Source organism: Primulina tabacum, chromosome 9 (genome assembly GCF_025594145.1).
Source record: "Primulina tabacum isolate GXHZ01 chromosome 9, ASM2559414v2, whole genome shotgun sequence".
Taxonomy (NCBI): Eukaryota; Viridiplantae; Streptophyta; class Magnoliopsida; order Lamiales; family Gesneriaceae; genus Primulina; species Primulina tabacum.
In genome coordinates, this window is record NC_134558.1 from 16311865 (window position 1) to 16383953 (window position 72089).

Below are 72089 nucleotides of genomic sequence, written 5' to 3' on the forward strand. Positions count from 1 at the left end.
GGAACGTCTCCCCGTACCTCTGGTGCTCATCCCTCGCTTCGTCGGTTCAAATTTTTGAGTGTTTATATACCAAGGCACGCCATAAGCCTTTGTTCTCTCATAGATCACATATTATTATGGATTTTGAATGTATTTTCATGATATATTTTAGATCTACTGATATGAATGGATTATACATGTTTTTTACATGAAATTCTTTTGAAAAACATGTATGTGGCTCACGGTCTATTCACGTTTGAAGGGGCTGCCAGATGTGATGTTGAGGCGTGATTTACAGCAGATGTTTATGTATCTTAAGCTCTGAGATTGAATCTAGAGCAAGTCTTGTAGGTATCCGATCGAGTTTCATGGTTTTGGCTCGATTGGGAATAGTTCGGACGTATTATGCACGTTCGCGTGCATGGAGCTGAGGGTCACGGATAGTTAAGTCCAGGAGGCCCCAGTGGTGGCCTGAAGATGTTGGTTCGATTTTGGTCCGAACGGATCGGGCGTATGGTTGAGTTTTTCTTTGAAGTGGATTTGGGTTTGTTTCTCGTAGGGGGCGGCGCCGCAGTCCTTGAGCTTCGTCGATTGTAGTGCAGTAGTGCTGATTCATGGTGCCTAGGCGCTTAACAAGCACCGCAGTGATACACAGTTAGCGCTTACGCACTAGCTCAGTACATGTGATTTAGAGGTTTTAGTGGACATGGCTCATTTTGGGTTCTCCAGCAGGTTACGTCGACATGTGTGAGGTTATAGATGGTTTAGGTTGAGTCATACGTGGTTTGGTTAGGAGTCATTGAACTATGGTTATAGTTTCATTAAATTTCGGGTTGATTCAGATTAAAACCGGGACTTCGGTCCAAGTTTAAAATGAACTATATAATTTAACGCATTGGCTCGAGTTTACGTCGAAGAAATGATTAAAAGTATGTCTTAAATGTGTTTGATAAGTATGGATGGAAAATGGTCAAATTAGGGTTTTAGGGGCAAATTGTCATTTTGCACCCGAGTTAGGTTAGCAGTCCTGGCAGTGCCCTGACAATTGATAAAGCATATTTAAAATGTATATTTTGATTATGAACATTGATTTTTATGTTAATGCTGGAAAACATGTTGCATGATTGGTTTTAAGGAAATATGTGTATATGCATGAATTTTTCAAGTGATGAATACAATGACATGTTTTATAAGGATGTGTGTACTTTGTGACTAATACGAACAAGAACATGTAATGCCAAGGCTGAGTTGCTGAGTGAAATCTTCATTGATGTCCCCGCCGCCGCGTACCACGGTTATACGTATATGGATCCATCGACCTAGAGCTGATACGAAAGTCACAATTAATGATCTGAATTCAATAACGAGAATGAATACGTATAAGATTTTATGATAATACATGATTTGATATGAATATGTTTATGTTTATGTTCATGCTTTTAAAGATCATGAAAGTTACTTTGTTTACAAAAGTTTTAACCATTGCATGTTATGTATATGTACTTGTTATAACAGTTTAGATGCGTTAAGTCTTTAAACTCACTAGGTGTGATTGATGTAGGTGATCATTTCTTCTGCACATTATAATTTTTGAGTCATGGGTCGAAACAATATCTTTTTAAAGTTTATGAATTTGTATTACGTTGTCGATTTGACAGACTATTGGGTGCAATAATTGTCCCTTCTTGGTAGAGCAATTGAACCGTGGTGCTTCAGCTGTTGTGCAGTTTAAAAGATTTAAGTTGCACCGTTACCACCAGCTCTAGCTTTTTGTAAAGTGCCAAGCGCTAGGTCCTACAATTGATATCAGAGACAAGTTCATGGGTTCGATTCCCATTGATTGCAAGGAGTGCAATTAATGGGAGGCAGATTGTTGGGTGCAATAATTATCCCTGCTTGGTAGAGCGACTGAACCGTGGTGCTTGAGCTGATGTGCGGTTTAAAAGATTTGAATTGCACCATTACCACCAGCTATTGATTTTGGTAAAACGGCAAGCACTCGGTCCTACACAGACTTTTGGTTGGTATCATGTTTGAGTTTTCTTTTAAAACAATAGACTAGGAGATAGATTATATTTTATTATTTGATTAGTTGCAATAATTTTTATTCAGTGATTGGATGACCTTATAAGATGCATTGTTTGACTTATATATATGTATTGGAGTATGTTTATTTTCGGCCATAGTTTCAAAAAAATAAAATTCAGTAGTAGTTTAGCAGTAGACGTTTCAGTTGGTATCAGAGCAAGGTTTCTTGTTGAGGGTTGTGCCACCGCCAGCTTCAGAAGCAAAGTCATCAAGCCTCAAGTCTCTAAGATTACATGCTTTAAATGTTTTGAATGTTTTAATGTCATCACCTGCATGTGTACATCATATATGTTTTACAATGCATGCTTATCTATTTACAAGTTTTGAGGCTAAATGCTTTGAAAACTAGATTGAAATGCATGTTGGTTACGTAAGAATTTGGACTGCATTAAAATAATATGCCTCCTAGAAGAGCTACCAGTACTGACAGGCAGCATCAAACCCCTGGGAGTGACTAAGTTGTTCCACCACCACCACCAGGAGATCCTGCCACCACGATTTTGGAAGGGATCGCACGACTGATTGAGCAGGCTCCTAGACCCCAGGTGGACGTGTACGAGCAATTCAGGAGGCTCAATCCAAAGATATTTGGTGGCTTCACTGACCCGTTTGTGGCCGAGGGTTGGATTCGATCACTGGAGATGCACTTACAGTACCTGGACATGAGAGATGTGGACCGGTCAAGATGTGCTACATATATGCAGAGAGATGATGTATCTCTATTGTAAGGCCCGAGAATTTGATTACCGTAATCTGAAATGATTTGGTGATAATTGATAGGATTATAGACAGAATGAATTAGACTGAAAAGATGAAAGAAAACATGGAATATGTGCGAGGGCAGAACACCTCGCGCATATGCGCGACAAGGAGCAGCGTATATGCGCGGGAGTGGCAGAAGACCTCGCGCATATGCGCGAGAAGTGGTCGCGCATATGCGCGAGCTGTGCATAACGGGAGTGCCGAGTCCAGAATAGTTGGCGCATATGCGCGACATGGATGGGCACATATGCGCGAGCAAGGCAGAGAAGGTGGCGCATATGCGCCGGATGGAGGCGCGCATATCCGCGAGTTGTAATGCACCGAGATAGTAAGTCTCGCGTATATGCGCGGGGCTTGGGCGCGCATATGCGCGAGTCATGCAGAATGAAAAAGTGTCACTTGCCCCTTACATGCAACGTGTATATATATTATATATACAAGAGTCTTCAAATTCTTCAGAACAGGGAAAGGAAGAACCCAGAAGAATTGGGGAGATTTTTCAAGTCTTAATCGTAGAATTCAATTCGCGAGAAATCCGTCCGTTCGAATTGTAATCCTTCGGTATCGTGTTTCTATCGACGTAGGCTACAACAAGACGTAAGTTTTATTGAATTCTGGTATCATTTGAAATTATGATATTGGGGGAATTGTGATTTGACTGATATTATGTGTTCTATGTATATTGATCAGTATATAATTGAAGTCAGATCGAAAGAACGAACCGTTTATGTAATTGTTAAGATTTTCGGAAGTGATATGATTGAGATTGCGCATATTTGATGTTATGACTTATTATTATTGAAGATTATGATTCGTATTGATATCGATTATGAGTTGTGGTATTATATCTGTGATGTTGAGATTGACGGGGCTATCAAGACTATATTGTTATGCCGTCGAAACATCAGTAGATTGATTTTGATCAGATTCAGTATTGATTGAGATTGTATCATGATTTCGTTGACATGGATCAGATTATGTTTGATTTGAGTATTGATCAGAACAGGTTTTGAATTGAGTTATACATTGATACAGTGTATTTGATATTGTCATTTCAGATTGATATGGACAGATTTGACTTCGAGACTTCGACTTCGTCAGACCGAGAAGAGAAAGGTATAAATTGATGTTGATGCTGTATTGCACAACTCGAGTTCGATCCGACTTGAGTTTCCCAAAATCACATACTTCATCTTATTGCATTGATCATTTGCAATTGATGTGATTGTCATTTTTGGTATATTAATTTATGCATTGAGTCATGGGCTGATACGCCTAGTCGTAGACGATTGATCTCTTGACAGAGGTACCCGATAGTGATGGAATTGTCACTGGGCCATTGCACATTGTCATAGAGGTTTGACCGATATGCCAGGGCTGATGTGCCTAGTCTGTGGCTGATTCGCCAAGACACCGGATGTTTGGTTATATCGAAGTGGATAGAATTGGAGTTTCTTCTATTACTGATGTTCGATATGGAAAGATCCAAAGTCCGTGAATAAGAACATGCCACCACCCCGATCGGGAGTGTAGGTAGGTGTATGTTCTTATTCAGATCGGGATCCCTAGACTAGGAAGAGTCGAGTCAGAGTATAAGAATCACGGAGTGTGATTCGGAGTTTGTATTGATTCATGTGATTCAGAGTTTGTATTGATTCATGTTTCTGAGTTTGATACATGTTATGACTATCTGTTTCATGCTTGTATATTTGTTTATATGACATGCATGTATACATGATTTATACTGGGAATGTAATTCTCACCGGAGTTATCCGGCTGTTGTTTTGTTTGTATGTGTGCATGACAACAGGTGGGACATTATCTGGATCAGAAAGAGGATGAGAGATTATAGTTAGCGTGGATATCCGGGCCCAGAAGCAGAATAGGATTCAGCAGTGGATGTATAGATGTTGAACCTAGTTGAGATAGAGACATGTAGTACATGGCTTGTACTTTTATATTGACATGTATATTAGATAGATTATTATTACGTTTCCGCATTTATATTTAAAAAGAAAAAAATTTAGTCCCACTTTTGTTTATTGTTATATTTGACATTAATAATGATTAAGACATGAATTAGCGTTCGGGTTCCCACATCTATGGTGGGTGGGAGCAACACACGGGGTGAATCTGGCTACTCTCACCTGGATCCAGTTCAAATATCTTTTCTCCAATAAGTACCTCCATGCAGATGTCAAGGGCGTCTGACCCAAGAGTTCATGAGTCTCCGACAGGGGGACTTGACTGTTGCTGAATTTATCAGAAATTTTTTTCGTTGATATCACTTTGTGCCCCTTATTGCGAGAGATGCAGTAGAGAAGTTGAGACACTTTATGGATAGCCTCAAACCCACCATTAGGAGAGATGTGATGCTGATGAGGCCAGGAGATTATGAGGCGACCACTGCTTGAGCTTATCAGGCAGAGCAAGCACTGAGAATATAGATTTGGAGATGCAAAAAAAGTGGAATCCGGCGCAGCAGAGTTCACACCCCAATAAGAGGCAGTTCACAAGGCCTCCAAGACAACCAGGCAGCAGAAGCCTCAAGGACCAGGTCAAATTCTTCGTTGACAGATAAAAAGATGATAGCCTCTAGTTTTTTTCAGATTTGGCAAGCCAGGGCAGCAGAAGGCCACTCAGATTTCAGGTGCCCCAAGCCAAGAGGAGAGGCACACATGCAATCAATGCAACCGTTTTCATTACGGTAATTGTATGTGGGGGATATTCAAATGTTTTATCTGCAAAGAGGAAGGCCACAAGGCCGCTGATTTCCCAAGGAACAAGGGGCCTACTACTGGTAGGGCCTAAGTTATGAACTCAGAGAAGGCAGAAGCGGAGTCAGACTCGACATTGATAACTGGTAACCTATTTGCTTAATATTTATTTAATTGCCTTGATTACATGAAAGTTTTTTAATTGCCTTGATTACATGAAATTTTAAGTTGGTTAAAGAAATTACTTTTGGGATCAAAGACTTAGTGGTAAATAGATTGCACGCACTTATTAGATGCATTTTATAATTGAAATTATTAATTTAAGAATTTTGGTTAATTAAAATGTGCAATTTCAAGAATTAATAAGGATTTAATTGGAGAATTTCTGAGAATTACGGATTCATTGATAGAATTTCTTAAGTTTACTAGGCTTGAATGAATTTCATGGTATACTTTTTCGCATGAAGATATTTATTTCAGGTGTAGCCACCTATGCACTGCTCGATTCAGGAGCTACAGATTCATTTATATCTGAGACTTTTGTCAAGTGACTGGGAGTTGTACCAGAGGCCATGGATTTGGGTTTCAATGTTTTGATTCCTTCCAGTAATCATATGTTTACTTTGAGGATAGTGAAGAATTTGAAGTTTCATTTGCAGAAGAATGTTGTTCAGGCAGATCCGATTGTACTACCGATGCCTGAGTTTGACATCATTCTGGGCATGGACTTGTTTTCGTCAAATGGAGCTTCGATAGATTTTCAAAAAAGGTCAGTATCTGTTAGACCGCCTAATGGGAAATCTTTTATTTTTGAGGTAGCAAGGAACAAGAAGATGTCGCACATCATTCCTTGTATCGGTGTGAGGAAACTTATGAAGAGAGGCTGCCAAGCATTTCTGGCAAGTATTGTGTAAGTATCTGAGCTAGTCGGTCAGAGACTAGAGGATGTCGAGATTGTCCGAGATTTTCTTAGCGTCTTTCCTGAGGACATTTCTGGCATTCCATCAAACAGAGTGAAATGACTACTGCTTAAAATAACTATTGATATATTTTTTTTAAGCTCTGACCGAAAATACACACACTCATAAACATTTAAATAATTTAATCAGTCATTTTAAAATTCATCCAATCACTTAATAAAACAAACTGCAGTACACAAAATCTTAAAATGTAATCAATCTCAAAGTCTTCTGTTTTAAAAGTCAAACTCAAGCGTAACGCCAAAAGCCTGAAAAATCAACAACGTAAAACAAGATTCAAAATCATTTAAAAATGTTGCTTGAACCCATGTCTCATAATCATATTATGTGGAAGAAATGCAAGGTTCTCGGGTTTTCACGTGCACGCCCAGCTCCGCCTACTCAGTCTTCGGCGCCTCCAGTCTCCATATCAATATGTTCACCTGCATCATTCACACCTAGTGAGTCAAAAGAATCAACACACCTGAACCGTGATAGAAAGTACATATAACATGCAACCGTGAAAAATACTGTAATTTAAATACCTTTCATGATCTTAAAAGCATGAGCTTAAACTTAACGTGTCAAAGCATAAACGTGTCCATAACATATCTCATCATGTCAACATATATGTGTTCAATTTTCTTTATTTGAATTTTGTTCATTAGTTGTGACTTTCGTATAATCTCTAGTCGATGGATCAACCTACGTAAAAGCGTCGTACCCGGCGGTAGGGACATCAGCGACATTATTACCAATCCACTTAACATTGGCCTTACATGTTCGTATTCGTGTTCGTATTAGTCACAACCAACTCTCTTCTTCAAAAATATGTCATCGTATTCATCACATATAAAAATCATGCATATACGTAATTTTCCTTAAAATCAAGCATGCAACGTATATTTCGTATTTCCATAAAAAGTCATGCTTATGATAACATATACATTTAAGAAATGTCAATTTGCTGCTAGGACTGCTAACTCGACGTGGGTGTGAAATTACCATTTTGCCCATGGAAACTCTAATTGAGGACATTTTGCCCCTGCAAACTCTAATTGACCAATTTTCCCTGGACCTCAAAATTTCGACCCAAAGCCAACCAAACTCCTTAAAACACCTCAAAACATATTTATAATCATTTCCTAGACGTAACCTCTAGCTCGTCAAGTGACGTCTACTAATTTCAAATGCTGCTAAAATTAATTTTTTTAAAAAAATAAACATTTAACTATTTTGCATGCAGGCAACACTACTGTAAATATTCCATCTTAAAATAATCGTAAATTTTTTTGACAACTAAAAATATTGTAGTTTAAAATTTCAGACATGGCCGTAATAGGTCTACGTAAAAATAACTCAAGTAAATATCCTGATGATCATCACCATAACAAAATCAACTTATCCAAATGTTCATATCCACTCAAACTCATAAAAACGCGATGTGCGGAAAGGTGTTGTACTTGGGTTGTATGCGCACATCCAGCCCTGACTACTCAGAATTCGGCACCTCTTGTCCCCTCATCGACATGCTCACCTGCATCATGCACACCTAGTGAGTATAAAGACTCAACACACCTATATTGTGCTATAAAATACATGTACATATCATGCAGCAGTGAAAAATACCGTATTCAACGTGCATTTCATGATCATGGAAAAACGTGTGCATAATCGTAACCTGTCAAAACATAATAATAATCATAGCACCTATCATCATATCAACATATACGTGTTCATTTTCTTAATTTGAATTCCGTTCGTCAACTGTGACTTTCGTATTATCATGTCAGTCAATGGATCCATCTACGTTTAACCGAGATACTCGGTGGCGAGGACATCAGCGACAGCATTACCCGTCCACTGAGACCTGGCCTTACATGTTATCGTGTCATCGTATTAATCAAAACTAACTCTCATCCTTAAAAAACATGTCATCATATTCATCACTTAATAAAAGCATGCATATACGTAATTTTTATTTAAAACCAAGCATACACCGTATATTTCATAATTACATAAAAATCATATACATGCTACGTAAACATTTAAAAACATGATAAATTTGTAATCAAGGCGCTGCCAGAACTAAAAACTCGACTCGCGTGCAAAATAACAATTTTGCCCCAGGAAACCCAAAATAACTGTTCTATCCCTAGACCTCAAAATTTCGCTCCGAAGCTCATGGATCGATTCGGGCACCTGCGAGGGTTCTTCAAACACAATATTCTCAATGAGATGCTATAGCCCTTGTTCTAAGAATGTATACATCGATTAATTAGATCGAGTTTGGTTTCAAACTAAGAAGAAAATTTCGAATTATTCATTCGTTAAGAAAAACTGACAGATTTTAAAAAGAATTATAACTTGTGTAAACTGATCGACTGAAATACGGGGAATCAGTTCTGGCTTCTATCAGTTCAGCTATGGACTTAACTGAACTGATATCAGTTGAACTGACCAAATCAGTTTAAAACACAGTTAAACAGTTAATACACAAGATACTATTTATGGATTTTTGAAGACTTCAATTGCTTCTACGTCACCCCTTCTACCACCTTGGTTAGGATTGATAGGCGTCGTTTTTACGGGTTTTATTGCATTAGTTTTGGGTGTGTTTGAATTGTGCATGCGTGAATTTAATATACGTTTTGTTCCTTTTAGAATTAACATATGAATATGTTTGCTTCTGATTTGTTCGTGATGAATTTACAGGTGAAATATCCAGAGAACTGAAATCGGAACAAACATGTGCAAGCCAAAAGAAATTGGCAGAAAGGCTAGCGCTCGAGCGGTAGAATCTTATCGCCCGTGCGCGAGTGTGATTTTTGAAGAGTAAAAACCAGAAGACTAGGCGCTCGGGCGGTAGGATTTGACCGCTCGAGCGTGGATTGCTGCGAGTAAAGAACGAAACAAGAGCATTCAACGCTAGAGTGGTAGGATTTGACTGTCCGAGCGCCACTTAATTTTGGAATTCCTTCCCTTATTTCTGAGTGGGGATGATATGAAAAGGATTATTGGACAATTTTGGGGATTATTCAGGCAGATTCAGCAGCCACCAAGGTTTGGAGGAGAAAAAAGGCTTGGAGAAAGCTTGGAGTTGAAGATTTCCGCTCAACATTCTTCGAATTTTCGTCACGTCTAGTACTTCGAGTTTATTTTCTATTATTTAAATATTGTTTTGATTAATTTAATTATGACATCGAGTAGCTAATCACATTATTTGTTGGGATTTAAGGAGATCCTATCTCAAAACCGAGTTTAGTTATGAAACGTCTGCTATTCCTTTTGCTTAAAAAGTATTGGAAATTTTATTTTTATTTTTTAAAAACCTATACTATTCGGCCTATGCATATATATCTATATATAAACAAAATATTTTTGCACCATTTTTAAAATAAATCAACCAACTAATATTTGAAAATCAAAGGGAATAGTCAAATCGTCTAACATTTTACCAAACCTAAAAGGCAATAAACTTGAAAAGTATCATCCTCTCAAAACCACTCAAAGCATAAATAAATAGTCTTAAAAATCTTTAACGTAAATCATAAACTTAAATCATAAGTGCGGAAAAGTAGAAGCACTGGTCCTCGAGTTATGTGCACCTTCAGTCCAGTCCGGTCAACCATCAATACCTCCCATAACATTATTATCGTAATCCCCTACATCAATCACACCTAGTGTGTCTAAAGACTCAACACATCATATCCTTGATAACAAATAGTACATATACAGATCACATACAACAATGAAAAATACTTGTACTTAAAATAACATTTTCATGCTAATGCATAAACTTTAAACATAAACATTTTTATAAACATATTTATATCAACATATTTATATTCATATTAACATATTCATATTCGTGTTTGTTGAATTCAGATCGTGATTGTGACTCGTACTCGTATTCGTATTGGGCGATGGATCCATCTATAAAAACTACAGTACTGGGCGGCGAGGACACCAGCAATACTCTCACCGGTCAACTAGGCCTTGGTCAACGTATTAACATATTAACGTATTCGTATCTGTTTACAAGGAAATACGATCGTCAGGCTCCCACTGGGACCATAACCCTCAGCATATCTCCAACATATTATCGTATTAGTCACAATCCCTTCACGTCCTTCAACATTTCGTATTTTCATCACTTAATAAAAACATGCATATAATATCGCTTTTCTTTTAAACCAAGCATGCAACATGTATTTTAAATGCCCATATTTACCATAAAATCCATGAACATTTAAAAATCAAAATTTAACATATAAAACTGCATTCAGGACACTGCCACGACGTTTACTAATTTTCGGGTGTAAAATTACCGTTTTACCCCTAGAGGTAAAATTTCACGTTTTTTACTTTTTCTTAATTTCATTGACTCTAACATGTCACGAATAATTATTTAAGCCTAAATTAAAATTCCCATGATTTTATTTAGCTTAAATACTAGACTTTTTAATTAATTAGTAATTAGTCATTTTAAAGGCATTTTTATCCCAAACAATTCCAAACATTAATATAAAATTCCTAAATTTCAAAAATCGATTTTTTATATTATTTTAGCCCTCGTGAACCACGATTCGATCCCCGTGAGCCTGTTTCGATAAATTCTCCAACTAGAAAACCCTAGCCGAGCCAAACTTGGACCCCGCGAGCCATCTTCAATTTTTCTCGAGCCCAGCTCGAACCACCCTGAGCCAAACCCGATCCAACCCTTGTTTAGACCTTAGTGGACCCTTAGCACCCTTAGCAACCAACCCAACCCCAAAACCAAAGCCCCCAACCATCCACACAAACTGGCCGAGAACTCCAACTTTGGCAATGACTTTTGCTTACGCGCCTAGGACCTAGCCAACTCAACCAGCTCTGAACCAGACCCTCATGCACCTTCCTAGGATGCTAAGAACTCGCCGTAGCCCAGCCCTAAGCCCTCAGGCCAAGCCATCTACCCAGCACAAGTTGTTGAACCTGTGCGAAGCTCTCGGGTGGGAGGTTAGGACTCCTCCCAGCCCTCTTGACTCGAGCCCTAGCGTGGCAAGGGCTTTACCCTCGACTCAACCAGATCTTGGCCGAGCGCTGGCCCCAAACCGTGACCAATCCAAGCGCACAAGTCCAAAAACTGAGCCCTACAACCCTCATGCCATTAAGTTGATTCCATCTTGCATGTTTCGTGTGTGCAGCGTGTCTGGGGAGACTTAGAACTCCCTAACTCATGTAAACACCTCTCCTAGACATCCCCTACTCATGGCAACCCTTTATACATGTAAACGACACAAGTTTAAATCAAAATCATGCTTTAAATTTCATGTGTTGCATACAAACGAAAAAAATTCAAAGTGTCACTTGTTTTTCCATACAATTCATACATAAACACATATTTTGGTGTGATGATGTTTGAAAGGAAGAATTATGAGTGCGTTTTCGTATTTAAGAACAAATTTACGTTGACGATTGCGAAAAACGGTGGCAAGAACCCTAGGGTGAATTTCCTTTGGAGTTTTCGACTTTTCCCTTCAAAATATTGTATGTGTGTGTTATGTATATTGAGCGAGTTTTTGGGAGTGTGGGGCGTGGGAATTATGAGGGTTTGAGATGGAAATTTGTATTTTAAATAGTTAATTAAGATACTAACAAAGCTTAGGCCCATTAGGGAGTTAATTAGGTCCATTAAGCCCAATTGTGCATTTCTAAAACATTAAAATTATTTTTAGTAGAAAAGTTTGTGAATTTATTAGCCGGGTTGCTAAAACGTTCGTATTTTTGTTGAAAAACCAACACTGATAAAATTTACGTCCCGGTGTATAAAATCACCTCAAAACTATTTATTTTCAAAAAAAAAGAAAAAGCATTAATCATATTTTAAATAATTAAAAACAATTATTTAATAAATTTATTTTCCATTTTCCAGCCATCGATATCTGTTCCTCGATTGCAACTCGAGTAATCTTTAAAAATTACACTTTTAATGCATGTAAGTAGAAAATCTGCTAACCATCATATAAACATGCCACATAATCAATTAAGCAATTTAAAATGAAATCATTAACTATTTTTCATATCCCTAGATTTGATTTGCATGCAGTTGAATTACGTCGTCTTAAATTTTGGGCCTTACAATCCTCCCCCCCCCCCTCCTTAAATAAAATTTCGTCCTCGAAATTAGAACTTACCTAATAGCTCTGGATAGCGACTCCTCAAGTCCCTTTCGGTTTCCCAAGTAGCTTCCTCTTCCGTATGATTCCGTCATTTGACATTGACCATTGGAATGACTTTGTTTCGGAGTCTTCTTTCCTGCCTTGCCAAGATATGGACAAGTCTTTCTTCATTAGTCATATTTGGAGTCAATTGTAGAGGTTCATAATTTAGTACAATTGACGGATTCGACATGTACTTCCGCAGCTTTGAAATAAGGAACACATTGTGAACTTCAGAAAGCATCAGTGGCAGTGCCACTCTATAAGCTAGTGTCCCAATCATCTCCAAAATCTCAAACGGACCAATAAATCTTGGACTAAACTTGCCTTTCTTGCCAAATCGCATAACACCTTTCATCGGTGCTATTTTCACAAATACATGGTCTCCCACTGCAAACTCTAAGTCTCTTCTTCTCTTGGCAACATAACTCTTTTGTCGGCTTTGTGCAGTCTTTATTCTCTAACGAATTATGACTACAAGCTCGGCAGTCTATTCAATCACATCCGGACCAATCTCTCTTCCTTCACCAACCTCGTCCCAATGAATAGGAGATCTACATTTCCTTACATAAAGTGCCTCGGAAGGAGCCATCCCAATAGATGATTGATAGCTATTATTTTAAGTGAACTCCACAAGAGGAAAATTGGTTCCCAACTGCCTTGGAAATCGATCATACAAGTTGCAGTAGATCTTCTAAAATTTGAATAACTCTTTCGGACAGACCATCTGTTTGAGGATTGAATGTTGTACCAAATAATAACTTGGTCCCCATCGCTGCATGCACTCTTCCAAAAAGATGACATAAATCTCGGATCTCTGTCAGAAACAATAGATACTGGAATCCCATGCAGAAGAACTATCTCCCGAATATACAACTCTGCATACTGAATCATTGTGAAGGTCGTCTTAATAGGTACTAAATGTGCTTATTTCTTAAGACAATCCACTATCACCCAAATAGCATTGAATCCCTTAATAGTCTTCGGCAGTCCCACAACGAAGTCCATAGTAATATTTTTCCATTTCCACTCGGGAATATGAAGTGGCTTAATTTTCACCGCTGGTCTTTGATGCTCTAATTTAACTTGCTGACAGGTCAAACACTCGGTCACAAAATGCAGAATGTCTCTCTTCATACCCGACCACCAATATAATAACTACAGATCTTTGTACAGAACCATTGCTCTTATACCAACTGAAACGTCTACTATTTTTTTTGCGTAAAAAGTACTACAAATTTTATCTTTTTAAACATATACTATTCGGCCGATGCATATATATATATATACACAATATTTTTGTAACATTTTTAAAATAAATCAACCAACTAATATTTGAAAATCAAAGGGAATAGTCAAATCGTCTAAGATTTTACCAAACCTAAAAAGCAATAAACTTGAAAAGTATCATCCTCCCAAAAACCACTCAAAAGCATAAATAAAATAGTCTTAAAAATCTTTAACGTAAATCATAAACTTAAATCTTAATTGCGGAAAAGTAGAATCACTGGTCCTCGGGTTATGTTCACCTTTAGTCCAGTCAGGTCAACCATCAAGACCTCCCAAAACATTAATATCGTAATCCCCTACATCAGTCACACCTAGTCATTTCAAAGACTCAACACATCATATCCTTGATAACAAATAGTACATATACAGATCAAATAGAACAATGAAAAATACTTGTACTTAAAATAACATTTTTATGATAATACATAAACTTTAAACATAAACATTTTCACAAACATCTTCATATGAACATATTCATATTCATAATAACATATTCATATTCAAATTCGTGTTTGTTGAATTCAGATCGTGATTGTGACTCGTATTGGGCGATGGATCCATATATAAAAATCACAGTACTGGGCGGCGGGGACACCAGCAACTACTCTCACCGGTAAACTGGGCCTTGGCCAACGTATCAAATATTAAAGTATTCGTATCCGTATCCAAGGAAATACGATCGTCGGGCTCCCACTGGGACCATAACCCTCACGATATCTCCAACATATCATCGTATTAGTCATAATCCCTTCACGTCCTTCAATATTTTTTATTTTCATTACTTAATAAAAACATGCATATAATATCGTTTTTCTTTTAAACCAAGCATGCAACATGTCTTTTAAATATCCATATTTACCATAAAATCCAAGAACATTTACAAATCTTAATTAAACATATAAAACAGCATTCAGGGCACTGCCATGATATTTACTAATTTTCAGGTGTAAAATTAACGTTTTACCCCTAGACGTAAAATTTCACGTTTTTGAATTTTTCTTAATTTCATTGACTCTAACATGTCCCAAATAATTATTTAAGCCTAAACTAAAATTCCCATAATTTTATTTAGCTTAATACTAGACTTTATAATAAATTCTTAATTAGTCATTTTAAAGGCATTTTAATCCCGAAAAATTTCAAACGTTAATATAAAATTCCTAAATTTAAAATTTAGAGTTTTTATATTATTTTAGCACGCGTGAACCATGAATCGACACTCGTGAGCAGTGTTTCTATTAATTTTCCTACTAGAAAACCCTAGCCGAGCCAAACTTGGACCCCACGAGCCATCTTTAATTTTTCTCGAGCCCAGCTCGAACCACCCTGAGCCAAACCTGAGCCAACCCTTGTCTAGACCCTACTGGACCCTTAGCACCCTTAGGAATAAACCCAACCCCAAAACCGAAGCCCCCAACCCAACACACAAACTAGCCGAGAACTCCAACTATGGCAAGGACTCTTGGTTACTCGCCTAGGACCTAGCCAACCCAACCAGCCCTGAACATGACCCTCGTGAACCTTCCTAGGATGCTAAGAACTCGCCCTAGCCTAGTACTAAGACCCCTAGGCCTAGCCTTCTACCATGCACAAGTTGTTGAACCTGCGCGACTCTCCTTGAAGCTCTCGGGTGGGAGGCTAGGACTCCTCCCAGCCCTCTCGACTCGAGCCTAGCGTGGCTAGGGTGCTTCCCTCGACTCAATCAGACCCTGGCCGAGACCTGGCCCCAACCCGTGAGCAAGAATAGCGCCCAAGTGCAAAAATCAAGCCCTACAACCCCCATGACAGGAAATTGATTCCAGCTTGCACGTTTGGTGTGTGCAGCGTGTTTGGGAAGACTTAGAACTCCCTAACTTGCGTAAAAACCTCCCCTAGGCATCCCCTAATCATGGCAGTCCCTTTATACATGTAAACAACACAAGTTTGAATCAAAATCATGCTTGAAATTTCATGTGTTGAATAAAAAAGAAAACAATTAAAAGTGTCACTGGTTTTTTCATAAAAATTCATACATAAACACATATTTTAGTGTGATGATGTTTGAAGGGAAGAATTATACGTACCTTTGCGTATTTTACGCACGAATTTATGTTGACTATTGCGAAGAACGGGGACAAGAACCCTAGGCTGAATTTCCTTTGGATTTTTTGACTTTTCTCTTCAAAATATTGTATGTGTGTGTCGTGTATATTGAGGGAGTTTTTGAGAGAGTGGAGCGTGGGAATTATGAGGGTTTGGGATGGAAATTTGTATTTTAAATAGTTAATTAAGATACAAACTAAGCTTAGGGCCATTAGGGAGTTAATTAGGCCCATTAAGCCCAATTTTGCATTTTTAAAACACTAAAAATTATTTTAAGTAGAAAAGTTTGTGAATTTATTAGCCGAGTTGCCAAAACGTTCGTATTTTTGTTAAAAAACCAACACTAATAAAATTTACGTCCCAGCGTATAAAATTACCTCAAAACTCCATATTTTAAAAAATAAGAAAAATCATCAATCATATTTTAAATAATTAAAAAAATTATTTAATAAACCTATTGTCCATTTTTCAGCTCTAGGTCTTCGTTCCTCTATCGCAACTCGGATAATCTTTAAAAATTACACTTTTAATGCATGTAAGTATAAAAGCTACTAAATATCATATAAACATGCCATATAAACAATTAAGAAATTTGAAATTAATTAATTAACTATTTTTCATATTCCCTAGATTTGCATGCACTTGAATTATGTTGTCTTAATTTTTGGGCCTTACAAGTTAATTTACATATAGAATTTTGATTTATTCTTGATTATGCTATTGTTTTCATTGTGTTGTTGGAGCGTAGGTAACTTTAATAACGATTTCATATTGCGAGTGAATTCGACCGAATATCCAGTGATAGGAACATGTAGCATAATCCGTGGATATACAATTTATATAGAAATTTTAAGTTGGGTGCGCGTCGATAGTCATAGTCCGGTAGGGCGAGATCTAGGGGATTTCATAGCACGACATGCAATTCATAAATAATTAAAGAGATTTAATTACTTCACTGAGTAGAATTAGTTTGGCATAACTCAAGAAGGCGTGTTCAATTGAATAAAAAATTCTGTCGGAAGCGTAGATCACTGTTGAACGAATTAAGTAATTGACGAGGGGTATGTGAACTGAGATTCCCAACAAATTCATTTCTCATTGAACTTTAATCAACCATTCTAGCTAATTTATTTCACAATTTAATTCTTGAACTATTACATTGAGTTTTTATTTAAACATTATAGTATTGAACAAGCATCCAAATTTTTGTTGCTAAATATTTTAATAACTGAGATTAAAAATTGGAAAATACAGTCTCTATTGGAATGATGCTTGTACTATCGTACATTATATTATTACTTGACATCGTGCATTTGCGATTATTTCGAGCTGGAAATATTACAATATTTTACTAAGGATTTTACAGTGCAAGTTTTGCTCAATCAAGTTTTGGCGCCGTTGCCGGGGACTATTTATCCAAAATTTTACTTTTCGTTATTTTCTTTAGCAATCTTTATTTTGTTCTATTTGGAACCTTCGATTTATTGGCAGGTTTCTCTCTCGGTGCATGCCAAGGTCTCTAGAGTCTGAACTATAGATATTTGATCCAGATATTGAAAGAACCATATGCAGACGAAGACAACAACAAAGGCTAAGAGACATGATGAACAGAAATGAACGAGATGAAGAGCATTATGAAGATTTAAGAATCGAAGAACCAAGGCACATACCCATGTTGGAGTACGCACAACTTTCGCTTGATGGAGCACGCCCAAGCATAGTGCGACCAACCGTCAGGGCGAACATGTTTGAGATAAAACCAGCAATAATTTAGATGATCCAGAACACTGTCCAATTTGGGGAAATTGCGCTAGATGATCCAAACATTTACATCACCGAGTTCTTAGAAATTTGCGACACTTTAAATTTAATGGAGTGTCTGATGATGTTGATAGATTGCGTTTATTTCCTTTCTCTTTGATTGATAAAGCTAAATCTTGGTTGAATTATCTGCCTGTAGGTTCAATCACAACTTGGAAAGATATGGCCAATGCATTCATCTTGAAATACTTTCCTCCATCAAAAACCATAAATCTGCGAGAGGACATAACTACCTTCTCTCAATTTGAGCAGGAGTCACTGTACGAGGCTTGGGAGCGCTACAAAGACTTATTGCGGGGATGCCCACATCATGAGTTGCTTCTTGGGTTAGTTGTCCAAACTTTTTACTTTGGTTTAATTTTGTCTAACAGTATCATGATAGATGCTGCAGCCTGTGGCAATCTGCTGAGGAAAACGGCCAAAGAAGGGTATGAGTTACTGGAGGAAATGGCTGCTAACAGTTATCACTCTCAATCTAGGAGGAACAATCAAAGGAAGAGTGATGAACTTCACCAGGTAGATGACTTTTCTGATGTCACTGCACGATTAGAGGCACTTAAAGTAAATTAGAGAACTTGAATGTAAACGGGACAGCGATGCACCCCCAAGAGATGTTCTGTGATAAATGCGGAGGAGAAGACTATGTTAAGGATTGTCAAGATAGTGGTCTTTTCTATATGCATGAGGAGGCACCAGTAAATCAAGTGGGGTTTCAAAACCGTCCTATGAATGATCCATATTCGAACACATAAAATTCTGGATGGAGGTAACACCCAAATTTCTCATTGGGTGGGCAAACCAGTCAGAATCGACCCCAAGGAGGACAACAATATGGTAAGCAACCAATGTATCGACCTGAGCCTAGATAGGAGAAGTCTAGTTTGGAGCTAATGATGTCTAAATTCATCTCATCCACCGAGACTAGACTACCGAAAAAGGATGCATCGATAAAGGGTTTGGAGAATCAGATAGGTCAGTTGGCTAAAATGATCACTAAGAGAGGATCAAGGAGAGGAAGTGGCTGACACGTCCACAAGTAATTCTTCTAAATCTACACCTGTACCCACTGCACAATCTCAAATTTTTATCCTTCCATCTTTCCCTGCAGCATTGAAAAAACCGAAATTGGATGCGCAATTCGGTAAGTTCTTCAAGAAATTTCACATTAATATTCCCTTTGCTGATGCTTTTATGCAAATGCCGAGCTATGCTAAATTTTTGGAAGACATCTTAGCTAACAAGAGGAAGTTGGAGGATCACATGACGATAAACTTGACTGAAAATTGCTCTGCATTGGTGCAAAACAAGATCCGACCAAAACTAAAAGACCCATATTTTTTTTTAATTATTTGCATGATTTGTGATGTTGTTTTTCATAAAGATTTATGTGATCTTGGTGCGAGTATTAACCTTATGCCTTTACTTGTATTCAGAAAACTTGGAATGGGAGAGCCTATGCCCACAAGGATGTCCTCACAACTAGCAGACAGATCCATCAAATATCCTCGAAGAGTCATAGAAGATGTGTTGGTGAAAGTGTACAAGTTCATATTTCCAGCAGATTTTGTAGTACTCGACATGGAAGAAGACATGGAGATGCCCTTGATTTTGGGGAGACCTTTCCTTGCAACTGGAAAGGCACTTATTGATGTTCAAGATGGGAAGTTGAGATTGCGAGTGAGAGAGGAAAAAATTAATTTGATGTCTTTAATGCTCTTAAGCACACACTGCACACTGATGACTATTTTAGAAGTGATGCTATGCATTCACTTATGTGTAATTTTGTGCAGGATGCTATGAAGGACCCATTGGAAGCCACTCTCACTACTGAATTGAAGGAGGATGACTTGGACAAAGAAAGAGCGGAAATAGTGGCATACATTAAATCCAACCATCCATAAAGGAAGCAGATAAGGATGAGGGTGGAGGATTTGGGAGACCGAAGAGACTTGACTCCTCCGAAGTCAAGCATTGAGGACCCACCAACACTTGAGCTCAAACCACTGCCTCCGCACCTGAAGTACATATACCTAAGTGATAATAACAAATTACGTGTCATTATTTCTGCTGCTTTGACAAATGCAATGGAGGCAAAACTTTTGAAAGTTCTTAAAGCGCACAAGGGGGCATTTGCCTGGAAGGTCGCATGTAATGCCCGAGATTTTATTTATTGTAATCGGAGATTAATCTGAAATGATTTATGGATTAATTGATGTGATTATTGACGGAAAGTATTAAACCGGGAAAGACGGGATAAAACGTGGAATATGTGCGAGGACAGAACACCTCGCGCATATGCGCGTGGGTGGCAGAAGACCTCGCGCATATGCGCGAGATGTGCACCAGGTGAGTGCTGAGTCCAGAAGGCTGGGCGCACATGCCCGACCTAAAGACGCGCACATGCGCGAAATGTCCAGAGAAGTTGGCGCATATGCGCTGATTGGGGCGCGCATATGTGCGAGTGCTGAATGCGGAGATAGTAGGTCTCGTGCATATGCGCGGAGGTGAGGCGCGCATATGCGCGAGCTGCCAAGACACAAGCGCCGAGACTCGAAGGTCTCGCGCATATGCGCCGACGGTGGTCACGCATATGCGCGAGACGTGTTGTGCGAAGAAGTGGCCATTTTTCCCTTGAACATGCAGGATATATATATATATACATATGAACATTTCATTTCCTCAGAATGAAAAAGGAAGAGAAACGAGCTACCGAGGAAAGCTCAAGTTCTAATTTACGATCTGGTCATCTGATTTGAAATCTGACTTCAGTAAAGAGTTCCTATCGACGCAGGCTACAACTGGACGTAAGTTTTGTTACGTTTAGATGTGATTTGAAATTATGATATTGTCAGAATTGAATATGAATCATATATGGTGTTTTGGATATAGTAAACATCGTATAATTGAAGTTAGATTGAAGAACAGACTGTGTATGTAATTGTTGTGATTTTCGGAGTTAATTTGATTGAGATTCAATATCAGAGTTGTATTGTTATTCAGATTATGAGTTATACTGATACTGATGATGAGTTCTGGTATTATATCTGTGATGTTGAGATTGACGGGGATATCGAGACTGTATTGTTATGCCGTCGAAGCATCAGTAGATTGATATTGATCAGATTTTGTATTGATTGAGATTGTATCGTACTTTGTTGACATTGATCAGATTATGTCTGGATTTGAGTATTGATCATGTGAAGGCCCTCGAACTACTTGCTTGGAAATTTGCGGAAAATTAAAAATTTTCTTTTTAAAAGAACTTAAATGGCCTCATTCATAAAATCACTGGTGAATCAAGTCCAATATTTCAAAATATTGCAGAGGAAGAAAATCAAAGTTTTGCCAACAACAACGATTTAAAAATATCCAACAACTAATAAAAATTGTTTGCGAAGAAAATAACAACTGCTGCTCTGAGGTCCTCGGGTGCCACTACTGCCGACCCAAGCTGGCTCACTGGTCCCCGCCCTCGGCCCTGGCCTCATCAGTACCTACAACAATCAAGTCTAGTGAGCCTAAAGACTCAGCATGCATAAATCGCAGGTAACGAGTAAAAATCTGAATTTAAAATATGCATGTGATAAAATATCCTGTCCTGAGGCATACTGAAAATAATCTGTACTGAGCAATTATAATACGTGCATAACTGAACTGGAAGTCACTGTAAAAATATTTGCTCCTTGGAGCCTGTACTGAAATAACTGATAAAATTTTCTGTTGAGATTATGTTTTACGCCTGTGGCCACTGCACTAAGCTGAACTGATCGGTAACTGGCTACCGGGGAGGCTGAAACTGAACTGAGCTGGCCGGTCACTGGCGACCGGGTGGTACCATACTGAACTGATCGGTCACTGGCGACCGTATAAAATAACACTCCCACATAGTGAATGAACCACAAGCCATATCGCATAAATCTCAAAAATAATCATTTTCTATTTAATGCACGTAAAATAATTAACTGACGTAATGAAAATTCCTGTAATTTTTACCAACTGGATTGGATTGGATCGTTTCCAGGCTCGCTGCAACCTAACTGTGCCATGAAAAATATGCAATAGCTTAAACATGACCAACTATGCAATTTACGTTCAAAAGATGCGACTACGACACCTAATGACTTCGCATTTAATCATGACTCCGAGCCAACCTGAACCGATACTGAACCGACGTATAGTCATGATTAAAATACGCTGAAAAATCATAAAATAATGTTCCTAAAATGGTAGGGTCGAAATCTAGGTGGAATGGAGGCCAAAACACGAAACGCTCTTTCGAGAGTCAAGTTGGCACATTGCACCGTAAATTCTCGTACGACCTCAAAAATGATCCAAATGACGAACGGTCAAAAACATGACCTTCCCAACTCAATGAGGCACTGTCCAGTCCAAGGCCATGGGCTAAAAGCCAACCAAGAACTCAAACGACGCTTTTGAACAGCAGCATACTTGCTGTCAAAAAAATACAGCAGCTGCGCACTACAAGACTTGCATTGGTTTCGAGACTATCGGCCATTAGGGGCGTGAACCACCTGACCAGAGACTCTTACCAACATCCCAAGGAATGATTTGAACCATGGCTAAGGGCCCTAGGCCAGCCACAATCCGCATCACACCAAATCTTAACCGAAGGGTCCAACCGAGAGCAACGTGCATGCGTGTGTAGTGTTTATGCTATGATCGATGTCTTGCGTCGTTCCAGTGGCCATTTGATTGACCATGGCACGATCTAGACATCTAGGAGCATGATATGAACCGTGGCTAAGGGCCATAGGCCAACCAAGATCCATACCAAGCAACAAAAGAAACGAAACCATATGCTGAAAAATGGAAGGGGCCGAATGGGGAAAGGGGCTGTTCTTGTTGATTATTTAAAAACCGATGAGCCATGGACCAAGCCACCAAAAGGGCGAGTTAGTCACGTCTTAGACATGCTAGGGAAGTGATACAACCATGGCTAAAGGCCCTTGGGGCAGCCAAGATCAGATCCACAACCCTTGACACAAAACTGAAATTTCGAATCACATTTCTGCACTTATGGGGAACTTGCTGTCATTTCGGTTTTCCAGCAAGTATGGGGCTGGTTTGAATGGACCAACATGGTCCTAATGCATCCTACTACATGTATACAAGCCGCCTTGGGAGCCTGGAGTCGATCCAATACCTGAAACCATCAAAACTCAGAAAAACGTGAAGCTTGTCAAGGGAAGTCGAAAATTCTGCATGTGTGCTCCAAAACATTTTGACATGGATCTCGATTCTTACTTGCTAAAACATGATCATGTACTGAAAAATAAATGATAATATGACTTGATTGAGGTTTGAAAGAAATCTAGACATGCCTGGTTTCGTTTCGAAAGAAAACGAAAAGAAGAGACGAGACGGCGCGGAGGAGACGGAGTGGCTTGCTTCTCTACCTTTCTTGGCTCTCGATTTTTCTCCCTTTCTCCCTAGCTGCTATCCACGTTTTTTCTACTGAAAAGGGGTCTTATTTTCGGTGGAGGTGGAGGGGGGAGTGATGGTTATGAAGGTGAGGAGAAGGGTGCACAAAAATAGGATCATATCAAGACCAAGTCTTCATGCATTTGAATTTTGAATTTTGAATTGCTATCAAATGATCTCTTGGGTGGTTATAGACTATAGTGGCCGATTTTATCATGCCAAACAAGGGTTAGGATAGTGATCTAGTATTAATTAATTAAGGTGGAAAAATAGCTAAAGAATTAGCATGCTAATCAACCAAGAATGGGTCAAAGGTGAGTTGGTAAGTCCTAGTTTGTTCTTCTAGGGGTGTGGCCGAAAATGCATGATAAATGGTAGGGGAAAAATTGATTATCTAGTAATTTAATAACCCTTAAAAGCCTTACTAATCCTTTAATTAATTTAGTGAACTAACCCCTTAATTAAGTAACTTAAATGAGCTCATATCTTAATCACCTCCAATAATTAAATTAAAATCCTCAACTAACTTAAATAATTCCTTAAACTTCTTTTTAACTTAAATGAACTTACTTGCTAGCTAAATTAACTTCTGGAAATATTTCTCAAATCTTAAATTCTATCTCAAAACTCCAACTCCAGTCCGGCCTCACTGAAATAACTGAAATGCTAAAAATCAAACTACTGAACTGAAATAATGAATAATTAACTTCAAATAAATGCATTTAAAATAATCATGCAATGAAGTCAATTAAATTTAAAAAAAAAAATCTAGAATTATGCATGGCTTATACGTCTACTGATTTACGGGTTCTACAGATCAGAGCAGGTCTTAAATTGAGTTGTACATTGATATTGTGCATATTTTATATTGTCATTGCCAGATTGGGTATGGACCGATTGGAATGCGAGACTTCGTCTTCGTCAGACCGAGAAGACAAAGGTATAAATCAATGTGAATCAGGAGATCGACTTAAGTCAGATTGGACTTGAGTTTCTCTAAATCACATACTTGTATGTTATTGCTTTTCATACCTTTGTATTATTTGAATGAATATGCTTTGGTTATTGATTTATAGAACAACATAGTATAGCAGATAGTTATTGAGTGAGAGTCACTGACAGAAGGGCCAGATTAGGACAGAGTTGTTAATGGCCCATTGCACATTGTCAGAGTTGGCAGACCCGCCTAGTTTTTGGCAGAACCGCCATGGCAGAACCGCCGAGTCACTGGACTTTTGGATATATATTGATAGACTGAGGAGAAGACCGACTCCTATTGCAGATCTTCAATATAGACAGCCAAAGTCTGGGACTAAGAACGTACCACCATCTAGCTGGGGTATAGTAGATGGGAGAAGTTGCGTTCTTATTTAGATTGGGATCCCTAGATTAGAAATGAGTCGAATCTGAGCCTGAGAGTCACAGAGTGTGATTCCTTATTTGATATTGAATTATGTTCCAGATTGCGGTAAATATTTAAAGTATAATTGACAGTTAATATCGATTCATGTTTCTGATTTAGATACATGTTATGTATATCTGATTCATGCTTTTATATTGTTTATATGATTGCATGTATATTTGATTTATACTGGGGATGTAATTCTCATCGGAGTTATCTGGCTGTTGTCTTGTTTGTATGTGTGCATGACAACAGGTGGGACAGGATCAGGGTCAAGAAGAGAACGAGGCAGGACTAGTTAGCGTGGACATCCGGGCTCCGAATTAAATTAGGTTTCAGCACTAATATGTAGTTGAACCTAGTTGAATTATCGTAGACAATACAAGATTTGTATTTTTATGCTTAATATGTAATTCAGATTGATTTACATTACGTTTCCGCATTGTATTTTAAAAAAAAAATTGAGACCCTGTGTATTATAATCGATTGAATAATTCCTAATAATGATTATAATTGGAATTAGCGTCCGGGTCCCCACATCGCAGACATCCAAAGAATAAGTCCATCAATCTGTATGCACAAAATCCTGATGGAGGAGAAGTATTCACCCTTTATGCAATCACAGAGAAGACTCAATCCAATGTTGCAAGAGGTAGTGAAAGCTTAAACCATCAAGATTCTGGATGCAGATATTATCTATCTTATCTCTGATAGCGCATGGGTAAGCCTTGTTTAGTGTGTTCCTAAGAAAGGTGGGATTACTGTGATCACTAATGAAAAGAATGAACTTATCTCCAAAAGAATGAACTTACCCAATGATGCATGGGTAAGCCTTGTTTAGTGTGTTCCTAAGAAATGTGGGATTACTGTGATCACTAATGGATGCAGATATTATCTATCTTTCGGAGTTTCCTAAGACATTACGATTTTTACCGGCGTTCCATTAGAGAATTTTCTAAAATTGCTAAGCGCCTCTCATCTCTACTTATGAAAGATTTGCCATTTGATTTCAATTCTGACTGTCTGCAGGCATACAAGAACCTACAGAAGCGCTTGGTGACGGCTCCTGTGATGGTGGCACCTGATTGGGATTTGCCTTTTGAGGTAATGTGCAAAGCCAGCGATACGGCGGTTGGTGATGTCCTAGGCCAAAGGCGAAATAAGGTATTCTAAACAATATACTATGCAAGTAAGACTTTAGATGAAGAACAATTAAATTATGCAACTACTGAAAAAGAATTACTTACAGTAGTATTTACACTTTATAAGTTCCACTCTTACCTTGTTTTGTCGAAATTCATTGTGTTTACTGACCTCTCTACCCTTAAATACGTCCTTGGTAAGAAAGAGGCCAAACCACAATTTCTTACGTGGATCTTACTAGTTCAAGAGTTTAAACTCGAAATAAAAGATAAAAAAAGGTGTAGAAAATGTAGTAGCTAATCATCTTTCTATGTAATAGCCAAGCCTGGTGAACGGTATGGTTTAAGATTTCGTATGATTATTGGCTATTTGGGTAAGTTTAAGTATAGTTTTGATGTTAAGGATGGTGATTTATGATTTATAGTATTGTTGATGATAGATGTTGTGTAGTTTGATTGTAGCGTCATTACGATTAAATTCATGATAATTCGTATGTTGAGCCAATTGGTATGAGGCCAATTGGAGTGGTTAGATAAGACATAGAGGTGTAACTTTCTTATTTTGAGTTTTGTTCAAATCATTGTGGAAGGTAAGCCAAAAGTGCCCCGAAGTGTGTCTTGTGTTTCGTCGTTCCTTCAGTGACACATGTTGGGAGATTTAGCATAACTTTTTACTCAGACCTCCAAATGATCTGAAATTTACCACTTTGTAGTTTACCACTTTTCCAAATTATGAAGGTAAGAGGCGTTTCAAAAGCAATCTTTAACGTGGCTGTGCGCAGAGTGGCGGAGCGCACCCGCGGTCATCTTTTTGGGATTTGTGGACGAGTTGCCGAGAGCATACCGCACCCGCGGTAAGGTAGGTAGCGCACCCGCGGTCGATGCACAGTAGAAGCGTGTTTTTGAGATTTTTATTGATATAAGGCATGGATTGGTTCTCTTTTTCTCATTCTTTCCTCATTCTTCTCGGTTTGCAGCTCTAGGAGACCTAGGGTTTCTACTTTTCTTTCTTTCCTTTCTTTGATTCAAGCTCCTAGTTGGATTATTGTGGTTAGATCAAGATAGTTTTGAGTTCAAGGAGGCTAAGGTAAGCTTTTGGTTTAGTTTATTCTTGGTTTTGGTGTTGGGAGAAATCATGGGTTATTGATGGTGTTGGTTTTATGGCTTTATGGTATTGTTGTTGGATTATTGAGTTGTTGATGGTGTTATTCATGGTTTATTGTTGTAGGTTTTGTATTAAGAGATTAGAATCAATTGCTCCAAGAGTTGTAAGTGGAATTTCATTCCTTGTGCTCACATGATACTATATGTATGGTGTTTCAATGGTTTTAATGTGTTATTCCCTTCCATTTGTTCATGCTATGTATTAATACACTTGTTGTATCTTAGAGACATTTGGTGTCTCGACTATGTTAAAAAGGGAATACAAGAGAAAAGAGTCTTCAAGTGTTTGATTTAATGCCAAAGATAGAGTTTAAATGATTTATTGGATTTATAGATACAAAGTCAGAGATTGCATGCAATTAGTTGATCAACGACCATAGGCTTATATCCCTCAGAGTTATCGATTTATATCGATGGGATATAGGTACAGAGACAGAGATACTATTTAGATATCAATCCAACCAGAGTAAAGAGAAATACCATCGTTATTGTTATTATTGCTATGATATTCATGTTTCAGAATATTCATGTTTCAGAGTTGATGGTATTTAATGTTTTCAAATCCATGTTTTACAGAGTATGCTATGTATCCATTGTTATGTAAGAGTTCCACTTGCTGAGTTTTATACTCATTTCAGTTATTTAATGTGATGCAGATAAGAGCGATGAACCAGGACGTTGACTGGAGCCGGGGTCATATGCATATCATAGATGGAAGGAAGAAGATATTTTGATAGCTCTTTGGACATGATCATACAAATGATATTTTGTATTTTGGTTTCATCATTTGATTGATCATGTATATACTTTTGTTTGTAAAAAGTGAATTTATGTGGTTGTCAAGAAAATTTTTAAATCCTTCCTCCCTTCAAAGAAATGTTTATTTAAATTCCGCTATTATTTTACTAAAACGGGTCAGAGCGTTACATTTAGTGGTATCAGAGCACCGTTCTTTGGACCAATGCATATGACTTCGTCTACTTTCAACGGTCCGGGTATGTCTTTTCTTGCATCTATTTATTGTTATCGATTGATATGTATTGTGTGAGCACATTGTAGGAGTTATGCCTCCTAAGAGAAATGCTTCAGAGGGTGAGGATAGTTCTTCCTCTAGAGTTGTCGACGTGTTCGGCAAGTTATTGAAAGAGCAAGCCAAGGTCCATAGTGAGCAGATCCAACAGTTACTCCGCATGCAAGGTACAGGTCGAGGTAGAGGCCAAGGAAGAAACCAAGTGGTTCAAACAGTTGGAACCGATGGGGTATTTACTGCTTTCAAGAGAATGGATCCGCCTGAGTTTGCAGGAAGCACTGATCCATTGGTGGCTGTAGAGTGGATCAAAGCACTTGAGGCGATCTTTGATCATCTCAACTATGAAGACAAGGACAGAGTTGGTTGTGCAGTGTTTATGCTAGTCAAGGCTGCACGTATATGGTGGAATGCTACCAAAGTAGGTGTTGATGTTCCGGCAATAAAGTGGCAAAAGTTCACTGATCTCTTCTATGAGAAGTACTTTCCAGATGCACTTCGAGCTAGGAAGGTGACTGAATTTTTAGAGCTTCTCCAAGGAGATTTGAATGTTGGTGAGTACATTCTGAAGTTCGAGGAGGGCTGTCTGTTTGCCCCGTATATTGCTTCCAACGACAAGGATAAAGGTGCTCATTTCATTAGAGGCCTTCGAGTAGAGATCTGGAGGGATATCAACATGTCGAAAGCTGTGACATTCAAAGAGATTGTGGCCAAGTCTTTGTTGGCCGAGCAAGATGAGAAAGACATTGCTAGAGAGAGACAGGCGAGGCAGCAGGTTATGGCTCAGAGAAATCAAGGTTCAAGCCAAAAAGGAAAAGATAGATTCAAAGGGAAAGGTAAGATGGAACCGAGTTTTAAAGTACCAGCAATTCCATTTGATCCAGAGAAGCCATTGTGTCCCAAGTGCAATAGGCCTCATAGAGGTGAGTGCAGGTTTGTTTCTTATACTTGTTACCGATGTGGCACTGCAGGCCATATTGCCAAGGATTGTCCGAGAGGATCGGGTAAAGAGAAGGTGCAGGGTCGCATCTTCACCATGACGAAGGAAGGTATAAATCTTGATTCTTCTGTGATCTCTAGTACTATTTTAATTTCAGGCAGAGTAGCTACGACATTGATAGATACAGGTGCTATCATTCTTTTATGTCTGAATTATTTTTGAGATCTTTGGGTATAGTTCCTTCTGTTATTCCCCTCCAGTTTAATGTTGTATTGCCTTCGGGATATGTGTTGTGCCCGACGTCTATTGTGTATTCATGTTCTGTTCAAATCGATGAGCGGATGGTTTATGCTGATTTGATTGTTATTCCGATGGTTGCGTTTGATATTGTACTTGGCATGGATTGGCTATCAACTTACCGTGCAGTGATTGATTGCGTTGCCAAGACGGTAAAATTTGCAGATGATGGTAATAAGGAAGGTATGCTTGCCAGTTCAGGTACTTCACTGGTTCTTCCTTTTATTTCGTGCCTTGAGGCTAATAAGTTGTTGTTTAGAGGTTGTGATGGGTTTTTGGCTTCGATTGTTGATATGGATGGAATTGTGAAATAGAATATTGATGATATTGATGTGGTGAGAGAGTTCTCTGATGTATTTGAGGATGATGTGCCTGGTTTGCCACCGGACAGAGATCTGGAGTTTGTGATTGATCTAGTTCCAGGTACGGTTCCTATTTCTAAGGCTCCGTATAGAATGGCCCCTACAGAAATGAAAGAGTTGAAGATGCAGTTGCAAGATATTTTGGATAAAGGTTTTATTCGGCCGAGTTCTTCGCCTTGGGGAGCTCCAGTTCTTTTTGTCAAAAAGAAAGATGGGTCTTTGCGGTTGTGCATTGACTATAGAGAAATCAACAAAGTGACGATTAAGAATAAGTATCCGTTGCCACGGATAGATGATCTTTTTGACCAATTGCAGGGAGCTACAGTGTTTTCAAAGATTGATCTACGATCTGGTTATTATCAGTTGAAAGTTAGGGAATCTGATATACCTAAGACGGCATTTCGGACCAGGTATGGTCATTACGAATTTCTGGTTATGTCGTTTGGTCTGACTAATGTTCCTTTAGTCTTCATGGATCTTATGAACCGGGTGTTCAAGCCGTATTTGGATAGTTTTGTCATTGTTTTTATTGATGACATATCGATCTATTCCAAGACCACAGAGCTTCACTCATAACACCTCAAAGTTGTTCTTTAGTTGTTGAGAGAGAAGAGGTTGTATGCTAAGTTGAAGAAGTGTGAGTTCTGGTTGGAGCAGATTTCTTTCTTAGGCCATGTTGTTTCGAAGGATGGTATAGCTGTTGACCCAGTAAATATTGAGGCGATTCAGAAGTGGTCTATTCCTACCACTGTATCAGAGGTACGCAGTTTTCTTGGTTTGACGGGTTATTATCGTCGTTTCATTTCAGATTTTTCCAAGATTGCCCTACCGTTAACCAATCTGACGAGGAAGACTGTGAAGTTTGAGTGGTCTAATGATTGCCAAAGTTCATTCCAAGATTTGAAAGATAAGTTGACGTCAGCTCCTGTACTTTCTTTACCCAGTGGTTCAGAGGACTTTGTTGTTTATACCGATGTGTCGAAGAAGGGTCTTGGTGCAGTGCTGATGCAGCGTGGGAAAGTTATAGCTTATGCTTCTCGCCAGTTGAAGGAATACGAGAAAAATTATCCTACGCATGATTTGGAGCTAGCAGCAGTGGTTTTCGCCTTGAAAATTTGGAGACATTATTTATATGGCGAAAAGTGTGAAATTTTAACGGACCACAAGAGTTTGAAGTATTTGTTTTCTCCGAAAGAACTCAATATGCGACAGAGGAGGTGGTTAGAGCTTGTCAAAGATTATGATGTGACGATTAGTTACCACCCAGGGAGAGTGAATGTTGTAGCAGATGCTTTGAGCCATAAGTCAAGTTTTTCTTTGAGTTCTTTGATTCAGAAGCCGTTGTTGTTAGACTTGCAAAGAGAAGAGATAGCTTTAGTAGTACCGGGAACCATTGCTCGCTTTTCAGCGTTGGTCATTCGGGCTACATTGACAGACAGGATCCGTAGAGAGCAAGCCAATGATGTACAATTGACAGAGATGAGAGCTAGAGCAGAGGAGAGATGTAATTCAGAGTTTGGGATGAATAGAGATGGTTTGTTGACATTCAGAGGTCGTATATGCATTCCTATTGGGGATGATATTTGGCGAGATGTTTTGACAGAGGCACATACCGCGCCATATTCGATACATCCAGGTAGTACCAAGATGTATTAGGATCTTCGTAGACTCTATTGGTGGCCAGGTATGAAGAAGGATATTGCCATGTTTATTTCTCAGTGCCTAACTTGTCAGCAGGTGAAAATTGAACATCAGAGACCTGCTGGGACGTTGCAGTCATTGCCGATTCCTCGATGGAAATGGGAGCACATTACGATGGACTTTGTGACTGGTCTTCCCAGAACGCTGAAAGGTTTTAACTCTATTTGGGTTATTGTTGATCGGTTAACCAAGTCAGCGCATTTTCTCCAAGTTAAGACGACGTATTCCATGAACCAGTATGCCGAAGAGTATATAGCAGAGATTGTTAGACTTCATGGTGTTCCTGTGTCGATTGTGTCTGATCGTGACCCTAGATTTACTTCAGAGTTTTTGAAGAGTTTGCACAGAGCCTTGGGTACACGGTTAGCATTCAGTATAGCATATCATCCCCAGAGTGATGGTCAAACAGAAAGAGTTATTCAGATTTTAGAGGATATGCTCAGAGCTTGTACTATAGACTATCCAGGTAGTTGGGATTCCAAATTGCCTTTAGTTGAGTTCACGTACAATAACAGTTACCAAGCGACGATCGGCATGGCACCATATGAAGCGCTTTATGGCCGAAAGTGTAGATCTCCCTTGTATTGGGATGAGATTGGTGAGAGAAAGATGTTGGGTCCAGAGTTGGTCCAACAGACAGCTGATGTTGTTGCTGTTGTTCGAGAGAGGATGAAGACAGCACAGTCAAGACAGAAGAGTTATGCTGATGTAAGACGAAGGTGTTTGCAGTTTGAGGTTGGCGATCATGTGTTCTTGAAGATAGCACCTCTTAAAGGTGTAATGCGGTTTGGCAAAAAGGGAAAGTTGACTCCTAGATTTTTTGGTCCATTTGAGATATTGGACATAGTTGGTGATCGAGCTTACAGGTTAGCCCTACCACCAGATTTTGTCAGAGTTCACAATGTTTTTCATATATCTATGCTCAGGAAATATATTGCGAATCCTTCCCATGTTCTTCACCACGAGCCATTGGATTTGACGCCGAATTTGACTTACCAAGAGATTCCGGTCCAGATTCTGGATCGCAAAGTTAAATTATTGAGAAAAAAAGCGATCGGCATTGTTAAAGTCCTTTGGAGAAAGCATTTGATTGAAGAGGCCACGTGGGAACCAGAGGACGAGATGAAAGAGAAGTACCCTGAGTTGTTTGCGCAGTGACGTCAATTTCGAGGACGAAATTCCTCTAAGGAGGGGAGATTGTAATAGCCAAGCCTTGTGAACGGTATGGTTTAAGATTTCGTATGATTATTGGCTATTTGGGTAAGTTTAAGTATAGTTTTGATGTTAAGGATGGCGATTTATGATTTATAGTATTGTTGATGATAGATGTTGTGTAGTTTGATTGTAGCGTCATTACGATTAAATTCATGATAATTCAAATCTTGAGCCAATTGATATGAAGCCAATTGGAGTGGTTAGATAAGACATAGAGGTGTAACTTTCTTATTTTAAGTTTTGTTCAAATCATTGCGGAAGGTAAGCCAAAAGTGCCCCGAAGTGTGTCGTGTGTTTCGTCGTTCCTTCAGTGACACATGTTGGGAGATTTAGTATATCGTTTTACTCAGACCTCTAATTGATCTGAAATTTGGAGAGATTCAAGAAGAGTCATAGGGCTACAACTTTGTAGTTTACCACTTTTCCAAATTATGAAGGTAAGAGGCGTTTCGAAAGCGATCTTTAACGTGGCTGTGCGCAGAGTGGCGGAGCGCACCCGCTGTCCATTTGGGAGCGCACCCGCGGTCATCTTTTTGGGATTTTTGGACGAGTTGCCGAGAGCATACCGCACCCGCGGTAAGGTAGGTAACGCACCCGCGGTCGATGCACAGTAGAAGCATGTTTTTGAGATTTTTATTGATTTAAGGCATGGATTGGTTCTCTTTTTCTCATTCTTTCCTCATTCTTCTCGGTTTGCAGCTCAAGGAGCCTAGGGTTTCTACTTTTCTTTCTTCCCTTTCTTTGATTCAAGCTCCTAGTTGGATTATTGTGGTTAGATCAAGATAGTTTTGAGTTCAAGGAGGCTAAGGTAAGCTTTTGGTTTAGTTTATTCTTGGTTTTGGTGTTGGGAGAAATCATGGGTTGTTGATGGTGTTGGTTTTATGGCTTTATGGTATTGTTGTGGGATTACTGAGTTGTTGATGGTGTTATTCATGGTTTATTGTTGTAGATTTTGTACCAAGAGATTAGAATCAATTGCTCCAAGGGTTGTAAGTGGAATTTCATTCCTTGTGCTCACATGATACTATATGTATGGTGTTTCAATGGTTTTAATGTGTTATTCCCTTCCATTTGTTCATGCTATGTATTAATACACTTGCTGTATATTAGAGACATTTGGTGTCTCGACTATGTTAAAAAGGGAATACAAGAGAAAAGAGTCTTCAAGTGTTTGATTTAATGCCAAAGAGAGAGTTTAAATGATTTATTGGATTGATAGATACATAGTCTGAGATTGCATGCAATTAGTTGATCAACGACCATAGGCTTATATCCCTCAGAGTTATCGATTTATATCGATGGGATATAGGTACAGAGACAGAGATACTATTTAGATATCAATCCAACCAGAGTAAAGAGAAATACCATTATTGTTATTATTGCTATGATATTCATGTTTCAGAATATTCATGTTTCAGAGTTGATGGTATTTAATGTTTTCAAAGCCATGTTTTACAGAGTATGCTATGTATCCATTGTTATGTAAGAGTTCCACTTGCTGAGTTTTATACTCATTTCAGTTATTTCATGTGATGCAGATAAGAGCGATGGACCAGGACGTTGACTGGATCCGGGGTCATATGCATATCATAGATGGAAGGAAGAAGATATTTTGATAGCTCTTTGGACATGATCATAAAAATGATATTTTTTATTTTTGTTTCATCATTTGATTGATCATGTATATACTTTTGTTTGTAAAAAGTGAATTTATGTGGTTGTCAAGAAAATTTTTAAATCCTTCCTCCCTTCAAAGAAATGTTTATTTAAATTCCGCTGTTATTTTACTAAAACGGGTCAGAGCGTTACATTCTAGGCTTGAGCATGTTAGCAAAAATTGTGAAAATGATGAGATAGATGATTGGTTTCCAGATGAACATCTGTTAGCGGTGAAAAATTGTCCATGCTTTGCAGATTTTGCGAATTTCTTTATTACAGGCTCACCCCCCTACCCAAATTTAACATTTCACCAAAGAAAGAATTAATTTTCGGACGTGAGATATTACTTTTGGGAGGAACCTTTTTGGTTCAAAATCTATGCAGATGCCATGATACGGAGATGTGTGCGGAAGAAGATATGAGATCCATTCTCAATCATTGTCACGACCGCGAGGTAGGTGGTCATTTTGGACCTACACGAACGACATCCAAGGTACTCGAGTGTGGCTTTATTGACCAACTCTGTTTAAAGATACGTTCATTTTTCCTCTCTTGTGATAGATGCCAACACACAGTTAACATTTCTAATCGCCATGAGATGCCTTTAAATAATATTATCGAGTGCGAGGTCTTTGATATTTGGTGGATAGATTTTATGGTACCGTTTCCAACCTCTTTCACGAAAAAGTATATTTTGGTTGCGGTTGACTATATTTCCAAATGGGTGGAAGTAGAATCATATGCCACGAATGATGCTCAAGTGGTGCTGAAATTTTTTTCAAAAAATATTTTCAACAGAATTGGAACACCAAGAGCAATTATTAGTGATGGTGGCTCCCATTTTTGTAATAAACTTTTTGAAATACTTTTGGGCATATATGGGGTCACTCATAAAATGTGGGGACCCGGACGCTAATTCATTTCTTAATCGTCTTTGGGAATAATTAAAAACAATTAAATAGACAGGGTCTAAATTTTTTATTTAAAAAATACAGAAGCAGAAACATATGAAATAAATCTTATTTCATTTACAAGATCAGTATCCAGATCTAAGTACAAGTCCTGTACAAAAGTAAATCATAATGACTATTTTTCATTCACTACATGTCAGGTAATGAAATAGATCTACTTCTGGGTCCGAATCTACACGCTAAACTAGTCCTCTCTCGTCCTCGTCTTGACCCTGGTGCTGTCCCACCTGTTGTCATGCACACATACAAACAAGACAACAGCCGGATAACTCCGGTGAGAAATACATTCCCAGTATAAACCATGTATACATGCATTTCATATAAACAGATATAAAAGTATGAAGCAGATATCTATAACATGTATCACAGTCAGAAACATGAATCAATATCAAACTGTAAATCACACTCTAAACATGTATCAAAATCAGAAAACATGAATCAATATCAAGCGGTAAATCACGCTCTGTGACTCTGAGACTCTGACGCGACTCATTCCTAATCTAGGGATCCCGATCTGAATAAGAACGCAACAATCTCCCACCTACTCTCCCGATCGTGGCGGCGGTACGTTCTTATTACGAACTTTGGTCCTGTCCATATTGAATCTCGCTATAGAAGTTGCTCCACTCCTATGCACTATCAATATAACCAAACGTCCGGTGTCTTGGCATATCCTGCCAAATACTAGGCCTATCCGCCCTGGCATGTCCTGCCACTGACTCATCACAGCACATACTAGACTATACATCCGTAGCCTAGACATATCAAACTTATCAATTGCAAATATCAATGCAATAAGATAAAGTATGTGATTTTGGGAAACTCAATTCAAATCAAACTCGAGTTGTGCAATCTCGAATCAACATTAATTTATACCTTTCTCTTCTCAGTCTGACGAAGTCGAATTCTCGAATTCAGATCTGTCCATATCAATCTGGTAATAACAAAGGTCGAGGAGTGTAATATCAATACACCAATCAAATTAATACTGGATATAATCATAACTTAATCAAATTCTGTTTCAACGGCATAACTGTGCAATCTCGAAATACCGACAATACAATATCAGTATACACAATCAACAACTCATCTGATCCAAATCTGAATAATATCCATATACCCAGCAATACAGTATCAATCAGATATCAATCCCAACATCTCATAATTGATAACAACACAATTCTGATATCAAATCGGTCTAATCACAATCAAATCAACTATGCAAATTCTTAACAATTACATATGGTATCGGTTCTTCGATCCGGTTCCAATTATACGATGTCTACTATGTCAATAACATCATATATCAATCATATCTGATTCTGGCAATATCATAATTTCAAATCATATCAGAACATAAGAAAACTTACGCCCATTTGAAGTTCTCGTTGATAGGAACACAGTACTGAAGTGGGATTACAAATCAGACGGACGGATTTAAATATAAAGGCGTAAGGATTTCACAAGCCTTTCTCGTTTCTCTTTCCGAATTCTGAAGGGATAAAGTGTATATGTGTATATATATCCTCAGCTGCATGGTGAAGAAATGTGTCTGTTTTTCTTGAACTTTGGTCGGCGCTCGGGCGATCGAGAATCACCGCCCGGGCGCGGAATGTTCTGCCCGCACTTGTTATGCACTGGCGCTCACAAACTACCGCCCGGGCGCCACATATTCTGCCCGAACATAATCCTATTGAACACTGGCGCTCAGGAGGTCAAAAACTACCACTTGGGCGCCAGTCTCTCTGTCCAAAATCCATTCTTGTGATGCATTGGCGCTCGGGCGGCCCTTTTCTACCGCTCGGGCGCCAATAGTTCTGTACAAAATATACATAAATCACATGCCTCACCAAATCTGGTCTCGGAATGGCCCGTCTATAATCACATCAGTTCAAAATCAATAATCTCAAATTAACAGAATCAAAATCTCAGACATTACATTTCTCCCCCCCTAAGATCTGATTTCGTCCCCGAAATCACAGGCAGTCAAATCATATCGGAAAGAATGTATAACAGAAGCTAAACAAAAACTCACATCAGTAAAATAATTCTGGGAATCTTTGTCTCATGTCTAACTCATTCTCCCAGATAACTTCTTCGATGCGATAACAATTCCCCTGAATTTTCACAAACGGATTAATCTTCGTTCAGAGTTGCTTTTATTTACGATCGAAAATCTGAATCGATTTTTCAAAATAACTCGGTGTCTTATCCAGTTCGGCCTCGTCTGGTTGAATAACATGTGAAGTATCAGAAAGATATTTTCTCAATAACAATACATAAAAATATCAGGTATCTCCGATAAAGGAGGCAGTAATACGAGTCGATAGATACGATCTCCTATCTTCTCGAAAATCTCATACGGCCCAATATACTGTGGAGACAACTTCTCTTTCTTTCCAAATCTGAAAACTCCTCAAAAAGGTGAAATCTTCAAGAATATTCAGTCTCCTACCTCAAATACCAACGGTCTACGTCAAACATTGGCATATTTGGTCTGTCTGTCTTGAGGTGCCTTCATTTTCTTCTGAATCAGCTTCACTTTTTTTGTCATACCTCTGATCATATCAGGTCCAATCTCAGGAATCTCAGAGATATCATCCCATTACAGAGAGAATCTGCATTTCTTACCGTACAACGCTTTGACAGATGTCATCTTAATACTCCTTTGATAGCTACTGTTGTACGAAACTCACGGGGTGACAATGAATCCTGTCAACTAGTGCTAAATCAAGCATTACCGCTCTAAGCATATCTTCCATTGTCTGAATAGTCCGCTCCGACTATTTATCAGTATGTGGATGATATATGGTATTCAGATATAACTTCGTATCCAACTCTTGCTGTACACTCTGCCAAACGTGCAAAGTCAACCGAAATCACGGTCTGATATAATTAACTTTCGGCACTTCGTGCAATCTGATCATTTCTTTGGCCGATATCTCAGTAATCTAGTCATATCTGTACGTCTTCATGTACGAACTAGAACCTGCAGACTTGGTCAGTATGGCACTCATAACTCAATCAATGCTCAATTTCATGAGGAATATGGTAGCTTCATCACGATATCCCTGGAAATGTACTCCCGTTTCCATTCAGGAATCGATAAGCTATATAACCAATTTTCTGTTTTCTTTCTTTCTGTCTTTATCTGTCGGCAATTCAGACATTTCAGTACAAATTCTGCTATATCTGATCTCATCTGTTTCACCCAAAATCTGTCTTTTCAATCATCATACATCTTTCTATCATCAGAATAAATGTTGAATCAATTATTGTGCACTTCTGACAATACCTGTCGTTTCAAATCCGAAACATCTGGCACAACAAATCGGTTATTCACATACAATATAGTATCACATACCTGATTTTCTGATCGATACCCTGCTCTAACTATCGATATCAAATTCTGTACATTCTGATCAACTTTCTGAGCTGCTTTAATTCTCAAAATTAGCTCTGGTTCAACCGGCATAATATTAAATCTCAACAGTCTACAACCTGTCCCAAATACTGATCTAGAAGAATCACAATCTTCAATCAAATTCAAAACAACAGTCATATATCATAGCCTGCTAAACTCATGCAACTACGAATTTCTGACACTGATGTCGGTCTCGGCCAACTGATTACATCTCAACTGGGCTCAGATCAACTGATATACCATTTTCGGATATAACATGCCCCGAATACAATCTGTCTCGGCCAAGATTCACATCTCAACAGTTTCTGTATACAACATTTCAATTATTAGAATATTCAATACAATTTTCAAATGTTCGATCTGATCAGTCATATGCTTCAAATATTTCAGGATATCATAGATAAAACAAGCATAAAATCATCAGAATACTTTCTGAATACAGGATTCTTCAACTCACAAACATAGCTGAAACCTCCCAAAGAGAAACACTCAATCAGATGTAACTCTCGGCCAGAAATCTTCTAACAGATCTTTCAATTCTTTCAATTCAACCAGTGTCATTCTGTACGAAGTTCTAGAAATAAGAACTATACCTGGCATTCATTCAATGCATGAAGTCAATCTCCCTGACTGAAGGCAAATCCGGAATCTCAGCTGGGATATAGTAGCAACTCTCATATCACGGGCAAATCAGCAAATGCTAAGCTCGATTTCAGTAAATCAACTGAATGGATAAAGAATCCCTTTTTTTTCCTTTCAATAGTCATCAAGTCCTAAATGATACGGATATCAAAGGAATTCTAAATCTAGAAACCTTACCGTACAATGTTCATTCTTCGACCATTTCAGGTCTGAATCTTCCCATCTTCTGGAAACAGTCTACGGTAGCTTTGTACTTTGTTCAGCATATCAATATCACTAATGCGGTCCGAATCAGACAAAACAAGTACAATACAAGTTACCTCAATTTCATTCTCATCTTACTACAGTATACATTGTTTCACAGAATTCACTTATATCAGAACTCTCCCCAACAGACAAGAGATCAATACTACAGCAGATAATAACTCAATAGACAACACATATATCAATGCAATTCATTCAAAGATAATCGTATGGAATGCATTAGTATCTATCAATACATATGCAAAACAACCATACAGGAACAATTACCTGCCACTACCTCGTCAGGTGTGTCTTGGCCTTGGTTGTGATTGAGGAGTCGTCGGTGGTTGGAAGGAGTGAACAACCGGTGATTGTCTATCAGGCGGTGCCACTAATCCAGATGGTTCTTCTGCCTGAGATCTTCGGGAACCTCTCTGTGGACATACTCTAGCAAAATGTCCTGTTGACGACAGACATTGCAACTACCAAACACACCTCGGCATTGCTCTGTGGAATGTCTCCCTCCACAAGTGCCGCAATAAACCCCGGTATAACTTTGGCTAGAACCACTGGAGCTAGATGAACCATTTCCTAACTTCTTAAACTGTTTCTTGCGAGCTTTCATGAAATCTTTCTTTCCACCACTAGTACTGCCACTATCAAATCTAGACAGAGATGGCAGGAATTGAGCTGGAGGTTGGGGTTGGTTCTGTGATTGAGCAACATACGACTGTCCTCGCTGTTGGATCAAACTTGCCTCAGCTCCTTTGGCCCTGTTCAAGGCGTCAGCATAATAATGGGGTCTCTCCACATTTATCAATGCATGTATTTCAGGATTCAGTCCGCAAATGAATTGATCAACTACAACTTTATCATTCCCAGCCACTTGAAGAGCAAAACGTAGTAAAGTAGAGAATTTTGCCACATATTCTTCAATATTCAGCTGGAACTGTTTCAAGTTGGCAAATTCTGTACTCTTATCTTGTCGATACGATACTGGGATAAATCTTTTATGAAACTCAGCTTTAAAGATTTTTCACGTAATCACGGTACTATGCTGTTCTAATGCTTCTTTGGTTGCAATCCACCAACTCTTTGCGACCTCGTGTAACTGGTGCCCAATCAATCTAACTCGGCGTTCATCTGGGTAATCAAGTGAATCAAACAGCACTTCAATATCATTCAGCCAACTCTCAAAATCATCAGATGTCTCAGTACCCTTCAGAATCGGCGGTTGAAATGACTGAAACCTCTTCAACATTGTTTCCATTGGAGTTTCTGACACATCTATCTGATAAACCGAAGTACCACCTGATTCTGGAATTCTTCAAGGAGGTATATCTGATTACCTAAAGAATTAGTAACCAATTATAACAAACCTGTTTCAGTCCTCTTCTGATCATCTTACTGCTGATCAAGAATCGGTTATGATTCATTCTCAAATAATACATGTGATTAATTAGATAAGATAATCAAGTAAACATGTAGTTTTAACGCAGTAAATCATGCTAGCAATCAAAAGCAAGGAAAGAAAACTCATTCTACCCCACTCACTAGCTCTTCTATCTTAGTCTAAGGTACCTACTGCTCTGATACCACCTGCTGTGGGGACCCGGACGCTAATTCATTTCTTAATCATCTTTGGGAATAATTAAAAACAATTAAATAAACAAGGTATAAATTTTTTTTAAAAAAATACAGAAGCGGAAACATATGAAATAAATCTTATTTCATTTACAAGATCAGTATCCAGATCTAAGTACAAGTCCTGTACAAAAGTAAATCATAAAGACTACTATTCATTCACTACATGTCAGGTAATGAAACAGATCTACTTCTGGGTCCGAATCTCCACGCTAAACTAGTCCTCTCTCGTCCTCGTCTTGACCCTGGTGCTGTCCCACCTGTTGTCATGCACACATACAAACAAGACAACAGCCGGATAACTCCGGTGAGAAATACATTCCCAGTATAAACCATGTATACATGCATTTCATATAAACAGATATAAAAGTATGAAGCAGATATCTATAACATGTACAGTTAGAAACATGAATCAATATCAAACTGTAAATCACACTCTGAACATGTACCAAAATCAGAAAACATGAATCAATATCAAGCGGTAAATCACGCTCTGTGACTCTGAGACTCTGACGCGATTCATTCCTAATCTAGGGATCCCGATCTGAATAAGAACGCAACAATCTCCCACCTACTCTCCCGATCGTGGTGGCGGTACATTCTTATTACGGACTTTGGTCCTGTCCTTATTGAATCTTGCTATAGAAGTTGCTCCACTCCTATGCACTATCAATATGACCAAACGTCCTGTGTTTAGGAATATTTTGCCAAAGACTAGGCCTATCCGCCCTAGCATGTCCTGCCACTGACTCATCACAACACATACTAGACTATACATCCATAGCCTAGACATATGAAATTTATCAATTGCAAATATGAATACAATAAGATAAAGTATGTGATTTTGGGAAACTCAAGTCAAATCAAACTCGAGTTGTGCAATCACGTTTCAACATTAATTTATACCTTTCTATTCTCGGTCTGACGAAGTCGAATCAAATCAATACTAGATATAATCAGAACTTAATCAAATTCTGTTTCAACGGCATAACTGTGCAATCTCGAAATACCGGCAATACAATATCAGTATACACAATCAACAACTCATCTGATCCAAATCTGAATAATATTCATATACCCAGCAATACATTATCAATCAGATATCAATCCCAACATCTCAAAACTGATAACAACACAATTCTGATATCAAATCGGCCTAATTACAATCAAATCAACTCTGCAAATTCATAACAATTACATACGGTATCTGTTCTTCGATCCGGTTTCAATTATACGATATATACTATGTCAATAACAGCATATAGCAATCATATCTGATTCTGACAATATCATAATTTCAAATCATATCAGAACATAAGAAAACTTAGGCCCAGTTGAAGTTCTCGTTGATAGGAACACGGTACTAAAGTTGGATTACAAATCAGACGGACTGATTGAAATATAAAGGCGTAAGGATTTCACAAGCCTTTCTCGTTTCTATTTCCGAATTCTGAAGGGATAAAGTGTATATGTGTATATATATCCTCAGCTGCATGGTGAAGAAACGTGTCTCTTTTTCTTGAACTTTGGTTGGCGCTCGGGCGGTCGAGAATCACCGCCCGGGCGCGGAATGTTCTGCCCGCACTTGTTATGCACTGGCGCTCGGGCGGTCACAAACTATCGCCCGGGCGCCACATCTTCTGCCCGAACATTATCCTATTAAACACTGGCGCTCGGGCGGTCAAAACTACCGCTCGGGCGCCAGACTCTCTGTCCAAAATCCATTCTTGTGATGCATTGGCGCTCGGGCGCCAATAGTTCTGTAAAAAATATACATAAATCACATGCCTCACCCAATCTGGTCTCGGAATGCCCGTCTATAATCACTTCAGCTCAAAATCAATAATCTCAAATTAACAGAATCAAAATCTCGGGCATTACATAAAACTTACACTCCCTATCACCCCCAAACAAGTGGTCAAGTTGAGTTGTCGAATCGTGAGATCAAGAGGATTCTAGAGAAGGTTGTGTGGATAAGTCGGAAGTACTAGTCGTTGAGATTAGATGACGCGCTTTGGGCGTATAGAACTGCTATGAAAACACCTATTGGCATGACACCGTATAGGTTACTTTTTGGCACCGCGTGTAATTTACCTGTTGAGTTAGAACATCTAGCATATTGGGAAACAAAAGCACTGAATCTTCATTTTTGACTTGCAGGTGAACAGAGGTTGCTACAGCTGGACCAATTGGAAGAATTCAGAGGTCAAGCCTAAGACCTGGCATTGACCTACAAGGAGCGTACAAAGCAAGCAAGTGACAAACACATATTGCCAAGGAAATTCAAAAAAGGTAAAGTGGTGTTGGAGTACAACTCCAAGTTGCACCTGTTTCCTGGCAAACACAATTCAAGGCGGACGAGCACATACATGATCACCAATGTGTTCCCCTCGGGAGCAATAACTTTGATCGATGGAAAAAATGAGCCGTTACAATCAATGCTCAACGACTGAAGCATAATTTTGGTAGCACAGTCGAGCCACAAGTTAAAGTCTCTCGATTCCAAAGCAATCAGAGCTGTGGGTAACCCACAGTCCAGCTCTCGACTATAAATTTAGAACTAATTTCTTTCCCTCCTACTCATTTCTAATTTTTTATTATATTGAGTAGAGTCTTTAATCTAGATGTTAGTTGTTTTTATTCATTTTATCATTTTTAAAAAAATTAAATTTGATTTTTATTCTTATTTTTAATTATAAAAAATTGGAAAATTAAGGTGAGTGTTCGCGACCGAGCAGTAAGATATTACCACTCAAGCGCCAACGCCTCTGCCCGTGAATCAATTCTAGTGCAGTCGGCGCTTGGGAGGTAAAATCTTACCGCTCGGGCACGAATGCACATAAATTCACCCTTTCTCTTTCCCCTTTCTCATTCTGCACGAAATTTTCCCCCAAACCCTCCTAATCCGCGCCCTTCTCATTTTTTTCTGCAACGAAATTCCATAAATTCAAGGTTTCAAGCAGCGTGGCTCGCACTCCTCCGTATGAATCAAGCGGCATCCTCTCTCCGATCACCTTCTACAACACAATTCATTATCTCCATCATTTTTTCCATGGCCCCCAAGAAATTGAAATGTAATCTCGGCTCTTCCTCATTTTCTTCATTTGATAGAACTCGATTTGTGAATGAGGCGGCTCAAGCTCGGTATGACTATTCCAAAATTCATACAAACCCGATAGTTGAGAAGGGATTTCGTAGGAAATTTGAGGATAGAACTTAGAGCCTCTTGTGGAGTTGGGTAGGCGGGGATGGGAAAAATTTGGAGATCAACCTAATGCGGTGGTGGTATCGGTGGTTCGAGAATTCTATGCCAATGTGGCGGAGGGGGAAGAAGGTAAAATTTTTATTAGAGGTCAACTTGTACCGTTTGATTCTGCTACCATTAACGCACTACTAGAGACGGATGAGGTTGATGACTCTCAATTCGAGGTGTTTGTCGCCAACCCAAACTGTGACATGATACCCTCGACGTTGTGCTATCCGAGCGCGACTTGGAAACTGTTTGACGGATCACCGAGTTGTTTTGACGAGAAATATCTGAAAGCCTATATTTCCCTATGGTATCTATTTGTGGCGAGAAGGATGATGCCGGTCTCGCACAAGAACGAGGTGCAAAAGAAGCGGACGGTGCTACTATTTGCCTTGACCGAAGGATACAATATTAATGTGGGCTAGCTTATAAATTCTCAGATCATGATAAGTGCTCACAACAGTCACATCGGTCTTTTCTTCCCCACCATTATCTCGGAGTTATGTGCGAGGGCAGGGGTTGTCTTCCAGATGACGAGGAATGGCTGCAACCGATGAAACCCATTTGTGTGGAGGACTTACAGCGAAAGAGCGTGAAACAACAAATTGACTTCCCCACTCACGAGGAGATGCAGGTGGATCGAGCACCGTCACCACACGTTGTCTGCAGCCACAGTCCCGCCTGCGGTCCCAAAATGACAAGATGGATGAGACTCTCGCCTTCATGACTCATCAAGATCTAGTCAACGCGAGATTTAATGAACATTTTGCCTATGTATAGTCCATGATACGTACTATGCTCGTCCAAGGGGGCATTGACCCAGGGACCATACCACCACCTCCGCCGTTCATTCCCCCTTTCCATTTTTAGTATGATTATCAGCAACAGGAGGATGCATCGGGAGTGCCACCACCAGAACACGACGAGGATGAGCCTTGATCAGGGGAGTTCACTGTTTCCTCTTCTTTTCATTTTTATTTCTGATGCATTATGTTTTTGTTATCATTGTTGTTTCATTCTGTCATTTATACTGCATTCATTTCTGTGTTATGCATCGTGTGTCGCTTATGTGTTTTAGTCTTTGGTGCAATGTGGACATTGCACACACTTAGTATGAGGGGGTCGTTTGTGTTGTGCATGTGTGTCAATTGATGGTGAAACAAGCAGGTGGATAGCCGATGATGATTTTGGGCTTAATGAAATGCATGCTTCTTAATCTTGTCACTCGTTATGAATACCCCTGTAGCATGAACTGTTAGTTTTTTTATGCACATATATTGGGTTTTGGTAGTGGTGTAAATGATAGTCGAATTTAAAAATCTGTGGGGGAAACTTGAAAAACATGAGATGCGAGTAGAACTTGAACGAATGTCTGTTGAAAGGAGTGACTGACTAATAGCATGAAATCGAGTAGAAAACCAAAGTAAACCTGAAATAACCTTCTTCTCAATCATGCATTGGACCTGAAAATTCGTCCCTAGGCTAAAAAGATGGAGATGTAAGGCATTGAGAAATATCAGATGAAAATCCTGACAAGTTCTTAATGAAAATGATCGATGTACTCCCCATCTTTTTGAACCACTTTAGCACTTATGACATTACTCCCATTAAATATCGTTGTACAACCATGAAATTCTACAACACTATGTTTACTGGTCCGTCATGAATACAAACAGAACTAAGGAGAGTGAAAAATTTGTTGCATGGCTGATTTAGTAACTCACATGATTTGCGAATAAAACTCTCCGAAGCACAAGCTAGTATAACCCACAGTACACAAACGAACACATTTTCTATCCAAATAATAATGCTGCGTGGTGCTTTGAAAGGGGTGTTAATGGATGTTGTGATTTTACTAATTGGATGTAGTTCAAAAATTCGCTGAGGCATGAGATGCCAGTTTGCTGTTTCGCCATTGATTTAGTTGTGTTAGTATTTTTACTTTGTGTTTTGTTTTGTTTCTTGTAGTGATCTATGACCTATTTATCTCGAGGGCGAGCAAAAGGTCAGTATGAGGGGGTTTATAGCGTCGTTTTTACGTGTTTTATTTCATTAGTATTTTGTGTGTTTGCATTGTGCATGCGTGCATTTCATTTATATTTTGTTCGTTTTAGAATTAACTCAAGCATATGTGATAAGTGTGATTTTTACGTGTTTTATTGCATTAGTTTATGTGTGTTTGCATTGTGCATGCATACATCTCATTTAAATTTTGTTCGTTTTAGAGTAAGCATATGCATTTGATCATTTCTCACTTGTGCGTGACAAATTTGCAGGTAAAATGACCGGAAAACCAAAATTGGAGCAAAGTGTGCGAGGCAAGAAAAACATACAGAAAGGCTGGCGCCCGTGCGGTAGAATTTCACCGCTCGGGCGCGAGAGGTGATCCGTGCAGCAAATTTCAAGAGAACATGGCGCTTGGGCAGTAATATTCTACCGTCCGGGCGCGAGAGATGACTTTCGAGAAGAAAACATACAGAAAACTCGGCGCTCTGGCGGTAATATTCTACCGCCCGAGCGCAATTGCCGCATTCCCCAAGTAATTTACAGAAGGTGTGGCGCTCGAGCAGTAATTTTTTACTGCCCGAGCGCCACCTATTTTTGGAAAAAGTTCTTTGCCGATTTCTTACCTTAGTCGTTGGAGGTGGATGATATGGAAAGGGGATTTGGACGTTTTTGGGATCATTCAGACATTATTGGAGAGCGGTCACAAGCTTTGGAGAGGACTTCGCGCTTGGAGTTGAAGATTTGAAGATTTCCGGGCGTCGTTCCTCGCATTTTCGTCACGAATAGTATTTCTAATCTAGTTTTTATCATTCAAACATTGTTTTGTTTATTTTAAATATGACTTCAAGTAGCTAACTTTAAATATTTGTTTGGATTTAAGGGGATCATACCCCAAACTTTGATTTAATTAATTTATATTTCGATTGTTGCGTTATTCTTGAATGTGCTACTGTTTTTCATTGTATTGTTAGAGCTTAGCTAAATTTAACAACGTTTTTATATTGCGAGTGAGTTCGAGAGAATATCTTGTGATAGGAACGAGTAGTATAATCCGTGGATCTACAATTTACATAGATATATGAAATTGGATACGTGCCGATAGTCATAGTCCGGTAGGGCGAAAACTAGGGGATTTCATAGATCGACACGCGATTCACTCTTGATAAATAATTAAAGAAATTTAATTACTTCATTGAGTAGAATTAGTTTGGCATAGCTCGAGAGAGTGTGTTCAATTGAATAGGAGATCCTGTCGGAAACATACAATCATTGTCGAACGATTTAATTAATTAACGAGGGGTAGGTGAACTGAAATTCCTAACAAATTCATTTCTCATTGAATTTTAAATCAACCATTTTAGATATTATATTTCATTATCCAATTCTTGAATCATTTTATTTGGGTATTTATTTGAGTATGGTAGTACGAAAACAACCAATCAATTTTCGTTGCTAAAGATTTAATAACTGAAAATAATAATTGTCAAATACAGTCTTTAGTGGAACGACACTCGTACTCACGTACTTTATACTATTACTTGACATCGTGCACTTGCGATTAATTTTTGAGCATACAAAATCATATTTTTATTAATGATTCCAAAGTGCAAGTTTTGCTCGATCAAGTTTTTGGCGCTGTTGTCGGGGACTGTTAATCTACAATTTTATTTTCAATTATTTACTTTAGCATTCTTTATTTTACTTTGTTTGACACCTTCAATTTCTTCGCAGGTATCTCTCTTGTGCATGCCAAGGTCTCTAGGTTCTGAACTAGAGATATTCGATCCCGAGATTGAAAGAACCTTATGCAGGAGACGACAACAGCAGAGGCTTAAAAACATTATGAACAGTAACGAACGTGAGGAGGAGCATCACGAAGATCTAAGGGTCGAAGAGCCAAGGCGCATACCCATGCTTGAGTATGCGCAACCGTCGCTTGATGGAGCACGTCCAAGCATATTGCGACCAGCTGTCATGGCAAACCAGTTTGAGATCAAGCCCGCCATAATTCAAATGATCCAGAACACTGTCCAATTCGGGGGAATGCGCTAGATGATCCGAACACTCACATCCCTGACTTCTTAGAAATTTGCGATACTTTTAAATTTAATGGAGTTTCAGATGATGCTGTTAGAATACGTTTATTTCCATTCTCTTTGCGTGATAAAGCTAAATCTTGGTTGAATTGTTTGCCCATAGGTTCAATCACAACTTGGGATGACATGGGTAAGGCATTCCTCTTGAAATACTTTCCTCCATCGAAAACCATGAAGCTGCGAGCGGACATAACCACCTTCTCTCAATTTGAGCAGGAGTCACTCTACGAGGCTTGGGAGCGCTACAAAGAATTATTGCGAAGATGCCCACATCATGAGTTGCCTCTTGGATTAGTTGTCCAAACTTTTTACTATGGTTTAATTTCATCTAACCGAACCATGATAGATGCTGCGGCCTGCGGAAATCTGTTGAGGAAAACGGCCAAAGAGGGGTATGAGTTACTAGAGGAGATGGCTGCTAGCAGCTATCAACCTCAATCTGAGAGGAACACTCAGCGAAGGAATGCAGGAGTATACCAAGTAACTGATTTTTCAGCTGTCACTGCACAATTAGAAGCACTTAACAGGAAAATAGACAGCATGAACATAAACGTGACAGCGATGCGCCTGCGAGAGATATTTTGTGAAAAATGCGGAGGAGGACACTATGTTAAGGACTGTCAAGACAGTGGTCCTTTCTATGTGAATGAGGAGGCACCAGTGAATCAAGTGGGGAGTCAAAATCGTCCGAGGAATGATCCTTATTCAAATACATACAATCCTGGATGGAGACAACACCCGAACTTCTCATGGGGTGGACAAGGAAGTCAGACTAGACCACAAGGAGGACAACAGTATAGTAAGCAACCGATGTATCGACATGATCCTCGAGATGAGAAATCTAATTTGGAGCAAATGATGTCTAAGTTCATTTCAGCCACCGAGACTAGACTGCAAAACCAGGATGCATCAATAAAGGGCTTGGAGAATCAGATAGGTCAGTTGGCTAAAATGATCACGAGCAGAGAACCAGTTCTTAGAGGTATTCAAAAAATTGCACATTAATACTCCTTTTGCTGATACTCTGATGCAAATGCCGAGCTATGCTAAATTTCTGAAAGACATTTTAACTAACAAGCGGAATACAGAATGGTGACCGCACCCGCGCCATAAAATCTACCGCACCCGCGGTGTTGCTACAGTAGAGGCACCGCACCCGCGGTCAAAAATGCACCGCACCCGCGGTCGTGCCTTCTGAAATTGTGGAAGTAGTACAGCACACTCAGCGCACCCGCGGTCCAAGGTCTAGCGCACCCGCGGCGAGACATGCAGAACATGCAATGAGCCACGTTTTTCTTGTCATGCATTGGGATATATATAGGGCTATTACTCAGCATTTCACACGGAAAAACTGAAGGAAATCGTCTGAAAATATCTTAAAACTTCACCTTGGTTTCAATTGATGATTTACGAGAAATCCGTCCGTCTGATTTGTAATCTGATTTCAATACTGAGTTCTTATCGACGACAGCTACAACAGGACGTAAGTTTTATTGAATTCGGATATCGTTTGAGATTATGATATTGGGGGAATTGTGATTTGACTGATATTATGTGTTCTGGGTATACTGATCAGTATATAATTGAAGTCAGATCGAAGAACGGACTGATTATATAATTGTTATGATTTTTAGAGTTGATATGATCAAGATTATGCAGATTTGCGATTGTCATCTATGATTATTTAAGATTATGATTCGTATTAATATCGATTATGAGTTGCGGTATTATATCTGTGATGTTGAGATCGACGGGGTTACCGAGACTGTATTGTTTTGCCGTCGAAACATCAGTAGATTGATTTGAAAAGATTCAGTATTGATTGAGATTGTATCATGATATCGTTGACATTGATCAGATTATGTCTTGATTTTCGTATTGATCAGAACAGGTCTTGAATTAAGTTATACATTGATACCGTGTATTCGATATTGTTATTGCCAGATTGATTTGATAGGCAGGGAGTTCGAGACTTCGACAGAGTCAGATCGTCAGAACGAAACGAAAGATATAAATTGATGTTGATGCGGGATTGCACAACTCGAGTTGGATTCGACTTGAGTTTCACAAAATCACATACTTTATGTTATTGCATTGTTATTTGCAATTGAATTTTATTGATATCTTTGGTCTATGGATTTATAGACAATGTATGTATTGAGTCATAGACAGATGTGCCTAGTCGTATACATTTGATCTCGTGACAGAGGTGCCTGATTGTGATGGAATTGTCACTGGCCCATTGCACATTGTCACCGAGGTTTAGCTATATCGAAGTGGATAGAATTAGAGTTTCTTCTATTACTGATGTTCGATATGGACGCCAGGGTCGATAGGCCCAGTCTGTGGCTGATTTTCCAAGACGCCGGACGTTTGGCTATATCGGAGTGGATAGAATTGGAGTTTCTTCTATTACTGGTGTACGATATGGAAAGAGACAAAGTCCGTGAATAAGAACATGCCACCACCCTGATCGGGAGTGTAGGTGGGTGTATGTTCTTATTCCGATCGGGATCCCTAGATTAGGACGAGTCGAGTATGAGTCCATAAGTCACTGAGTGTGATTCAGAGTTTGTGTTGATTCATGTGTCGTATTTGATACATGTTATATTCAGAGTTTGTGTTGATTTACATTACTGATTTAATACATGTTATGAATATCAATTTCATGCTTTTGTACCTGTTATATGATTGCATGTATACATGATTTATACTGAGAATGTAATTCTCAACGGAGTTATCCGGCTGTTGTCTTATTTGTATGTGTGCATGACAACAGGTGGGACAAGATCAGGATCAGGAAGAGGATGAGAGATTATAGTTAGCGTGGAGATCCGGGCCCAGAAGCAGAATATGATTCAGCACTGGATGTATAGTCGTTGAACCTAGTTGAGATAGAGACTTGTAGAACATGATTTGTACTTTTATACTGACATGTATATTAAATAGATTTACATTACGTTTCCGCACTTATAATTTAAAAAGAAAAAAAAAATTTAGTCCCACTTTTCTTAATTATTATATTTGACCTTAATAAAGATTAAGACTTGAATTAGCATCCGGGTCCCCACAGCAGGTGGTATCAGAGCAATAGGTCTAGAACTTTAGGTTCTTGAGATTGAGATAGAAGCTAGTGAGCTGGGTAGAGTGAGTTTTCTTTCCTTGCATGTGATTGCTAGCATGTGATTTATTATAATGTTGAATTACATTGTATATGCTAATATTACAGTATGTGTTTACTGTTTCTGAAGATACATGTTACCTGAATATCTGAGTTGATTTGGTAATGTGTATTATTTGGGAATAAATCAGAACCGATTTTGATAAGAGGTAAGCTGATCGGAAAAGGACTGAGACAGATTTGTTTCATATGATTCCTGACTCTTGTGATCATCAGATATTCCTCCTCGAAGAATTCCAGAACGAGAAAGTAGTGTGACTGATCAGATGGATGTGTTAGAAACTCCGATGGAAATACAGTTGAAGAGGTTTTAGTCATTGACACCGCCGATTCTGTGGGGTACTGAGACAACTGTTGGTTGTGAGAGCTGGATAGATGATATAGAGATATTGTTTGACTCACTTGAGTACTCGGATGGATGTAGAGTTAAACTAATTGGGCATCAATTACAGGAGATCGCAAAGAGCTGGTGGATTACAACCAAAGGAGTCTTAGAATAGCGTGGTACAGTGATTACTTGGGAAATATTCAAGGTGGAATTTTATCGAAGGTTTTTCCCAGTTTCGTACCGAGAAGATAAGAGGGCAGAATTTAAAAATTTGAAACAGGGTCAGCTAAACATTGAAGAATATGTTGCGCAATTTTCTACCTTGCTACGTTTTGCTCCTAACGTGGTTGAGAATGATGAAGTTGTGACTGATCAGTTTGTTAAAGGATTGAATCCTGAGATATTGACATTGGTAAACACAGGCCGACCCTATAATTTTTTTGATGCTCTGAGTAGAGCCAATAGAGCCGGAGCCAGTCTGATGAGACAGAAAGGAGCTTTATTTGTGCCTTCAGCATCGAGACCACAGCAACCACCTCTCGGACTTGAGACTGGTAGTAGCAGTGGTGGAAAGAAAGATTTCTTGAAAGCTCACAAGAAACAATTTAAGAAGTTAGGGAAGTGGTTCGTCGAGCTCCAGTGGTTCTAGCCAGAGTTATGCAGGAGTTTATTGCAGCACTTGTGGAGGAAGACATTCTATAGTGCAATGCCTGTGTTCGGTAGTTGCCGGATCTGCAGAAAATCAGGACACTTTGCTAGAGTATGTCCACAGAGAGGTTTCCGCAGATCTCAGGGTGCAGAACCATCTGGATCAGTGGCACCGCCTGATAGACCATTACCGGTTGTTCACTCTTCTCAACCACCGACGACTTCTTAATCACAACCAAGGCCAGGACACACCTGACGAGGTAGTGGCAGGTACTTATTTATTGTATGGTTATTTTGCATATGTATTGAGAATATTAATGCATTCCATACGATTATTCTTGAATGAATTGCATTGACCTATGCTTTGAATATGGAGTTAGTATATGCTGTAGTATGGATCTCTTTTATGTTTGGGAGAGGTTTTGTATTAGTCATATATGTTAGACATGGTATGCTACAGTATGACAGGTATGAGATTGAGTTAGATGATATGGTACTTGAGTTATCTGAATGGGATTACGTTACTGGGACTAATATGTTGACCAAGTACAGAATTACCGTTGATTATTTCCAACAGATTGTGGGATTCAGACCGGATATGGCTGATAAATGGAAATTTTACGGTAAGAATTTTAGATTAGGATTCCTTGGAGAGGGGTGATATTTAGGACTCGATTGTTATAGAAAGGAACGGAGAGATTCCTTGTCTATTCAGTTGATTACTGAAATCGAGTCTATCATTGGCTGATTTGCCAGTGACATGAGAGTTACTGATGATTTTCCCCAGATGAGATTTCAAGTTTGATTCCAGCCAGGGAGATTGATTTCAGCCTTGATGTGATACCAAGAATGTATCAGCTATGTTGTGAGTTGATGAACTCTGTGTTCAGAATATTTTGATGATTCTCTGATTAGTTGATCTATGATATTCTGGGATATTCCAAGATTATGACTGATTTTGTTGAATATCTGAGTGTTGTATTGAATATTCTGGAAACTGAAAAGTTGGATACAGAAACTGTTTAAATGTGCATCTTGATTGCGACAGATTATACTTAGGGTTGTTATATCTTAAGATGATATATCTGTTGATTCTAGTACGGTGAAGCCGTGATTAGTTGGCTGAGGTCGACATCAGTGTCAGAAATTTGTAGTTGCATGAGTTAGCAGGCTACTGTATCTGATTGTTATTCTGAATTGCTTGAGAATGATTATTTTCTGCAGCCGTATTTGATACACATCATATACAGTTGAGATTCAATACCGTTCACGCCGAACCAGAGCTGATTTTGAGAGTTGAAACAGTTCAGAAAGTTGATCAGAATTGGCAAAACTTGATTATCGATAGTCAGAACAGGGTATCCATCAGAATATCAGGTAAGTGATACTGCGTTGTATGTGAATAACCGATGGGTTGTGCCAGATATTTCGGATTTGAAATGACTAATGTTGTCAGAAATGCGGAATAGTTGATTTCGTATTCGTCCTGATAGCAGAAAGATATATGATAATTTGAAAAGACAGCTTTGATAGAAACAGATGAGATTAGATGTGGCAGAGTTTGTACTGAAGTGTCTAAATTGCCGATAGATAAAGACAAAAAGAAAGAGACCAGGAAATTGGTTATATAACTTATCGATTCCTGAAGGGAAATGGTAATTACATTTCCCGGGATATCGTGATGAAGCTACAGCATTCCTCTTGGAATTGGACATTGATTGAGTTAGGAGTGACAGACCGACCTAGTCTGCGAGTGCTAACTTGTACATGAAGACGTACAGATATGAGTATATTACTGAGATTTCTGTCAGAAAAGTGATTAAATTACATAGAGTATCGAGAGTTGATTATATCAGACCGTGATTTTGGTTGACTTTGCACATTTGGCAGAGTGTACAGTAAGAGTGGGGTACAAGATTATATCTGAGTACTGTATATCATTCACTGACTAGTGGACAGTCAGAGTGGATTATCCAGATTTTGGAGAATATTCTTAGAGTTGTAGTGCTTGATTTTAACACTAGTTGGCAGGAGTTATTGTTATGTCGTGAATTTTCGTACCACAACAGCTATCAGACGAGTATGAAGATAATACCGTTTGAAGCGTTGTACGACAAGAAGTGTAGATCCCGTTGTTATTGTAATGATATCTCTGAAATACTGGAGATTGGACCTGATATGATCAGAGATATAACTGAGGAAGTGAAACGGATTCAGAAAAGAATGACGACAGCTCTGAATAAATAGACCTAATATGCCAACGTCAGATGACGACAAATGGTATGTGATATAGGAGATTGAATATTGAATTGATTTAGCCTGAACAGACTTGATAACAGATGACGATGTTTATTTGTTATGAGCTGTTAGTTGGTATATACAGATGTTGTATAGCCAGTATTTTTAGATTGATTTATCATAATAACTTCGAGTTATATCTCTTGAAGTATTACTCCAGAATGGAATCAGAATCAATAGAATAAAGATAGTTCGGAACGAAGACTACTCCGTTGTTGAAAGTTCAAGGGAATGGTTAGGACATCTAGGAAGCTATTTAGAAGACAGAATCTGGAATGAAATAAAGATTGTAGAATTGTTTCAGTGGAGTAAGTTTTCTATTAATTTCTGTATATATATCTCCTTCTTTTATCAGATTTGGTGTCTGATATGATTACCTATGATATACGAGTTGATTTCCTGTGATTTCGGGGACGAACTTGTATCTTAGGGGGGGACAAATGTAATGCCCGAGATTTTAGCTTAATACTTTTGAGTTATCATGTATTATGAATAAGGGAATGGAAGAACACACATGGAGAAGCGACGAGCAATTTGAGTTTAGTTGCAAAATATAATGTTGGGACAGCACAGACAGTGCACCCGCGGTCCAAAAGACAGTGCACCCGCGGTGGTTCATAGGAAATTTTGGAAGAGATACAGAACGGTCACCGCACCCGCGCCATAAAATCTACCGCACCCGCGGTGTTGCTACAGTAGAGGCACCGCACCCGCGGTCAAAATTGCACCGCACCCGCGGTCGTGCCTTCTGAAATTGTGGAAGTAGTACAGCACGCTCAGCGCACCCGCGGTCCAAGGGCTAGCGCACCCGCGGCGAGACGTGCAGAACATGCAATGAGCCACGTTTTTTTTGTCATGCATTGGGATATATATAGGGTTATTACTTAGCATTTCACACAGAAAAACTGAAGGAAATCCTCTGAAAATATCTTAAAACTTCACCTTGGTTTTAATTGATGATTTACGAGAAATCCGTCCGTCTGATTTGTAATCTGATTTCAGTACTGAGTTCCTAGCGACGACAGCTACAACAGGACGTAAGTTTTATTGAATTCGGATATCGTTTGAGATTATGATATTGGGGGAATTGTGATTTGAATGATATTATGTGTTTTGGGTATACTGATCAGTATATAATTGAAGTCAGATCGAAGAACGGACTGATTATATAATTGTTATGATTTTTAGAGTTGTTATGATCAAGATTATGCAGATTTGCGATTTTCATCTATGATTATTGAAGATTATGTTTCGTATTAATATTGATTATGAGTTGCGGTATTATATCTGTGATGTTGAGATCGACGGAGTTACCGAGACTGTATTGTTATGCCGTCGAAACAACAGTAGATTGATTAGATAAGATTCAGTATTGATTGAGATTGTATCATGATATCGTTGACATTGATCAGATTATGTCTCGATTTGCGTATTGATCAGAACAGGTCTTGAATTAAGTTATACATTGATACCGTGTATTCGATATTGTTATTGCCAGATTGATTTGATAGGCAGGGAGTTCGAGACTTCGACAGAGTCAGATCGACAGAGCGAAATGAAAGGTATAAATTGATGTTGATGCGGGATTGCACAACTCGAGTTGGATTCGACTTGAGTTTCCCAAAATCACATACTTTATGTTATTGCATTGTTATTTGCAATTGAATGTGATTGATATCTTTGGTCTATTGATTTATAGACAATGTATGTATTGAGTCATAGCCGGATGTGCCTAGTCGTATACATTTGATCTCGTGACAGAGGTGCCTGATTGTGATGGAATTGTCACTGGCCCATTGCACATTGTCACCGAGGTTTGGCTATATCGAAGTGGATAGAATTGGATATTACTGATGTTCGATATGGACGCCAGGGTCGATAGGCCCAGTCTGTGGCTTATTTGCCAAGACGCCGGACATTTGGCTATATCGGAGTGGATAGAATTGGAGTTTCTTCTATTACTGGTGTACGATATGGATAGAGCCAAAGTCCGTGAATAAGAACATGCCACCACCCTGATCGGGAGTGTAGGTGGGTGTATGTTCTTATTCCGATCGGGATCCCTAGATTAGGACGAGTCGAGTTAGAGTCCATGAGTCACTGAGTGTGATTCAGAGTTTGTGTTGATTCATGTGTCGTATTTGATACATGTTATATTCAGAGTTTGTGTTGATTTACATTTCTGATTTGATACATGTTATGAATATCTATTTCATGCTTTTATACCTGTTATATGATTGCATGTATACATGATTTATACTGAGAATGTAATTCTCACCGGAGTTATCCGGCTGTTGTCTTGTTTGTATGTGTGCATGACAACAGGTGGGACATGATCAGGATCAGGAAGAGGATGAGAGATTATAGTTAGCGTGGAGATCCAAGCCCAGAAGCATAATAGGATTCAGCACTGTATGTATAGTCGTTGAACATAGTTGAGATAGAGACTTGTAATACATGATTTGTACTTTTATACTGACATGTATATTAAATAGATTTACATTACGTTTCCTCACTTATAATTTAAAAAAAAATTAGTCCCACTTTTCTTAATTATTATATTTGACTTTAATAATGATTAAGACTTGAATTAGCGTCCGGGTCCCTATAAACTTGTGTTGACTTGTTGATTCGGCGACCCACATGATCTGCGAATAAAACTATCTGAAACACAAGCTAGAAAAATCCCAGCACACATGACCACACTTTTTTGGAAAAATACAAATGTTTTGTGATGTTTTGAAAAGGGGTATTAATGGATGTTGTGTTTTGACGAATTGGATGTGGTTCACAAACCTGCTGAGGCAGGAGATGTCAGTTCGCTACTTCGCCATCAGTCTAGTTATTTTAATACTTTCACTTTGTGTTTGTTTCATGTTTTGGTTGTGGTCTGTAACCTATTTTGCTTGAGGACAAGCAAAAAGTTAGTATGAGGGGGTTGATAGGTGTGGTTTTTACGTGTTTTATTGCATTAGTTTATGTGTATTTGCATTGTGCATGCGTACATTTCATTTACATTTTTTTTCGTTTTAGAGTAAGCATATGCATTTGATCATTTCACACTTGTGCATGACAAATTTGCAGGTAAAATGACCGGAAAACCAAAATTGGAGCAAAGTGTGCGAGCCAAGAAAAACATACAGAAAGGCTGGTGCCCGAGCGGTAAAATTTCACCTGCTACCGCTCGGGCGAGATAGGTGATCCGCGCGGCAAATTTCTAGAGAACATGGCGCTCAGGTGGTAATATTCTACCGCCCGGGCGCGAGAGATGCCTTCCGAGAAGAAAACATACAGAAAACTCGGCGCTCGGGCGGTAATATTCTAGCGCCCGAGCGCGACTGCCGCATTCCCCAAGAAATTTACAGAAGGTGTGGCACTCGAGCAGTAATTTTCTACCGCCCGAGCGCCACCTATTTATGTAAAAAGTTCTTTGCCGATTTCTAACGTTAGTCGTTGGAGGTGGATGATATGGAAAGGGGATTTGGACGTTTTATGGATCATTCAGACATTATTGGAGAGCGGCCACAAGATTTGGAGAGGACTTTGCGCTTGGAGTTGAAGATTCGAAGATTTCCGGGTGTCGTTCCTCGCATTTTCATCACGAATAGTATTTCTAATCTAGTTTTTATCATTCAAACATTGTTTTGTTTATTTTTAATATGAATTCGAGTAGCTAACTTTAAATATTTGTTGGGATTTAAGGGGATCCTATCCAAACTTTGATTTAATTAATTTATATTTCGATTGTTGCGTTATTCTTGAATGTGCAACTGTTTTTCATTGTGTTGTTAGAGCGTAGCTAACTTTAACAACGTTTTTATATTGCGAGTGAGTTCCAAGAATAACTTGTGATAGGAACGAGTAGTCTAATCCGTGGATCTACAATTTACATAGATATATGAAATTGGATACGCGCCGATAGTCATAGTCCGATAGGGCGAAAACTAGGGGATTTCATAGATCGACACGTGATTCACTCTTGATAAATAATTAAAGACATTTAATTACTTCATTGAATAGAATTAGTTTGGCATAGCTCGAGAGAGTGTGTTCAATTGAATAGGAGATCCTGTCGGAAGCATACAATCATTATTGAACGAATTAATTAATTAACGAGGGGTAGGTGAACTGAAATTCCCAACAAATTCATTTCTCATTGAATTTTAAATCAACTATTTTAGATATAATATTTCATTATCCAATTCTTGAATCATTTTATTTGTGTATTGATTTGAGCATGGTAGTACTAAAACAACCAATCAATTTTCGTTGCTAAAGATTTAATAACTAAAAATAATAATTTTCAAATACAGTCTTCAGTGGAACGATACTCGTACTCACGTACTTTATACTATTACTTGACATCGTGCACTTGCGATTAATTTTTGAGCATACAAAATCATATTTTTATTAAGGATTTCACAGTTCAAGTTTTTCTCGATCAATATGTTCGTGTCTGACTTGTACGTGATAAATTTGTAGGTGAAATTTCCGGAGAACTGAAATCCGAACAAAAATGTGCAAGCCAAAAGAAATTGGCGGAAAGGCTGGCGCCCGAGCGGTAGAATCTTACAGCCCCTGCGCGAGGTGTGACTTTTGAAGAATAAAAAATGAGAAGAATAGGAGTTCGGGCGGTAGGATTTGACCGCTCGAGAGCGGATTGCTGCGATTAAAGAATGAAACAAGAGGACTTGGCGCTCGAGCGGTAGGATTTGATTGCCCGAGCGCCACTTATTTTGGAAAGATTTTATTGTCGATTCCTTCCCTTATTTCTTAGTGGGGATGATAGGGAAAGTATTATTGGACGATTTTGGGGATTATTCAGGGAGATTCAGCAGCCACCAAGGTTTGGAGGATAAAAAGGGCATGGAGAAACCTTGGAGTTTAAAATTTACGGGCAACATTCTTCAAATTTTTGTCATGTCTTGCATTTCGAGTTTATTTTATCTTATTTAAATATTGTTTTGCTTAGTTTAATTATGATATCGAGTAGCTAATCACTTTATTTGTTTGGATTTAAGGGGATCCTACCCCAAAACCGAGTTTAGTTAAATTACATATCGACTTCTTATTTATTCTTGATTGTGCTATTGTTTTCATTGTGTTATTGAAGCGTAGCTAACTTTAATAAGGATTTCATATTAGCAGTGTTTTCGAGAGAATAGCCCGTTATAGGAACGAGTAGCATAATCCGTGAATTTACAATTGACATAGAAATATGAAGTTGGATATGCGTCGATAGTCATAGTCCGGTAGGGCGAAAGCTAGGGGATTTTATAGAATGACATGCAATTCACCTTTGATAAATAATTAAAGAGATTTAATTACTTCACTAAGTAGAATAAGTTTGGCATAGCTCAAGAGACGCCGTTCAATTGGATAAGTAATCATGTCTGAAGCGGGGATAAAAATTTTCAAATAGTTTTAAGCATTGTGAAGATAAACATTTTCAAATAGTTTTCAAAATAATATAAAGTACTATAAAATAGATTTTAAAGTAAAACTAATTTTAGTGAGTTTTAAAATGTATTTTTTAGAACAGCAAGCTTTGATACCAATTGATGGATTGGTTTGAGCACCTGCAAGGGTGCTTCAAACACAATATTCTCAATGAGCTTCAATAGCTCTTGTTCTATTAATGTATACAACGATAAATTTGATCGAGTTTGGTTTCAAACCAGGCGTAAAACACTCGAAGTTATCCTTCATTAAGAAAAACTGACATATTTTAAAAAGACTTTTAGCTTGTGTAAACTAATCGACCGAAATACGGGGAATCATTTCAGGCTTCTATCAGTTCAGCTATAGACTTAACTGAACTAATATCAGCTGAACTCATCAAATCAGTTTAAAACACAATTAAACAGTTAATACACAATATATGTTTATGGTTGTTCGGAGACTTCAACTGCTTCTACTTCACCCCTTCTGCCACCTCGGGTTGGATCCACTAGAAGAATTTGATTTATACAATGCTTTGTACAAACCCACACAGCTTAGGACGTTCCCACTTCCTAACTGAACTCCTAGTCTAGACTGAAGGCATCACCTTCCATCCAACATTTGTTTAACGTCTATGTGTCAAAGACTACATACACAAGTTTTACATCTTTGTGCAAAAAGGAATCTGAGTGGTGGTGTGTATGTGTGTGAGAACAGATCTTTGAAAACTACCCGAAAGTGTTCTCATACACTGAGGGAAATATGATTTTAAGACTACGATGATAACATGTTGAAGTGTTCCCTCTGGACTGATTGTTTCTTCGTAATCTGATATGCAATAAGCGTGCCCTTTCTAGTTTTTTCACACTTCCTTATTCAAGTATATTTGTTGATGGTCTTAGTCTGTATTTATAGCAGTGATGCGACCGTACATCAAGACTCATCACATGTGATCATTGCAGCTTGAATGCGTTCCTTGAAATTTTGTCTCGACTTTTCCGACAGCCATTCTGGAACATTTTGTCTTAAATATTTGCTACAGCGTCCATTTTTGTACTATTGATAGTATAGATGCTTTTGTACTTTTTTGCATTGCTAAATCTTACTGAATAAACTTGTCGAGTTCTACAGCTGATTTGTTCTAAATGATGTTCTGAACTGTTCAGTTGAACTGATCTTCAGGTGGGCTGGTGAAATCAGTTGACTCGTTAGTTGAACTTATTTCATTCTATCAGTTGAACTAGTCAGCTGGGCTCTTCATCAGTTGAGCTCTTCATCAGCTGGCCAGGTTTCTGAAGGTCTTCTGCTAAACCACCTTTCAGCTGGACAATCATTTGAACCGGTTTACGATTTATCAGTTGAACTGGTTCAGTTCGATTGATCAGTTGACACTTTCAGTTTTCATTCTTCGATAGCTTCAGTTACGTTCAGCTAACTGCACACTTAGATAAAATCATTACTAACAAAACATGTTTTGTTAACATCAAAATCAAGTAAGATTGCGAATATGAAATGTTCCAACATAATCTTCCAAACTCCTTAAAACACATCAAAACACATTTAAAAGCATTTCCTAGACGTAAACTAGAGCTCGTTTCAAAACTTAATCGATTCGTTTTAAAACTTGGACCAGAGTCCTCGTTTAAACCCGAATCAACCCGAAACATACCTGAATTTTCCCAAACTTTTACCATAACTAAAACATACTCTAACAGCCCCTAACTCATCAAAACAAGACCCCCTAAACCTTCGAATAAACCCTGAAATTCTGCTGTAGTTTTCGGCTCTAACACATCCTCAAACTCTAGTCGCACAAACTCGAGTTTTACAAACCCTAGACTTAAAATTCAAGGACCAGCCTTGGACCAGCCTCCCTCACCACCCATAGGACCCTACTGGACCTACTCACTCAAGGTCGCAGCCCCATGCAAGCCCCACGATGCACACACTCGCTATTTACCCGAAACGGCCTCACCCGAGCCTCAAGATTGGTTCCAGCAGTGGTAGAGCCTCCATAAGACTCTTCTCAGATCCAACAGGTTCTGGTCCATGGCTCGGTCCACCCCTTGCACCGCCGGCTCCCCCTTACCCGATCCACAAGCAAAACAAGCCAAACCCCTCAACGCAACCCCTCAGCCCTTAGCTTGACTTTCCTACCTTCGAATCCAGCCTAATTTCCCTTAAACCATGACATGTTTCAGACCCCTAACAACACCAACCGGCAGTCCCTTGCACCAAACATGAAAAACATGAGTATGGTACATGTAGATTCGATTTTCGTGACAAAACATGAACAAGAACATAACCACATGTTAGATCAAAGGATGGACATGCATTTACATATATTTCAGCAATATTATGGCATGAATGAGTAGAAAAGTTAAATTACAAGCGTGCCTTGTAGTGTAGGTGCTCAAGAACTCGAAGAAACACGCGTCAGGGATGCACCCGAGAAGCGGGGAGAAGGCTTGTTTGACAAGTAATGAGGACCAAAATTTGTTGGTGTAGAGGGGAGGGGTGGTCACTTTAGTCTAATTAGGTTTAGGATTGGTTTAAGGTGTAATTAAATAGAAAACAAACCACAAATGGGCCCTTAATTATATTTTAAAAGGTTTAAAAAGGGTCTTGATCCCACAAAGTTTTAAAATAATTCCAACAATCCCAAACACATTCCCAAAAAATATTTCGTTCATTTATGTTTTTGAAAATATTGCATGATCCCTCAAAAATTCCTCGGTTTAAATAAAATTTGCATATTGGTTAAAAATACGACTCCGCGAGTAAAAATACCCACATAGGCCCATTTTGAAAACACCCATAAAAACACTTCATAATAATTAATTAAAATTAATCATATAATCAAAATATTTTTCCGGATAAATCCCCTTGTCTCCGTTCCTCGTTCGAGAGCGAAATGCATCTAGAAACCCCAATGCGTGAACTTTTAAAAATATCGTCAAATAAATCCTAACCATGCATTAATTTTGCATTACATGCATAAAATAAATAAACACATGATTTAGATAAAATCTTAGATTGCATGCATTCAGGTTAGGTAAATTTAATTTTCTGGACCTTAAAATCTCCACTCTTAAAATAAAATTTTGTCCTCGGAATTTAAAACATACCGAATAACCCCAGTAGCGACTTATAATTTCAGCCTCAGTATCCCAAGTAGCCTCCTCCTCGGAATGATTCAGCCACTTGAATTTGACATTGTGTATCACATTGTTCCGGAGCCTCCTCTCCTGTCTGTCCAAAATCTTAGTGGGCCTCTCCTCGAATGACAGGTGTGTGTCAGCTAGAGTGGCTCATAGTTCAGCACATGCGAAGGATTTGACATGTAATTTCACAGCATAGAGTTGTGGAACACATTATGAACTCTCGCAAGATTCGACAGCAATGCAACTGTGTATGCGAGTGTCCCAACTCTCTATATGATCTCGAACGATCCCATGCATCTATGGCTGAGCTTGCCCTTCTTCCCAAATCTCATCACACCCTTCATCGGTGCAATTTTCACAAAAACCTGATACCCTACTGCGAACTCATGATCTATGCGCCTCTGATCTTCATAAATTTTATGGCGGCTCTGAGCGGTCCTCATCTTGTCCTGAATCTTGACCACTAACTCTGCGGTTTGCCTGACAATATCCGGACCTAAATCTTCTCTCTCTCATACCTCATCTTAATACACTGGCGACCTACACTTACTCCCGTCCAGTTCCTCGTACGGTGACATACTGATCGAAGTCTTATAACTCTTGTTGTATGTGAACTCCACGAGAGGTAACTTCGCCTCCCAGCTGCCTTGGAAGTCGATCATGCAAGCTTGGAGTAGGTTCTCTAGAATCTGAGTTAGCCTCTCTAACTGTCTGTCTGTCTGAGGATGGAAGGCAGTACTGAACAACAGCTTAGTACCCATTTCCTGGTGTAGACTCTTCCAGAACGCAGATGTGAGTCTCATATCCCTATCTGACACGATGCATACTGGAATCCCATGCAGTCTGACTATCTATCTGATGTACAGCTCTGCGTACTGAGTCATGGTGAAAGTCTTCTAGATCGGTAAGAAATGAGCTGATTTAGTGAGCCGATCAACTATCACCTAGATGACATTATATCCTCCAACTGTCCTCGGAAGCCCTGTCACAAACTCCATGGTGATGTTCTCCCATTTCCACTCGGGAATAGGGAGTGGTCTCAGATTCCCTGCAGGTCTCTGATGCTCTGCCTTGACCTGCTGATAAGTTAAACACTCGGAAACGAATCGTAAAATATTCCGCTTCATGCCCATCCACCAATAAATTTTCTGCAGATCTTTATACATCTTCGTACTCCCTGGATGGATGAAGTCGGGGTGCTGTGGGTCTTGCTCAAGATATCTGCTCTAAGGGAATCTTTCTCAGGAATCAATAGACGGTCCATATATCTACTATGCCGTCCACAACTCTGTACAGTCTCTGGCCCTTAACCTCGTCCCTCTGTCTCCACTTCTGCAATTGCTCGTCAGAAGTCTACCATGCCCAAATTCGTCTCTCTATGTCAGATGTACTGCCAGATTAGAAAGGTTTGTGGCATCGCCCCTGGCATAAACTGTAATCTCAAATATCTGAATTGTAGCCTGCAGCGATCTCTGTTCCAAAAAATGAGCAATCACTGCGTGATTCCTGCTCAGAGAATCTGCAACCACAATAGCCTTACCCGGAAGGTATCTAATGTCACAGTCGTAATCCTTCACCTACTCTAGCCATCTCCTCTGCCTCATGTTTAGCTCTTTTTGTATGAAGAATTATTTCAGGCTCTTGTGGTCAGTGAAAATCCTGCACTTCTCCCCATACATATAATATGTCCAGATATTCAGCGGAAAGACTACGGTTGCTAGCTTGAGGTCATGAGTCGGATAATTCTTCTCATTGACCTTCAGTTGTCTGGACGCATAAGCTATAACTCTGTCATGCAGCATAAATATTGCGCCCACACCTAGCCTTGAAGCATCAGTATATACCAAAAACTCACCCTGCCCCGATGGCATAGCTAGAACTGGTGTTGTGGTCAATGCTTGCTTCAATCTGTCAAAACTCTCTTGACACTCCGGTCCCCAAATAAACTTGGCATTCTTCTTCATCAAGGTGGTCATAAGGACCGCATTAGAAGAGAAGCCCTAAATGAACTTCTTGTAGTATTCAGTCAATCTCAAGAAGCTACGGATCTCTGTCACGCTCTTAGGCACTGGCCAATCTCTAACTGCCTCAACTTTGCTATGGTCGACCTCTATACAATCACGAGATACAATGTGGCCCAAGAATGCCACTCTATCAAGCCAAAACTCGCACTTACTGAACTTGGCATAGAGACATCTGTCCTGAAGAGTCTGCAGTACGGTCCTCAGATGCTGCATATGCTCCTCTCTGCTCTTCGAATAGATCAGGATATCGTCAATAAAAACTATGATGAACTAATTCAGATATAGTTGAAACACGCGATTGATGAGATCCATGAAAATCGCTGGCGCGTTCGTCAGACCGAATGGCATCACCATAAATTCATAGTGCCCGTAACGTGTCTTGAATGTCGTCTTATGCACATCAGACTCTCTAACCTTCAGCTGATGGTATCCGGATCAGAGTTCTATCTTCGAAAATACCGATACCCCCTGAAGTTGATCAAACAAATCCTCAATCCTAGGCATTGGATATTTGTTCATGATCGTAACCCTGTTCATCTCCCGGTAATCAATGCAGAGTCGAATGCTACCATTTCTCTTCTTGAAAAACAGTATCGGCGCACCCCAGGGATAAAATATAAGGCAAAGGAAACCTTTATCTAGCAAATCATGTATATGCTCTTTTAGTTCTTTAATCTCTGCAGGTGTTAAGCGGTAGGGTGCCATAGAGTTCAGCACTATACCTGGCATGAGCTCTATAAAAAAGTCCACCCTCTGTCAAGTGGAATGCCTGAAACAACGTCAGGGAAGACACTGGGGAACTCTCTGACCACATCAACCTCCAATAACCTTTGACTAACTGGCTCAGACACTGACTTATACAATACTGGCCAAAAACTCCTGGCAGCCTTTTTTCTTGGGCTTCCACGCACACATGAATGAAATGATGTGCGGCATCTGCTGGTGTCTGGCTGCATAAAAAATAAACGGCTTACTGCAAGGCGGTCAGAAAGATATTGATCTCTATCGGAAGTCTATGGCAGCTCCGTTCAAGGAAAGCCAGTCCATACCCATAAAAATATCAAACTCCGGAAACGGTAGCACAATCAAGTCTTCTTGCACCGCAAATTTTTATAGCCGAAACTCCAATCTTCTCACTATCTAAGAAGTGAACAGCTGATCCCCAGATGGAATCGATACTCTGAACCCTGAATCTATTGCCACTGGTATGATACATAGTCGCTTGAAGAAAAATTCAGATATAAACGAATGTGTAGCTCCTGAATCTAGCAGCATGTGTGGCTATATAGATCCTTCATGCGACAAAATATACCATCAAATATAATCGCATTGAAACTTAAGAAATTTTTTACCGGAAATTATCCCAAAATCCTCAAAAATTCGCGGAATTAATCCCAAGTATCCCACAAAAATTTCAAAAATAATTCTCAAAATTTGGAATTTGCATTTTTTCCCTTCAAGTTTCGAAAATTTTTACTTTGTCCCTATAACAATTTTTGAACTTCACAAATTTCACCTCATAAAATTTCAAATTATAGTCCCATCAACCCAGAAAATTATCGGAAATGAGTATGAAATTTCTAAAAAAAATTGGAAGTTAGAAAAATGATCCCTTAAAATTCCGAGCATTGGTCAACCCAAATGGCATGACCATAAACTCGTAGTGCCTATATCGAGTCCTAAAAGCCATCTTATGAACATCGGACTCTTTCACTTTCAACTTGTGGTATCCCGAACAAAGATCTATCTTCGCGAAAATTGATGCTTCTTGCCACAAATCAAATAAGTCTTCAATTCTAGGAAAAGGGATACTAATTCTTGATGTTGACTCTATTCAGCTCTCGATAATCAATGCAGAGTCGCTAACTAACATCCTTTTTCTTCACGAAAAATACCGGCGCGCCCCATGGAGAAAACTAGGGCGAATAAAACCCCTGTCCAACAATTCTTGAATTTGATCCTTTAGCTCTTAATCTTGGTAGGAACTAGACGATATGGTGCCTTAGAAATTGGCATAGTGCCCGGCATTAACTCAATAGCAAATTCCATTTCTTGGTATGATAGAATTCCAGAAATGTCCTCAAGAAGGACACTAGGAAAGTCTATGACGACCTCAACATCTTCTAACTTTTGACTGACAGAGCATGTGCTGAAGTAACACATGCTAGACAAGCTTGACGGCCTCGCTTAATAACTTTCCTCGCACTGATTCATAAGATTATATGCAGTATTTGCTTGTTCCTTGCTGCCTCAAAGATAAAAGATTTCCCGTTGGGCGGTCAAATAGACAATGGCCTCTGCCGAAAATATATCAAAGCTCCATTCAGAGATGGCCATTCGGTGCCAAGTATGATGTCGAATTCAGGCATTGGGAGTATGTTGGAAAATTTTAAGTTCGAAATCTTGATTTTTATGTTAACAAAACATGTTATTTTGTTTCTAATAAATTTACCTATGTGCGCAGAAGCTGAATATGATCAGGATTCGAACTGATCAGTTGTCGAGCATAAACTAAAGCTATCAAGACGCAAAACTGAAAGCGCTAACTGATTGCCCAAACTGAATCAGTTCAACTAATATACTAAAGAAAAGTTCAACTAATTGTCCAACTTATAGGTGGTTCAGCAGAAGATCTACAGAAGACCAGACAGCTGAGGAAGAGCCCAGCTGACCAGTTCAACTGAAGCAATGAAATCAGTTCAGCTGATTAGCCAACTTATTTCACCAAACCAGTTCAAGATCAGTTCAACTGACAAGTTCAGAACATCAGTTAGAAATCAATCAGTTTTCTAAACATGACAAGATTGTTCAAATGAAATCCAACTGTGCGCATTGAGGAAAAGCTTTTGTCCAGTCAAAGGACAATAATGGACATTGCAGCTGAGCTTAAAGCCAAAACATTCCAGAATGGCTGTCAGAAAGTACATACATATTTCGAGGAACTGATTCAAATTGCAAGGAACATATTTGATGAGTCTTAGGGTACGGTCTCATTGCCACTATAAATACAAGACCAAGATCATCAACATACAAGTGTGTGAATAATATACGAGTGTAAAAATCAAGAGAGAAAGGCGCGCTCAGCTTATATCAGTTTACAAGAAACAATCAGCCAGATTTTAGGGAACACTTCGAATTGCTATTAGCTTAGTTTAGAAGCACTTTTTCCTCATTGTGTGAGAAAACTTTCGTATTTTATTTGTAGATCAGTTCTCACACACGCACACACCATCACTCACATAAATACAGAGATTTGAGCTTTATCGAAAAGTTGAGTGAATCTTGTACAAAGACAATAAACTTGTGTATATAGTCTTTGACACATAGACGTTACACAGGTGTTGGCTTGAAGGTGCTGCGTTTAGTCTAGGCAGTAGTGTAAGTCCTAAACTGAGTCGGTTTTTACAAGGCGTTGTATAAATCAAAGTCTTCTAATAGATCCTACCCGATGTGGTAGAAGGGGTGACGCAGGAGCAATTTAAGTCTCCGAACATTCATAAACATATCTTGTGTAATTAACCATTAAACCATTGTTTTAAAACTGATTTGATCAATTCAAGATGTTATCAATTCAATTCTCACCATAACAGAACTGATATATGCAAGAACTGATCCCCCTTATATCAATTATTCAGTTTACACAAGTTAAAAGGCTTTGAAAATAGTTAGCTTTCTCAACGAAGCATTACTTCTAATTTTTTTTGCTTGGTTTAAAACAAAACTCGATTTAATTAATCGGTGTTTACATTCTTAGAACACGACCTATTACAGCTCATTAAAAATATTGTGTTTGAATCACTCTCGAAGATGTCAAAAACGATCCATCAATTTGTATTAGAGCTAGCTGTAATAAGAAGGACATTTGAAAGACGATATTTAAAAATGTGTTTAAAAATGTAATTTAAAATTGATTTCAAAATCCTCTTAAAAATTTTATATGAGTTTACCGTGAGAATAAAGAAGATTCTTGGATCTACAACTAACATTGTAGCCACTTCTCTCGACTCCGTAATCTTGTTGTTTTAGCTGCTTGCAAGGTTTTGAGTTCAAACTGACAGCAAAACAATTAAACTGATCGGTGGAAAAGATTTCAGTTGCCAGCCTACCAGTTCAGCTGATCAACAGACAAAACCCAGCTAATCTGAAATGTTGGATGATTAGGATCTTAATAATCAACAGTATACCGCCGCTTAATTGTCATATCAGATCAAAATAGACGATCAATGCAATTTAGCATCAGTTGAGTCGAGTTTGAGTCAGCTCGACCAGTTAGACAGCACATAGATCAAGTCCAAGGCAAATTAGCTGCTCTTCTGGAAAAAAAATACTAAATATCGTTGCAGCATTTCAAAGCATTCAAGGCAACCAGTTATTGGTATATCAGGTTCTATTATGAATAAACTAACTGATATTTGATATTGTTTAAAATTTGGTATTGTAGTAGCATTTCCCTTACACATGTTCGTGTGCTTAAATGTATGATACAAGGGACACTTATTTGATTAAGTAAACATCATGTTTATTAAGTTGGTTTGAATGTAGCTGAACTGATATTTCAGTTAATGTGTTGCCTAAAATGCTTAAACGATAAAAGATGCTAAAACTTCATGAAATCGCGTAAATGATTATAATTTTAAGGGTTAATTTTTAATTCAGTTCTTGAGAGGGAGGTTTCTCTAAAATTATTCCTCGAACTGAAAATTATTTTAAATCTTTTAATAGTTCTTGAGGGGGATTTTTTAACATTTTTTAAATATGCTATAAACTCTAACATGAAAATTTATTTTTATTTGTTTAAATGTTTTTAAATGTTTTTTATTCTCACAAAGGAGGAGAAATATTAAATGTTTAAAGTTTTTATTTTTTAAATCGCTTTAATTGATCAAGTTTTGTGATTATAAAAAAGGGGAGATCGTTGGAACATTTTAAGTTCGCAATCTTGATTATGATGTTAACAAAATTTGTTGTTTTGTTTCTAATGAATTTACCTAAGTGCGCAGAAGATGAAACTGATCAAGATTCAAACTGATTAGTTATCGAGCCAAAATTGAAGCTATCGAGAAGCAAAACAGAAAGAGCTAACTGATTGCCAAAACTGAATTAGTTCAACTAATATATCAAATACAAGTTCAACTAATTGTCCATCTGATAGGTGGTTCGGTAGAAGACCTTCAGAAGCCTGACTAGCTGATAAAGAGCCCAGTTGACCAGTTCAACTGAAGCGGTGAAATCAGTTCAGCTGACGAGCCAATTGATTTCACCACACCAGTTCAAGATCAGTTCAACTGACCAGTTCAGAACATCAATTAGGAATCAATCAGTTTCCAGAACACAACAAGCTTATTCAAATGGAATCTAGCTGTGCGCATTGATGAAAAGATTTTTCAAGTCAACGGACAATAATGGATGTTGCAGCAAAGCTTAAAGCCAAAACGTTCCAAAATGGCTGTCAGAAAGTACAAACATATTCCGATGAATGGATTCAAATTGCAACGAACATATTTGATGAGTCTTGGTGCACGATCTCATTATCTCTATAAATATCAGACCAAGATCATCAATATACAATTGTGTGAAAAATATACAATTGTAAAAATTAAGAGAGAAGGGCACGCGCAAAGCTGCTACTACTTAAATTATAATTCACCCAAGTATATGTTGTCTGCAAGTAATATTTTTCGTGAGTACGAGATCGATCCACAGAGAGGTTATTTTAAGTTTAAATTTATTAATTTATAAATTACCAAATTCAAGAATGAAGTTTACAATTTATAAATTTGTCAAGCCTCAAGGATTTATTCTTTGTTTATGTAATATTGTTCAACTAAAAGTAAAACAAAAGAAACTACCATAAATAATGGTTCCAAGAAAATTAAATAATTAAACACACATATAATATAATATAGTTCTCACTATATAAAATACCAAATTAACCGATATTTTATATATGATACCTATGATTATATATATAACTATATAAATATACAATTGCATAAAGTAAATGTTAAATTAAATCATTATTTTTCATTTAGAACAACCGGCAGAGCCACGGTATTGCCTAAATGAAATATATGATTTAAAAAGTTAGTTGAGATAAAGTAAATATTAGTTGCAGTAAAGTAAAAGTTAGATGCGAAAAATAAAAGTTAGTTGCGAGAAAGTAAAAGTTAGTTGCAGTAAAGTGAAAGTTAGAGGCGAAAAATAAAAGTTAGTTACGATAAAGTAAATGTTAGATTGTTAGATGTTAGTATTAAATCATATTATTGCATTTAGAACAACCCCCAGAGCCACGCTATCGTCTAAATGAAATATATGATATAATTATATAAATATATATATATATACACATATATAAATATAAAAATAATAATAATTGATGAAATATTTATTGTATCAAAATTAAACAACAAATCAAGATAACCACTTTAATGGTATCAAGCATTTGGTATAAATTGATAACAACAAATAATTCATT